At 28.5% G+C, this 72,089-nt stretch overlaps 1 protein-coding gene across 3 annotated transcripts; it reads right to left on the bottom strand.

Moving 5' to 3' along the window:
• Window positions 1–12,925: 12,925 nt before the first annotated feature.
• LOC100198412 (large ribosomal subunit protein mL45) lies at window positions 12,926–51,069 on the bottom strand. Of its 3 annotated transcripts, none has more exons than XM_065809817.1 (9): window positions 50,955–51,069; window positions 48,435–48,483; window positions 37,149–37,359; window positions 26,087–26,145; window positions 24,613–24,665; window positions 20,634–20,747; window positions 20,358–20,406; window positions 13,299–13,451; window positions 12,926–13,116 (listed from the first exon to the last, which is right to left on the bottom strand). In XM_065809817.1, exons 2-9 carry the CDS (start codon window positions 48,477–48,479, stop codon window positions 12,970–12,972), a joined length of 831 nt encoding a protein of 276 aa, XP_065665889.1. In that variant the 5' UTR covers window positions 48,480–48,483; window positions 50,955–51,069; the 3' UTR covers window positions 12,926–12,969. The 3 variants fall into 3 exon arrangements, with proteins under 3 accessions (XP_065665889.1, XP_065665888.1, XP_065665890.1); XM_065809816.1 differs by lacking the exon at window positions 50,955–51,069 and adding an exon at window positions 50,406–50,449; XM_065809818.1 differs by lacking the exon at window positions 50,955–51,069 and adding an exon at window positions 49,536–49,559.
• Between the last annotated feature and the right edge of the window lie 21,020 nt (window positions 51,070–72,089).

Raw genomic sequence — 72,089 nt, 5'->3', positions numbered from 1 at the left:
AGCAATTTTAAATAAGTCAGGATATGTTCCGGATTTAAATGATTCATTAATTATAGCTGCTAATGGATAACTTAGTTCTTCTGATGCTAAGATAAGTATATTTGTGGGAATGCTGTTGGGACCTGTGCTCTTTTTTAAATTCATTGTGGACAAATAGTCTTTTACTTCTTGTGGTGTAACTGGGGATTTCCAAAATGAGTTTGGATTACGGTTTTCAGAGAGTGGCTAAAGTTATGCCTAGTTGGTATGGCTTTTGATGATAGATTGTCTGCAATTGAGGAAAAATAATCATTAAATAAGTTAGCAATTTGCTTTTTGTCAGTAATAGTCTGATTATTTAAAAGTAAACTTTCTATATTATTATTATTATTTGCTTTTATATTTATTGTGTTTTTTACTCCAATCCAAATTTTTTTGAGGTCATTAACGTTTTCATTAAAGTATTTAGAGTAATATGTTTTTTTTTTGAGACACGAGTTAGGTTGCTTATTTTGTTTCTGTAATGTTTGAATTGGTTGAAGAGTTCTGGTTTTAAGAGCTCCTGTTTACATTTGATGAACTTTTTATGAAGTTTATTCTTTATAATTAATAATGCCAGCATTTATCCATGGTTTGGATGAGGGTTTTTTTTCTTTAATGGTAGACAGTACAAAAGGTGCATGATGATCAAGTGCCTTGTTAATGAGTTCTAAAAATTTTGAGAGAGAATTATTGATGCTTTTTTTTACAGGATCCCAATGTTCCCTAATTCTCTCTCAAAAATTTTGAGAGAGATTAGGATGCTTTTTAGTTACAGGATCCCAATCTATTGTTGTGAGATTATCAAGAAATGCACTTTGAATAAAGTTTTTAAAGGAGCGATTTATTCTTTATAATTAATAATGCCAGCAGTTATCAATGGTTTGGATGAGGGTTTTTTTTCTTTAATGGTAGACAGTACAAAAGGTGCATGATGGTCAAGTGCCTTGTTAATGAGTTCTAAAAATTTTGAGAGAGAATTATTGAAGCTTTTTTTTGGCTTCTTTAGTTACAGGATCCCAATCTATTGTTGTGAGATTATCAAGAAATGCACTTTGAATATTATTTTTAAAGGAGCGACTGTATATTTTGTTGTGAATAGATTTTTTGGTTTTTTACGGCAATAAATTATATAAGATGATCAGCAAGAGATACTGCTAGATTGCCTGATGTAAGATTTGGAGGGTAGAAGTTTACAAAAATATTATCAATGAGTGTTTTAGATTGTATAGTGATTCTTGTTGGTATAGTGATAAGTGGATAGAGAAAGTTAGAACACATAGAGTTAAGAAAGGCTGCTACCTCATTAGGTAGATAATAACTTAAGAGGTTGATATTAAAGTTGCCTAAAAGAATAGTATTTTTATTTTCTATTGATAACTTGTCCAGTAGAGTTTGTAAGTAAATGTCATTGAATTCAGTGATGCATATACAAGAGTGATGGTATATGCATCCAACAATTATATTCTTTTCAGATGACAGAGTTATTTCAATAAAGATTGACTCTAGTTCTTTTGGCTTGTTGATTTGGAAATCAGTTCTCAACTTGTAGTTTAGACCTAATTTTATATATAAAAGAATTCCTCCTTTATTAGAGTATGAATCCGTTTGCTCAAGTAGATAGCCATCTAAGGACATATCAGTTATTGGTATCTTGTTTTTTTGAAGACGTGTTTCAGTTATGGCAAAAATAATTAGTTTGCTTTTCATGAGAGGAATAAGACATTTAGTATCATCAATGTAGTACGCTAATGATGATATATAAACATGTAAGTATATTTCAAAATTTTTGATAGTATTGATGAATGCTGTTAAATGATAGTATTTACAACTCATATTATCACTTTTGAGATCATTAAGGTTTTTGAAAAGGTTTTTGAGGTTTGATGATGCGCTGTATACAGATTCACATGATGGTTCTCTATTTAAAGATTAAATTCATTAAATTCATTATCTGTTATTGATGAGAATGGTATAGTGTCTTTAAGATAGTTGCTACAATACCAAAATCGTTCATTCATTAAAACATTCATTAAAAAGATGTAGGCTTTTGAATCGAGTTTATTGCACTTTATGTGAATCCATTTATTACTCAAGTCACATTGTATGGCTTTATGGATATTAAGAGAGATAAGAAGTCACCTTGGTTTAGAAAAATTTAGTGATCCAATGAACTTACCGGCTACAATGAACATAAAAGCATTTAATGGTATTAAAGATAAAATTTATCATATATCAAAGAGTAGCTGATGTGAAAATAAAAAATGTAGCAAATGAATTTGGATATTTTCAAATCAATATATAACAAAATGATTTTGATATTAATATAGCTGATGTTGCTGTTTCCTGTGATAGAACTTGGCAAAATAAGGGTCATTCCTTACTTAATTGTGTTGTATCTTTTTTTTACTCACTAAAAGAATGATATTGACTTTCGGAGTTTTTCAAAAATATGCAATGCGTGCGCATCATTAGAATCAAGAAAAAATAGCGATGTAGATCTTTATGTAAATATAATGCGTTGTCCTAAAGAAGTATTTTTTGGTGGTACCACTTTAGAAATAAGTATTGCATCAGCAGTAATTTCAAACAATTATGGTATTTCTGCAATATTAGACATACTTTAATGTTTAAATGTTACATCAGGTACATTTGCTACTCAGTACTATACCAAGACATACCAAGAAAAAATAAAATTGATGGAAAAGAAGTCGCTCGACTCCATTAAACAAAGAAAAAAACAGTTTCGTGCAAAATGGTTTTACTGATATAGTAAATGAAAGTGGTATATGTATTTTTACATATGTAATTTAAATGTAGACTTTACTTTTATATATGTATTAAAATCTTATGTAGCAGGAGTGTTTTAGAATTTAGTTTTTGTTATTTTTTTATTAAGTTTATGTTATACTAGTTATTGTATTTTGTAACGTAGTTATTGTATATTGTATTTTAAAATTATTCTTTTTATTAATAATTAAATAATTTTATTTTTGTTAAATTTTTTTCAAATAATAAAGTTTTCACACTACCCTTATTTATTTATTTGTTTTCTATATTTTCAATAATGATCAAGACATATTGTTTTGCTTTAATTTTCTGACCTTTATATATGTGTTTTTTAATTTTTTTTATTAAAAATCAAAACTATTGTTTTTCTCAAAATATAAGTTTCTTGCACGCTCTCTCTCTCGTGATTGGATTGTCTGTTTGTGTTGAAATTTTCAGGAGTTGTTTATTATATATATGTACATTCACCTTACCAAAATAATTTATGTTAGTTAACTGGTTCCATAAAAAAGGTCTAGGTTCTAAGCCTTTTCGGGGCTATTTTTTAGACCCTAAACCGGTTTTCTTACAAGAGCTTGAATAATTCTTAATAGAGCTTGAATGTTAAATTATTTGATTTTGGCAGGGTGATTGTAATCATATGATATTAAAAAGCTGTGAAAATATTATGATCATACCATTATTAGTTCACAGGCTGTTTATCGCAGCGCGTAGTCCATATTTAGGGTCCATGGACCCAAAATCTTGACCCCAAAAAAAAGTTGTTTTTTTTTTACTGTATTTTAAATATAAAATACTATACTTTGTATAAAAACCATAAAAAATAAATGCATTTTAAAAATTGATTTTATTAGTATAAGGCCACCTTAAATAAGTAGACAAATTGAACATTTTTTGATAACCCAAACAAACAAATTTAAAAAAAAACAGAACTAGGGTAAATACGCCAATTAACGCCCATTAGCCATTTACTGGCCACTTTTAAAAGCTTTTCTCATAAAAATCTATGGCACAAGTTGTCCTACATTATTAATAATACTCAATGACTTCATTAAAACTTTGTAAATATCGCAATTTCAGGAAAGTTCTAGAAGGTTTTAGTCGCTAAAACTAAATGTCCAAAACAATATAATAAATGTAGCAATTTTACGCTTTGTTTTCTTAAATTCATACTTTATAGTCTTTTTTTTGTGCGTTGCAAGTATTTGTGCCAGTCCATTCAGGAAGGAAAAAAAAGATAAATATCTTATGTACACTTTGAAACAAAAGTATTTAGTTGATGATTACATACTATGTTTTAACTGAATTAGATTAATCCTTATTTAATAAACCATTTACTGGCCGGTTAGTTAATCCATTTACCGGCCATGGCCAATAAATAGTATCAGGTATAAAAATTTTTAGTTTCACATTATTATATAGGATTTTCTCACATTTAGTTGTTATTCATGTGTGAGAAAAGTTAAGTTAAGATATTAACAACATCCACATTTTAAAATAGTTTCTGATTTTCTGAGTTCATTTTACTTTTTAAGTTACTTTCTGAGTTAATTCTACTTTTAGAGTTACTTTAAAAGTAGAATGCTCAATCGTTTTAAAGCTACTTTTAAAATCATTTTAAAGTTACTAATTTTAAAATTACTTTAAAAGTAGAATGAACTTAGAAAATTTTAGCTAATTATAAATATAGTTAATTATGTTCTTACAACGTTGATTTAATAAAAACACACTATTAAATTAAATATATGATTTTCCTAAAAATATTTTATCAATGTATGTTTTTTTTTTTTTTTTTTCAATAGAATAAAAAAACGCATGCTGTGGACTGAGAATAACATGAAACTAGCAGTACATACAGTTGCATCAGGTATGTCTCAACGGAATGCAAGTGTATCATATAAAATTCCGCGATCGACTCCATAATCTCTGGAAAGTCCATAATAAAAGCGAACCCATTGGAAAAGCCAATACTACGTGACCTTGAAGAAAAACTAATTAATTATGCTGGCAATCGTGCCCAAATAGGAATTGGTTTTGGGAAAAAAACATTTATCATTTACGCTGCTAAGCTTGCTAAAAAACATAACATAAGTTTTAAGAATGGTCAACCTACTGAAAAGTGGTGGCAACAACTTAAAAAGAGACACGGTTGCGTTAGTCTTCGTTGTCCAGAAGCTTCAGCTTATATACGACACATGTTTATGGATAGGGTATAGGTTTCCAAATATTTTACTTCTTTAGAAGTTCTGATACTAAGTAAGAATTTACAGAACAAACCAGAATGTAGGGGAGACCGGGGCTAGTTGGCCCCCGGGGTAAGTTGACGAACTGCGTTTATCTTTAGAGCCTTTCATCAGAAAGTGACAAAAATTACTCAGAAACTTCCTTATTGACCATTTCATCATTCACTGTAGTATTGTCAGGATTCGCGCGTGCGCTTGGGAGATATTGAGATTTATGCATTTTTTTAGACAAAAACGTAACTTTTAGAACATCGCTTCCTTTTTACTTTAGAAAGAAAATATTTAGTCGTATGAAAAAAAAATTATTGTAAAAGTTCAAGTCACAATTGGTTTACTATATCCAGTCAGACTTTTTTTTCAAAGCTGCCGTTTTTCAGGATCTATAGACTGTTTATTAAAAAAAAAGCTTTCGGGGTAACTTGACGTATTTTTCACGGGGTAAGTTGGCTCATAGCATTTACTATGGAAAAAAATATTTATTTTTATAAAATTATTCATTATTTTTTTTAATTTTTAACAATATTGAAAATATTTATTCTTACAAAAAAATTAAAAAAAAAATTTTTTTAGTTTTTTTTTCCACAGATAAAAGGTGGGCTACTGTTTGGCTTTTATACGGACTAATATTTGGTACCAGCTAAAAGTAATATTAAATTTTGGGATAAAATTGTTGCAAAAATCAATTTTAAAAAAATTTCTATTAATTTTGCACTTAATAGTGCATTAATAATCATTTTTATAGTTTGCGCCAACTTACCCCGTGGTGGGGTAAGTAGGCGCAAATTTTTTTTTTTTTTTGAGGGTCCGGAAAGGCCCCAAGAATTTTTTTTTGCAAATGAATGCAAATTTTATAAGATACCCTAATCCATACTCTTTAAGACTACACTTTAATATTTTTAAAAAAATGTACTACTAGGGCTACAGAGCTCATAGAGTAAAAACCGAGCCAACTAGCCCCGTTCTCCCCTATGTGGAACATGGATGAAACAGGAATGCAACTAGAGCATAAACCTAGACGTGTTGTTGCCAGGAAAGGCTCAAAATATATTTAGAGTCGAACAAGTGGCAACAAGGAAACAATTACTGTTATATGTTGCATAAATGCAGCTGGTCAAGTCATACCACCTCGTATAATAGGGAAGGGAAAAACTGTGCGAACTCTTTATAGTTTTGATACCAAAAATGCTCCAAGAGGAGCAACATGGAGGGTGTCTGAAAGAGGCTGGACAAAACGAGGTAATGCGGAGTTATAGTTTGAGAAAAAATTCCTTTCAAATATTGGCTCAGCAAGACCACAGATTTTTATTCTAGATGGACATGACTTTTGCGGTTTATTTTCAAAAGCGTGGAAATATGCTATGACTGACACAAATATACGCTCAGGATTTAGAGCTTGTGGAATTTATCCCTTTAATCCAGATGCTATTCCTAAAGAGGCATACATCCCAAACATTTGTATAATAAAATTTCAGATATTGTCCCAAGTCAAAATGTATGCAACATTTCAATAATAAACAACCTTCCATTATTGTCTGATCTATCAGAAACCAGCTGTGCAATTAGCATGCTGTCTTCTACCACACCAGTAGAAGAAAATGATTTTTTAAGACAATGCTGTGCAATATTCAAATATTGTTACAGAACACAGCTATTCAAGAATCAAACCGGTACAAAACAATAAGTTTATTGATTTTTCTGCTCAAGACGATACTCTGGGTTTGAATATTGATACATCTTGAAGAAGTAGAAGTAATTGAATCAACATTAGATTCAAATGATAAAAAAAAGTTTTTTGCAAAACATTAACAGATTTTCCATTTCTATTTGCTAATTCATCTTGTCCATGATGTTCTTTAATATCCCGATAAATAAATCGAAAATTCCCAAGTTTCAAACAACTTAAATTTTTTCAATAGGACTCAGAAACCATGTTATTTTATTTTGTTAATTAAATTGTGTAAGGATATTTTGATCTTGTTTTCGAATAAAGTTTTAACGTAAGTTGTGTCGTTTCTTTAATGTCGTTTTTTATTTAAAACATTCACGTAGTAAGAAATAGAAAACTATGTTTAGTTCACATTTTATTCTTATTGCGCTATATACATAACACCTCTAAAATCTTCGAATAACACTCGTCTAGCTTGCTATTCGATGGTAGTGCAGAAGTGGTGTAGTGGTAGAGCGCTTGCCTCATAATCGAGAAGTTCTGAGTTCGATCACCACCACGTCCCAGGTAATACCGCATTTAACTTGCTTCTCCGCACAGCAGCCTTGTTCGTCATGGTTTGTGTTTCGGAGTTATTGAGTTGAAAGAGGGTTGTAACCGCAACTAAAGCAGTTTTCTCTACTTTGGTGGCCTTCTTGGCTTTGGGGAGGTAAGTTGACACACAAAAAACGGCTAGACACTAATAATTAAATTCTTTTACTTAAAACTAACAAATAATTATTTTCGATGAAAATACTTTTAATCGAAAAGCTTATATGTTAGTGAGAACTTTTCTTGAATAGAATATTCTTGCACATTTACAGATCACAAACTTTTACAATTGTTAAGTTTAAGGGTTAAAGATAAATAATTTAACGCGAAACATTTTGGCAAAATGCGCAGTTGAATTATTTAGGAGTACAGTAAATTTGCTCGTGAGATGACTACTTTATATCTATTTTATTTGATATCATTAAAGCATATCGGATTTTAGTATACTTAACCAGTGGGTGACCCAAGAAAAAGAAAAGCTTTTTTTTCAAATGATGTTTCTTGCCATACTCTACTATAAAGATGTAAATTTTGACTAGTATATATATCGCGAGTTAAATATTTTTTTAAATATTATTAAAAGTAGCAAGTTATCACTTCAAAAATGCCGTAAAATAATAATAATTCGCATGACAAAGTAAATTCTTTAAGGGTACTAACGCAAATTACTGGCCACATTTTTACAAGAAACACCCGTTACAGAAAAAATACTCAAGTATATGTTACATACCATATAAAAAGTTTTAGAGAATTAAAAGCTCTGAAATTTTCAGGGGGCAATTCGATTGTTTGGGGGCAATGGAAAAAAAAAGGACTATTTTAAGTCTAAATTTAACCACATAGTCAAATCTCCAGGAAACGTCCATTATGAAGTGCATCATGCAAAATTTTTTTGCTGGAATGCATTCGGAAAGCTAAGATTTGCTTTGGCAAACTAGGATTCGGAAAACTAGGAATCGGAAAACTAGGATTCGGAAAACTAGGATTCGGAAAACTAGGATTTCATTAGGAAAACTAGAATTTGGACAAGGAATATCAATTGCTTTTATCGTTCTGTCGATGTGCTTTACCGTTAATTTGAAATAAAAGTAGTGCTGTGCTTATAAAAGCAGTGCTATGCTTACTAGAAATAATTGCATTTGTTCGAATTTATCGTAGTTTTCAAATTTTTAATACATTTTATAAATAAATATAAGCAGTTTCTTCCTGCAGTATATAATTTATGCGACTTACGAAAAATTTATAATATTAAAAACTATTCATATGTAACATAGGAGTAGATTTTAAGTTTTTATGAGCTTTGGTGGGGCATGGCACTAAAAAGGTTGGGAAACACTGCTATATAGTATAGAAATATAGTATAAAAAATAGTATCATAAAATTGCAATGTAAAAATAAAATAAAAAATACTGTACCAGAAATAAATATTGTGCCAGAAAAGTACTTAATAAATGCATTGATCAGTATGTGTCAATAAATTGATTTACATAATGAACTCAAAATGTGTGCCAGAAGAATTTGAATCTTTGAATCATATAAATGTTAAAAATGTTACAACAGTCATATCATCTAGATGCCAAAATAGTATATACTTTCACAGTATTATATAAAAAATTGATCAAATATCTCAATAAAATTAAAAATAACATAACCATATTTTAAATACTACTTTTGTCGTAGTTGTAAAAATAGCTATAGTTAACTGCAACTGCAACAAATGTAAATAAAGAAACAAATTTATGTAAATAAAGAACTTATTTAAATAGCCTATTAACTATATCTTATATCGATAACCCTAGTTGATAAAATGAATAACTGATGACAGCAAGAAATAAACAACTACAAAGTGAATAAATCAAATCATCATGCCAATAACGAAATGAGTAACAAGCAATAGTTGACCTAAATTAGCCAATTATATGACTTTAGACATCTATAAGACTCATTTAAATAAAATAAGTAATGATTTTTATAATTATAAACTAAAACATAAGGTACATAAATAAACCAACAGTAAAAAAAAAAAACCTATTTATGTATTCAATATACATAAATAGGTTTTTTTTTATGAATTTAAGTATTCAAAGAAGTCGTGAAAACAAACAAACAAGCAAAAAAGAAACAGCAGAAATAACAGGATACATTCACAACAATGATAGTACTAAAGGCATTTTCTAACACAGTAACAAAAGGAAACATCTCTAATTTACCATTCTCATTACATTTTAGGTAATGTTAATCTTTTCATATAACTAAACTTGGGTTGATACTGCTACACAAAGCTGTTGCATTTTCCTTTAGGAAATGATCACAATCATTTTCATATGTAACTCTATGCATTAACAATCAATGCATCTTTTTACTAAAACTATTACAGAGTGAATCATAAAACTAAACACTTCGAACGTGAAACAACATCAGGACGCATTACTTAGAAACACGAAATATATTTTTCTAACCATTTGATAATACTGTAACTAACTGAAAAACAAATAAAAATGCACAAAAAGATATTTTGAAAAACTGATATAAAAGTAAACTTTGTGCTATATCAACGAAGGTGTCATCAAGTCAGCCATATGGGTTTCTTAAAATATTTAAGGTCTTGTCTTTAGATTGTATTGACGAACTTTAAAGAAACCTTTGAACTTCTACAGCTCTTTTTTACAATGATACTACCATTAACAAACGGCTTTCTTTAAAACTTTACCATTTTAACCCCTGAAACTTTTACAAAAAATTTACAACAAAGATAGACACATTAACTTGATAGAAAGCTTGTTTAATTTTAGATTGCTTTTAATAAATTTATATTCTTAATTATAAATATGATTATTGCTGAAATTTAAAGATTTTGAGTCTACAGTCGTATGACAATTTATTATGGCCACCTACATTTTTTCTAAAACTCTAGAAAAATTGTGATTTTCCATCAATTTTTACAATTTTATCTACCAAAGACGTATTCTAATAAAAAATCAGGTTGTGTGTTAATAAAAAATTACCATTTTATAAGAATAAATACACTTTAATAAAAAATATTCATATAATATCTTAGTTACAATCAATATTTTGTAACCCCCCCCCCCCCCTTTTGCATCGATTACTGCCTGTGCCCTTTTAGGCATGCTTTTTATGCAGTTTTCTGCCATTTCCTGCAATCTTGCATTGTGGTTCCAATGTTTTATAATACTTTCTATTAGAACCACCTTGTTTGTAATATTTTCCTTAGCCACCTCCTTTTTTAATAGCTCCCAAACATTCTCTATAGGATTGAGATCCGGCGAATTTCCCGGCCAGTCCAACAAAGGAATATTTTTATCTTTCAAAATGATTTTGATAGACTTAGCCGTATGGCATGGTGCTCCATCTTGCATGAATTTTTTGTTTTCCTCTGGACCAAACCATTCCGTCAATTGGGGTAACAATCTTTGTTCCAGGACATTTTTATACTGCACCTGGTTCATTATCCCTTGAACAATGTACAGCCTTCCCATTCTTTTCCCACAAATGACCGACCAAATCATCACCGAGGTTGGATGTTTGACGGTTTGAATAATACAGCTACTTAAATATTTCTCTCCAACCTTCCTTTTCACGTATTGTGCTTTTTTTGATAAGACTTGGGACGTGCTCTCATCACTAAAGCAAACCTTAAAATATTATACGATGGTTCATTGACCACAATGCATGGATTATCTAAAAAATTTAAAGTATTATTTAATAAAATAATCTGTTATACCGTTTTCCAATCGTCTTTAGTCCAATTTCTATATTTTATCCCCATTCTAATCGCTTCTCCGTCATTTTTGGCGTTAATTTTGGCTTTTTAGCCGGACGTCTTGAGCTGTAGCCAAGATCGTGTAGACGACGCTGAACCGTTCTCTTGGACATCTTAATATCAGAGCTCTCCAACTTCTCAGTGATATCATCATTTGATGCTAGCCTATCTTCCAATACTATTTTGGTAAGAATTCTTTCACCTCGTGGAGTAAGAATTCTTTTTTTACCACAGTTCCCAGTCCTTTTTGGAGTCAGGTTTTCCATGTTGACAATTTTTTTTTGGATATTCTGCACTGACACTCTAGAAATATTACAACTTCTGGCGATTCCTCTTTGGGAAAAACCAGTATTTGAAAGAAGTGCTTGGATTTCACTTTTTTTTTCTAGAGATAAGTCCTTTTTTTTGCCCATTTCTAAAAAAATAACAAAATGGCTGTCAAAAATGACAGTGTTTACACCAGCATAAAATTTTAAATAATTTTGTCAACGTATAACTATATTGTATGCATCCAAATAAATTAAATTACATAATTTTGAACTATAATGCCAAGAAAACAAAAGATAAGCAAGGTATGTTAAAATATATTGGGTGATCATAATAAATTGTCATACGACTGTATACCTAACGGAAACAAGGCTACTTATTTGACTTAACTTTTTTTGATTTAACTTAACTAACCGAAGCTTTACACTGTATCTGCGCATACGACACGTATGCGCAGAACTGATTGTCTACTTATTTAACGATCAACTTATTTAACGCGACACCGGAAATCGAACTCCGGTCACAGCCGTCGTTGGCCATAACATTAACCTGTCGGCCTAGAGAACACATTGATACCATGTAATTTAACTTTATTAAAATTAATATTTGTATGTATATTCGAAGATATTTTTTAAACTGGGATTTTGTGCCGCAAACAAAGGGCTTAAAGGTCCTATAAAATCTAAGGTACCTTCTCCACCTTTTTTTTTTCAATAAACTTTTTTTATTGAAAAAAAAAAGAGGGGAGAGGGGGTATTTGAAAAATGTACGTGCTTTTGTGGGGGAGTGGGGACTTTAAAGTACGCATGGCAACATGGGGAGGTCAAATTTCAAAACTTTTGGCGTACGCACTTTATGGACGACCCTTTAAGGAAAGTAAAAAAAGTATTCCAAATAAACATTTTATACAAATTGTTTACAAGATTAATTCACGTCCTAAGTTCACTGTTATGAAGCTTTTAACAAAAAATTATTTTCTTTGATTGAAATTGCTTTAAAACGCCTTCATCAAGTAAAATTTTTTTCCATAAAGGTTCATAAACTGACAGCGCCGCAACAGACCTGAATTTTGGGTTACAACTTGAATTTTTTACTTATGTGGGATTGGAGAATTTTCCATCTACTTTTCAAAAGTGTTTCTACTCATTCCATTTTACGGTAATTATAGACTTTTTTAAAAATGTTACCTATAATTTTTTTTTTTTAATTAAAACTTTTTCCTTTTGGTACTAAATCCGTTCAAAATAACGCGAACCACGCAAGCAAACGTTTTTTTAAAAACATTTTTTGGCAGATTCGGAATTCCCATTAATTTCTTCAGCAAAATTAACCTCTCCGTTTTTGAAAGTAAAAAAAGTTTTTTAAATTAATCACTAATCATAAATCGCAACTACTTTCACGCAACAAAACAAAAAAACAGTCAAATAACAATTCCTGTGTATACCTAATTAAATGTTTGTGGAAAAAAAATACATAAATGAAAGTAGCAAGAAAAACGAAGCAGTACCAAAAAATATATTTTCTGGTACTGCTTCGTATATACTGTATATTTTAAAAATAAGGTCTGAATTAATATAAACGTGTATTTCAAAATGAGTTTATAAATTTAAATGTTAGCGTGGATTAAGTTTGCCACATACTCGCCACTTTCCATAAGGATCTGGTAAATGTCTTTCAAACACAACATAATCGATTACTGAGCGAGGTGTTTTAGGATCACCTGTAACAATGCGATTAAAGCGATCTCGTATAGTCAAAATCTAAAATTTTCAAATATTTCTCGATAAACTATGCTAAAATACTGATGTGTGTGTGTGTGTGTGTGTGTGTGTGTGTGTGTGTGTGTGTGTGTGTGTGTGTGTGTGTGTGTGTGTGTGTGTGTGTGTGTGTGTGTGTGTGAATATTCTTATGTAGCAACAAGAACGAGTGAATTAAAAACAACCTGCTCAGTATGCAAGCGAACTGTAACTTGGGCATAAAGGTCATTCTCACTCACTGCACTTAATGCAGCATTAATTACTCTAGGTCTTTCTACTTCCTTAACAAATCGCCAATAAGGTTTGTTTGCTGGATTAGTAAACTGATTTTGCAAAGTCTATAAAAATTACATATTAAAATAAAAACTCAGTTAAGTTAAAAAAACTAAACAAAGTTTAGAAAAAAAAATCTAAATTTTAGATCCGTAAAAAACTAGAATGACTACCCCTACCAAAATATGACTATCCTTCCAAAAATATTGCTATCCCCCTTGTTTTTTTGTGACTTTTAACTAAGAGTATTATTTTGTGATTTTTTTCTTTCTGAATTGTCACCACTGTGAACCAGAAAGCTCTCTATGTTTAATGGTGTGGTATGATAATGCATTTTCGTTATTGCAACATGATTATTATATAAAGTTAAAATTAATTTTACTTGATAAGAAAGTAAAGCTTTTAAATCTATTTGTAGTAAAAAATACTAGTCATTAGGTAAAATTTCAACAAACTGTAACACTAGTGCGCTCCGCTACTAATGAATTAGTTTTAAAAGTGCGCTCCGCGAATAATGAATAATTATTTTTTAAATTGTCTGGATGTTGTTCTTAGCTTAATGTTACAATATTTACTTGATAAAAGTACAATACTAAATATAAATATTATGGCTGGAAGCAGTTTCACTGCTTCAAGTTTTACATGATTCGTTTTGTACAGTGTGCTGTGTTGAAAAAAGTGCCGATTTAAGTGTTTATCAGAAGTCACCATCTGAATACACTTCTAGAAGGTCGTAGGGACTTCAAGTTGCTAAAGTATTTAATATACTCAACGTTTAAATATATACTAATAGTATATTTTTATATTATAAAAATTAAAATTTTTTAGCATTGACAGTATTATGTAAATGTTATGTAAAAAATTTCAAATTTTTTACATAACATTTACATAATACTGTCAATGCTAAAAAATTCAAAAAAACAGGAACGCACTCTCGAGTTACTTTATTTTAAATTTGAAAGTTAAGGAATCAATTTTGCATAATTATTTGTTACTTTGTTAATTTAGCGGACCATAGCAAGTAAACTATAATAATATTTATAATAAAAATTATAAAGTAAAGAGTAAAATATTTTCTAAACTTGAAGCTTTTAATTATTATTGTGCTATGTGACTGCATGACATTTAGCCTAATACATACAGTGACGGATCCAGGGGGGGGGGGGGGTTTGATGGGGTATGCATCCCCCCCCCCCACCAGAAAATACATACCCTGAAATAATCAAAATATTGAAACTATTGAAATAATCTGCGCTCTTGATCTTAAATTTTTCCATAAGAAATGCCTAATGTTTCATTCATTTTTTTTTCACTTTGATTTAACCATTCAAAAAAGATACCAATGCGCCGCACAAATTTTACTTTCTGGTACCTTTTTTTTTTTCGCACTCAAAAACTTCAGAAAACATTTAAATTTTAAGTGAGTTTAAACAATATTATATATATATGTATATATATGTACATATATATATCTATATATATATATATATACATATATATATATATATTTGCATATATATATCTATATATATATATATATACACATATATATATATATATATATATATATATATATATATATATATATATATATATATATATATATATATATATATATATATATATGCGATTCTAGATTGATATTACCATGAGCAAAGAACGACCGCTGAAGAAAAAAAAAAAAGAATTTTTTGATTAAAAAACCTCCTATTTGTTTCGATAACACACTTTGCATTTCTGTAGCTTTACCTGTATTTGATTGCAGTATTAATAAACCTTTTGAACCAACCGACGTCCTCTTGCAATCTCTTACTTGTACACCTATTCAAACGATGTTAATAGAAACCGATAACGAGGCATACAAAGATAATTCTCATCCAGCCAGTAATGATATTGCTTGTGTTTTTTCGGGTGAGGTAAGAAACATTGAATATGTGAAAAAACTCAATGATTTAGAAAAAAAGAAATTGATGACTGAACATTGGATGCCGGATTCTTCTTTCAAATATCCATATACAATGAAGGTTGGGAAGAACCCACAGAAGGTATACCTTGGTCTCCAACACTTAGTAGTACAACTCAAATACTATCAGTCGAATCGAAACTGAGTCGATATCTTTTGATTCGTAATTTCCAAAAAAATTACGCTAACCACTTTTGGTATCAACATCCCCCCCCCCCCACAAAAAAATCCTGGATCCGTCACTGAATACATATGCAAAAATGTGTGTATATTTGTGTGTGTGTAATTATGTGTGTATATTTATGGCATAAAATTTAATTTTAAAGTGTTTTAGATTGATCGGGATAACAAAAAATGTTCTTTAGATCCATGTTTATGTGTCACCATTTTAAAATTTACTGAATCAAGAGTATATATGCAGAATAATGATATATGCAGAAATTGCATTGTTAACTGGACGAGGAACTTCTCATCAGTGTTCACTGTGCTGCTTTAGACACCTTAATCGGTCACTGTTTATAATTAGGAGAATATTCAGAACAAATAGCTAGTGCACTAATTAGAAAAAAAGATGGAGAGCAAACGTATTTAAAAGATTTTTTTAAATAAAAGCTTTTAAAGTTTAAAGTGTAACAGAAATAGTAAACAATTTTACACAATTAGAATTTCTACTAGGACTGGATTGAATAGAAGAGATTCTAAAGAAGGAAATATATTTTATAAGTTAAATAATCTCAAAGAAAAAACTAGATGAGTTTTACAGTGTAAGTATTTGCGACCAAAATGAAGTTATTATCAGAGATTTAGATTATATCAAAATATTTGCGACCAAAATGAAGTTATTATCAGAGATTTAGATTATATCAAATATAACTCTGATTTGATTCTGCATAATATTTTAGAAAAAAGTATAAATCCATATGTAGGTTTTGTCAGTCTCTTAGATGGTGGAGCAGGTGAGATGGTGGACACGGTGAGATGGTGGAGGAGGCTTTCTGAAAATTGTAGTTTAATGTTTTTGAGAAAGGAAAGGAACCTAAAAATAAATTTAAGATTAGCGGAGTTTATAAAAGTTAAATTATAGTCATTGTTGAAGATTGTTGAAAAAAAAAACTTTATTTTATAAATGTAAACTATTTTATTGCTTTTGATTTTGAATGTATTACTTGGTCTTTCATCAAAGTTACTTGGTCTTTCATCAAAGTTACTTGGTCTTTCATCAAAGTTACTTGGTCTTTCATCAAAGTTACTTGGTCTTTCATCAAAGTTACTTGGTCTTTCATCAAAGTTACTTGGTCTTTCATCAAAATTACTAGGTCTTTCATCAAAGTTACTTAGTCTTTCATCAAAGTTACTAGGTCTTTCATCAAAGTTACTAGGTCTTTCATCAAAGAAAAATTAATAAAAATTTTTAATTTCATAAAAAAAGCTTGCTTTTAGTGTAGTGGTAACTTAACTCTTGATATAGTAACGTTAAAATTATTAGTGATCTTGATTCCTGTTATCAGGCATAAAAATAGATCCATTGGATCTTGCACGAAGAAATTTAACAATATTGTGAATAAAAGTTAAGTATATCTTATATCTGATGAAAATACTTTGCTAGAAAATTTATTTGCTCCACCTGAGCAAAATCTTCTCATCAGAGCAGTAGATAAAATAGCAGGATTTCTTTTGACAGAGTGGGATAGTTTTAAACTATGGTTAAAAGAATACTATAATAAGGGGTTATTATGGAGCTGGATGAGAGGGTAATAATCTTTACATTTTTGCAGGCAATATTTTTTTTTCTACCTCATATATAACTTGATTTTTAATGACTTTAAGTTGCGCAGGTTGTTCATTTTTTTACACTTCAGATCGGTTAACAAAATTCAAATGAAGTATCTATGACAGGGTTAGAGCTTTTTAAAGACTCTATTGTGTTTTATTTAATTTTAAAAGGGTTTTTAATAAGGTATATTTCCATTTGATTGTTATTGGTTTATTTATGCTGGAAGTACCTATTTGATTTAAATGGTCGTAGGGGAAAATTTATTAGTATTTACTGCTTGCATACTTTAGTTGCTTTAGTTTTCTGGTGTTTTTATTAGAATTTCAATTTATTGTGCTTGGTGTTTTCTACTGGTGGTATGATATGTGATTTATTTGGTTATTTTTATTTATATTCTTATTATTATATTTTTTATTATTATATTTTTTATTATTTTTATTTTTATTATTATTATTTTTATTATTTATATTATTTTATTATCATTTATAATATTTTTATTATTTATTATTATATTTTTATTATTATACTTTTATTTTATTTATATTGGCTATTTGAAGTCCTTCTTTACTGCAGTAACATGATTGATGCAGTAAAATAATACACTTATGCTTTACCTCCACGACATAAGTCGCGGAGGTAAAGCATAAGTGGCAATGACGTTTGTCTGACGGGATAAACTAGTTATAAGTGCTGATCCTCATTGAAACGCCAGTGATAATAGACGCAACTCTGAGGAGATGTTTATTACTTTATCACTACACAAATTATATTTTACACATCAGCATTATTATTTTTGTTTTTTTATACATTCTGAGGCCTTACATTGTTGTATGCAATACAACACATTGTTGTGCTTTTTATTTTTGTTATCAATTTAGTGCTTTATTAGTTTTTGTTTGGTGATATATTTTTTGTATATCTTCGTTCATATTAATTTTTATAAAACAATTTATTGTCTATTATTATTGTTAGTACTGTTTAGGTGCATTGTCTGTCTTATTTATTTTTAAATATTCCTCTATTAATCTAAATTTTTGTCTTGACAACTGTCAAAATATGCTTTGTTCAAAAAATAACTCTCCTTTATTCTAATGTACTTCATTTCTTCCCTCAGGCGTTCACTGCTCGTGTGCGACCTTTCGGGGAATTTTATATGCCAAAGTTTTTAAATAAAATTGGGCCTAGCCCGTAAAGGTTAGTGTTATGGTCATTGAGCACGACTATAAATTTTTGAGCATCTTCTATAAATTAAAAAATAAACACTGTAACTCAGTGAGCACCAGATTGCTTTTAGTATTAATTAGGAATATTGTTTTAATAACCACTTTATATAAGTATAAAAGGAATACCATTTGGTGTTAATGACCTAAAAAGTTTTGTTAAAATCTATCTGGATGATAGCAGAAAAAACAAGTCAAAAGTTTAAAGATTGCCAAATAACAAAGGTTGAAAATAAGGTTAGCTTTATTTTGTCAGATATCAATTTTTAAAAGAAAAAATGCCTTATAGTATTTCAAGAAAACGTGATTGTCATATTGAAAATTATTTTTCAGTTATTCAAAACCTAGAGAACGAAATAAATGGAGTAACTCCAGATAGCATGAACTATGTGGATATAATGTGAAATATTGATGTTTAACTTAATATTGAATAATTTTTTAAGAAATATGTTAATTTCATGATGATCAAGTTATTAGGGACAATGACCAATTTATCGAAGTTTTGCATGTCTAAAAATTGTGCAGTTCTTTCATTGGAACAAGTAAACAATATCAATGCACATGCTTTTGAAGATCATGCTATAAAAGAGTTTATTGTGATATAAAAGAGTTCATTTTGTCTCAACTTAATGACTTGTAAAAATAAACAAATTCAAGTCGATTGTAATATTTCAAGTTGAACGAGACAATGATAATATTAAAAAAATCTCAAAACAGAACCCTTATGTAATTTACTATCACCAAAAACCAACAGCTTGTTGAAAATCAATTTTGTCTTATCGGATATGAGGGAACTCATACCTTAGCCAAGTCTAAAAACTGAAATCGCTTATAAACTGTTTGGAAATATCCCAAATGAGTCCTTATCAATTGATGAGAGTGTGTAATACAAAAAATGATAACATGTTGGTTGCAGAATTGCATTAATTTATTCACGTTCAGATATTATAACTTTGATTTTTTGTAAACCTTAAACAACTTTTTTATAATGATGTTTACGAGTAGAGTATTATGTCTCTAAAACTTTTCCTTTCCTTAAATTTGATCATGAAGTTTATTTAGTGATTTGTATTACTTTATAGAACAGCTCGTTTATTGCTAAAATAGTAAAGAATACTAGATGTATTTAAAAATCATTTTAAAGCAATGCAAAGAAATTTAAACAACCTTTTAGAATAAAAAGATTAAAATTAACATTTAGTTAAACAGAATAACTCTGAATCCTTACTTAAACTTTGTTTTCTAAAAAATAACCAGCAAATTAAAAAAATTTATAAAAATCTAGAAAAAGGAGATCATCAGAACACCCTTTATGCAAAAATATTTATTTTATTTGTAAAAAATTTGACATAGAGTTAAAACTAGCGTAAAGCATACAAAGTTACCCAGAATGAATCTATCTGAAACATTGTAAACAAACCATCATAATGGTAGCAACTTTTTTTTAAGAAAAAAAAAAAATCTATTTTAATTTGCATAACCTACAAAAGCGCAAGGTAAAGTAATAAACTGTGTTCAATAAATAAAAATAAAGAAAATAAAAAATTTGTCCCTAAGATTTATCCAAATCAATTATGAAGATTGTAAATCTTGGAATGATCTAATACAATTATGTCAAATTGAGGTAGAACCTCTTCAATTAGTTTTTTATCTGTTGATCTGATGAACAAAAAAGAATCTAGAGAGGTTTTGCTACTTACATATCTTCTGAACCTTTAAACAATTGAACGTGCTGTAAAGTCTGTAACCAAAGCATCTAAGCTAGTTTATGGTCTCAAAAAATGCACAACTTAATTCTTACTAAAGAACTTAATTCATCAGAGAAAATATCAGAGTAAAAATGAAAATCACAGAAATGTTAACAAAACCAATTATTTTATCCCAAGCAAATGATAAATTGATTGATAATTCTTAAACTAATGTTTTGTTTTTATTCAATCAAATTTGCAAAAGTACAAAAACATGCAAACTGAAAAATAAAGGATAAAAACTTTTTCAGAAAAAATCAATTCACCTTGACTACCATGTATGTTGCATTTTCTATCATAATCATCTCAGAAGCTCTAAAAATTACAATATAAAGATATATAACGATTTTAACTAAAAATTTATTATATGAAAAACTGTATTTGATATAGCTGTATAATTTGAAAAGCCTTAGGAGGCAGCTGTTAAATGGACATCAAAAAACCTTTGTTTATAAAGTAAAATGGCAACTTAAAACAAAAAAATATATATATTAAAATTATGATCCAATAACAAGATAGACATAATAAGTTTAAATCAGTACTTATCATTTTTTTGTAATGCTGTGTTTACATCAATAAATCTCTTTTGAGCTTCTTTTGCAAACTCTACAGTTTTGAACTTAGCAGGTTTTAACTTGCGTTTTATATTTGCAATACTAAAGAAAATTGTAAACAATTTATTTATAAATATTTAGTTTCTAACTTTTACTAACTTTTACAAAAAAGTTAAAAACCAGATTAGAGTTTTAATTCAAACAACAAAATATTTTCATTTAGATAAAATTTAATTCCAGAGATCAAAGTTAGGGTGGATAAGTGGACAAGAGATTTTGACTATTGCAATTCATCCCCTGTCATTTATTCTCCTCATCATTGGGGCTCTTGGTTGAGTAAAGACTAGAGATAGTGTCTCAATGAAAATACTCATCTTAGGTAGATGTTAAAAGCATCCAACTACTGTCTTGTAGAAGGCATTCTAGGCAAAGACTTTAGGGGTAATCAGAATAACTCTGCTAACCAGCCTCAAACTCCTTCTTCATCTATTGAACTGCCGTAGATGTAAACCTGTTTTACATTGTTTTCTGCCTAAGATAATGAATGCTGGATCTTCTTGACTCTACTCATAGGTTTTTGCTTGTGTCTCCTTGATGTGATATGCAGCTCTTCTTGTTATCTCCGAATGAGGGTATAGCTCTAAAACTTAGTTTAATGGTTCTGAGGTCGGCTAGTAGTAAGGTTTTCAAACTCTGTCGTAGCTCTCAAAGGCTGATTTCATCAACACCTACAAAATATCAGAGTATTAACAATGCCATGTTGTGCATGGATGGTGACCCCTGTTGATGCCTTTAGTGCACATTGTCGAGGCCCCATAAGATGCTATATGTTACAACTTAGGGTTAATTAACAAGACTGAGACAACTGCAAAGCTCATTGCTTAGGAGGCTGTGCTCTATCAATGAATGAATCAAGTTCTCATTAAACTTAAATCATGCCAAAAGTAACCCAAAAATTTTAAACATAAAAAACCATCCCCACCATTGTTTTATATATCTTTTACAAATATTCGTGATCTGCATAGCAACCTTCCATCAGTTGAGTATTACCTTTTGCTAAACTCACCAGACTTGCTTGCTAATAGTGAGACTAATTTAAATTTCGCTATTCCCTCTTCAGATATCATTGTTGATAGGTAGTATCCTTTGATTCGCAAAGACTCCAATAGTCACATGCTTGGCTTAGGGGTATACATATGCATCAATTCACCTATTTGTTGTGAAATCAGGTTCCGATCCTTTGACCATTCTTTTATGCCCTTCTGCTTAGCACCTCTTTACTCTATCAGCTTTCTATTTGTTCTTTAGTTCTTTATCATTTTCCTTCTTCCCAAGACTGAACTCTTTTAGATGTAATTTCTGATTAAATTGAACATGCCCTCACTTTTTACCTCTCTACCAATATTGTTGTTGCTGGTGACTTTAATGCTCATTACACTGAATGGCTTGGCACTAACGCCACTGACTCTGCTGGCACTAAAGCCTATAACTTTTGCATTTCTCAATCTCTAAATCAGATATTTAACTTTGTGACTAGTTTCCCTGACAACCCTAATGATTTACCTTCAGTTTTTGATGACTAGTCTTGGATCCTAGCTTGTGTTCAGTTTCTCCTTTTTGTCCCTTAGGTGGTCCTGACTATGCAATGATCTCTTCAAATCTTTTATCTTGTAGTTCCTTTTCAAACTCACCCTATCATCGCACTACTTACTACTGCCCTTAAGCTGACTAAGATTCTTTTCTCGATTTTGCGACGGTCCTTGAGCTGATATCTTTTCTCCCAACTGATAAATACGTCTCCTACATAACCTCCTGGATTCAGGCAGAAATGAAAGCTTTTATTCCTTCTTGTTGGTTCCAAGTCAAGTCATTCTACTCCATAGTTTTCACCTTTTGGGGAACTGCTATCTAATCATAATCATTTTTTTCATCTTTTTCTAAAGAACAACTCTCTTGAGAACAAACAGCTATTTATAATTGCAAGAATTCAATATTAAAAGGTCCTGTCTGATGCTAAGCACCATTATTCTCAGCTCACTAAATCTTGTTCACTAAATCAGTTCACTAAATCTTGTTCACTAAATCAGTTCACTAAATCTCATCTTAGAAGTTAGGCTCTAGAGACTTTTGGAAAATCTTTAACAGTGTCATCAAATAAGGTAGGTCTAACATTCCATCTCTAATTCATGGGATTAATCTTATTACCTCACCCAAGGATAAGGCAAAGCTATTTGCAAAGAACCTTTCTTTTAATTCGACTCTTGAACCTTATGGCCACTCTCTTCCTTCAATTCCAATTAAACAGGTTAACTCATTGTTAGACATACTAATCACTCCAGCTTCAGTTGCTTAAGTCATATCTAAATTAAACTCTTCAACAGCTTGTGGTTAAGACATCATTCTTATTACAGTCTTACAAAATTGTTCTACAGAATTTCCTTCAATTCTCTCTAAACTCTTTAATAAGTACTTGACTGAGTCTTGTTTTTCTGCCTGGTAGAAAATGGTATCTGTTGTTCTAATCTTCATAAATTCCGGAGAACATTTTGATCCCTCTAATTATTGTCTGATCAGTCTTCTTTCTGCTATTAGCAAGGTCTTTGAGTCTTTGATCAACAAATTTCTTTGTTGATCAAAAAAATTTGTCCCATCTTGAGTCAACTTTATTCTTTTATTCCTAGTAACTCCCAACTTTATATAGCAATGTTGCGAGTGAATTAGAATTTAAAAAAAACAAACTACTATCAATATTTTATTATGGAAATATTGTATACAAAATATTATATTAGGAAGATTTAAGAAAAAAACTTGTTAAAAAACTCACATTGGGTAAATAACTCGCCTTTTAATTGTCTTTTATTTGTAACGTTATTTACATTAATAATTACATTAATAATTCACATATGTTAAAAGATATTTGCGATTAAATAAAGACATTTATAATTTACACTTAACAATTGTCTTGATGATTCAACTCGCTACAAACAGAAAGTCAACCATTGTTTCTATAAAGCATTATTAACGTCTTATATGTATAAAATATCTCTTTGTTTTTGAACTTTTTAAATGGAGATTTCTACCATTCTTACCATTATACCATTTCTACCCATAATTCTCACTAAACCTATTACTTTGTGAGAATTATTTGAATGTCTTATTTGTCTATTTACATACTAATCAAGTAATAGTTGCGGAGAGGTACAATAGTTGTCTATACCAGGAAAAAAAATCTTTATCTAGGTATTTTCCTTTCTTGTAAACTCCATCCTGGTATAAATAACTGTTTATGTTGTCTCAAAGGCATTATTCTCAATAACTAAGAATATTATGAATAAAAATATAAAAGTTTTGTGTAAAAACAAAAGCAAAAAAATCAGCAAAAAGTTTTTATATAATTTCTAGTGAATATTAACCATTTGGTATTTAGATATCTATAATATTATTAAATTCAAGGAGAAGAAAAAAATGGCTAAAACTGAAAACTCAACCAGAGGTAAATCCAGTGGTACTAATAAATTATAGATAAATCCATTAGTACTACAAATAAACCAGAGATAAATCCAGTGGTACTATTAATAAACCAGAGGTAAATTCAGTGGTACTATTAAACTTACTAATAAACTATGAAAACCAATATTTTAGCAACAAATCTTATAGTTAAAGACTTTCACCTAAAAGACTGTTCATCAAGAAAAAATTTATTTGTGGCTATTCATGGCCTGATTGGAAAATCATATTTGATGCTTCTGTGTTGAAAGGGTTAAAAACAGTTTAGTGTTCAACATCCTAGGCAGGAAATAATGAAACTTTGGTTTGTTGAACAGTCTAATAAATTAATCTGTGTTGCAATTAAATATTAAAACTTTTTTAAATACTAAAAAAGATTTGTCTTTAATTATAAATATTGTTACCAATATTAATTACAAAAAATAAAATATAGGCATAGCAGCCGATTTTTACTTCCTACCAATACATCGATTTGATAAACTCTTTAAAACCCAACCATCTTTGAGCAAGACCCTGAAAAATATAAAGATTAAAATTTATTATTTTATTTATAGATTAAAATTTCTGCGTTAAAATTAAAGTTGAGATTTTTATTATATTATAGTTTTATAATTTTCTACTAACATTAGTTTAAATAAATAAAAAAAATTTTTTTTTGTATGGAATGCTTTATTGTCGAGTCCCTGATTGTGTGTTGTTTAGATTAGAGCATTAATTTACTCTTTTATATATATATATATATATATATATATATATATATATATATATATATATATATATATATATATATATATATATATATATATATATATATATATATATATATATAAATATATATATATATAAATATATATAATAAAATGTATATATGTATATATATATATACATATATATATACATATATATATATATATATATATATATATATATATATATATATATATATATATATATATATATATATAAATATATATATATAAATATATATAATAAAATGTATATATGTATATATATATATATATATACATATATATATACATATATATATATATATATATATATATATATATATATATATATATATATATATATATATATATATATATATATATGTATATATATACATTCGTCATTGAGTTTTCTCGGTACTATTTTAGAAAATTGCTGCCTCAAGCCAAACCCTCAGATGTAGTGGAACTCCTTTGCAGCAGCAGGCTATAAGATATATTTATTATACAAATCTTTTTTAATCACAAAATCAATAATTATTTTAAAAATTATGACAAACTTTATCATTTTTAAAAATACATGTTTTGACTATATACTAGTCATCATTAGTTTAAAATTTTATATATATAGTATTCCTACCATTTACCAATTAAAAAAGCCATTTAAAAAATTTCAAAAGCAAAATAAAAGTTTAAGCAAAGAAAAGGAAAATTAATAAATATTAATGATTAATTAAATAATAATTATTTAAAATGTCAGCATAACTCTGACATGATTGACTTGTTTGTTAACATATTTGGCTCACATGTATATGTATATATATATATATATATATATATATATATATATATATATATATATATATATATATATATATACATGTATATATATATATATATATATATATATATATATATATATATATATATATATATATATATATATATATATATATATATATATATATATATATATATATATATATATATATATATATATATATATATATATATATATATATATATACATGTATATATATATATATATATATATATATATATATATATATATATATATATATATATATATATATATATATATATATATATATATATACATGTATATATATATATATATATATAGAGAGAGAGAGAGAGAGAGAGAGAGAGAGAGAAAGAGAGAGGGAGAGAGAAATTAAAACTTACTTTGATGCTGAAGATAAACTCCTTTTTCAGTGGTGGAACATAAGTAACAAATATAATTCCTAAAAAAAATCATTTTAATTAAAGCACTTTTTATGTTCCAGTTTGTAAATATCAAGTTATGCATAGTTTACATCCATATTTTCACAATATACAATACACTTTACAACTGGAATTTTTTATGTTAATTCACTTTTCCAAGGCTAAGAATGTCACTGCAGTCGCGGAGGCTACTATATTCGTGCTTTAAACCCTCTCTCAACTTTATAACTCCGAAACATGAACCTTGACAAACAAGGCTGCTGCATGGAGAAACAAGTTAAGTGTGGTACTACCAGAGAAATAGTGAGGATCGAACTTGGAACTTCTTGCTCATGAGGTAAGCAGCCTACCACTATACCACTAACCCATATTGTTCTACCACTACACCACTTACCATATATAATTAATTTAGTAACATTAGGTATGCTTATGTTATATAGCAACTTTAGATAATATAGTAAGTTCACAAACTAATCACTGTGATAAGTAATGAGCATATCATAGTGAATGAGTCAAAGTATGAAGGAAAAAAAAAGTAATGTCAACACTTAAGACCTAAATAATTAAAAAAATAAAAAATTAAGTAGTTAAGTTAAAATCTGTTTTAACATATTTTCATACAATATTCAAAAAAACAACTTTACACAACACACAAGAAAAAATTACAAAATGTGCCATTTGAATGAGGCCTCAACTAAATTTTTTGATTAGTATACTTTCTACACCTTTGTCCTTTTTGTCAAAATTTAGGCCAATGAGCTCGCATGTTTTTTTTACTGATGTTTTTTGGTGCTGAAAAACTGCAAAAATTACTTTTTTTTAGGTTCATTCTGACCCCTCCAATTATCATTTGATCAGTCTTTTTTCAGTTATTAGCAAGGTCTTTAAGTCTTTGATCAACAAATTTCTCACATCCCATCTTGAGTCACACAACTTTTTGTCAGATAATCAATATGGTTTCGATTTTTATGCTATGCGGCTAATTCACTAACTCCTGTGACTGAAAAACTTTATTATGCATTAGATAGAGCCAGTGAGGCTTGGGCTATTGCTCTTGATATAAGTAAAGCTTTTGATAAAGTTCGGCATGCTGGTCTTCTTTATGAGCTTACTTTATATGGTATATGAGAAAGTTTTTAAGATTATCAAATTGTTTTGTTTTAACTGCATTATTCAAGTCACCCTAGGAGGCCAACACTCTTGTTCATTCCAGTAACTCCTGTTCTGTTTCTTATCTACATTAATGATCTTTCTGACAACCTTACATCTAAAGTGGCTCGTTTTGATGATGACTCAACTTTTTCTGTCTTGACAAAAAGTCTTCTCTTTTTGATCGCTTAGAACAGCAGAAAAACTCAGTTATTTACTGCAAACATGACGTTTTTGGACCTTGATGAATGGTTACCCTCCACCTGAGTTTTTTTCTTTTTGTCTTCTTGAATTATCGTTCACTACTGACCTCTGATTCCATTCTCTACCTCGACAAATCTCTTATTTGGCCCTGTGTGGAATACTGTTGATATATTTGAGCTGGTTCTTCTAATGATGCCCTTTCTCTTCCAGACAAGGTCCAAAAACACAAATGAAGTTTGTAAATGAAGTTGGACCTGCTCTATCTGCCAAGCTTAGACCTCTCTCCCATCGTCATAAAGTTGCATCTCTTTTTCTTTTCTATAAATGCTATCATGGTCACTACTCAAAGGAGCTGTTATCTCTAGTTCCATCAACCAAAACTCATTCTCGCTTGTCATTCAGTCAGTCTCGTCAGTCATATTCTTTTACTGTATCTGTCTCTGCATGCTCTAAAAAATTTTATTTGTCTAGTTTTTTTCCCCGCACTTAAACCCTTTGAAGCTCTCTCCAATTCCTGTTTTCCTGACTCATGCAACCTACAACTTTTCTTGTCAACTGCTTTCTTGCTTTTTAACTCTTATTCTTTGTTTTCTAGTAATTCCTAACTTAACTATACCCTCATACTTGATTGCAGTGAATTCTTCTTGTCAACCCATTATAAGTGGGTTGACAAGAAGAATTTACTGCAATCAAGTATGAGGGTGTAGTACTATACTAACTCTTTTAAAGTACTTATTTCTGGCAATTAAGTATAGTTTACCTGTTGTTATAAAGCAAATAAATTAAGCACAAGAAAATTTTGTGTAAATATAAAAAAGGTTGTAAAAGTCATGGCATCTATCCTTGAATAAATGAAAGAACCTATAGATATTGATAGGTATGAGATGCTGTCCAGCTAGAAGAGGTTATTTTTCTATGGTTTTTGCATGAGACCACCTTTTTTTTATTTAGATTCACTCCCAATAAGGCTGCAAGCAACCACTATTTAGTAATCGACCGGGGCTATGGCCGGGGCCAGGTTTGATAACACATAGCCGTGAGCGGGGATAAGTTTATGATCAGTGCTGCATTAATATTGATAGATCCTGTAAAAATGTTTTTTTAATTGAAATTTATGATATGATTTATAATTAAAAACAATACTTTTATAGGATTTATCAATATAAATGCAACCCCAGTCATAAACCCGGCCGGGGCTGCATTAAAATTGATAGATCCTATAAAATATTGTTTTTAAATAAAATTTATACCATAAATTTTAATTAAAGATAACATTTGTATAGGATCTATCAATATTAATGCAACCCTGATCATAAACCTGGCCATAGCTATGTGTTATCAAACCTAGACGGCCATTTAAAGATTTAGCCCCGGTCGTTTACTACCACTATTAAGTTGAAATTACTAGAAACAAGCTTAGCGAACAAATTATATAAGAAAATAAAAAGGCCTAAAATTATTTTTAAAGAAAAGGAGCTAATAAACCAAGAAGTTATTTAATTAACAAAGAAGTTATTTAATTGATAGGCAGGCTTGGTCGGGAAGCGAGAGCAATCACTCTCGATTACTGACCACGGAAATAATATTTAGTTGCGAAAAACTGGTCAGGTTTTGTAGTCGTTTTGAGAACATTTAAGATTATGTATGTTCGAAAAAATATTTTTGTTTTACGGACATACATGGAAACATATATAAACTTGAATGTTCTCAAAATTCTTGGTGCGGAAGAATAAAAAGAATATTTGCGAACACTAAAAACCCACCAAATCTACGAACAAACGAATTTTATTGGTTCGCAAAATACACTGACTAAGCGAAATAAAGTTCTTGAATTTTCTGTTGACTTGTTTTTAAAACTGTATTATTCGAAATTTGTTGTGTATATATATTTCTAGCAATAATTGTTATAAGGATATCAAACGAACTATTACTTTAATACTATGGCTCATTCTCGGAGCCACATCTGCAAAGCGGTAAATCTTCAAAACTATTATTTGTTTACAAAAATGAATGTTTATTATGTATTATTAATTTTTATTAGTATATTCTTATTTTTCTTTAAAAAGTATGTATTTTTTAAGTAAATGTAATTTTGTGTATCTGTTTTTTATTCTAATGTAATACTTTAAAGCAATTTTTACGATCTATTTTGTAAACAAAAAGACTTTCAAAAATAATTGCGTTTTCATTGAAATTGTTAATAATCAACGAAGTTATTAAAACTAATTATAAAATAAACATAAAAGAAGTTTCTGGTTACTAAACATAAACATCCATACGAAGTAACTTGCCCTATATATATATATATATACATATATATATATATATATATATATATAATATATATATATATATATATATATATATATATATATATATATACATATATATATATATATATATATATATATATATATATATATATATATTTTAGTATAAAAACATACTAATTAAAATGAAAACGTAAAATAAAGATATAGTTTATCCTAATACTATATTTTTTATTTATTGAAATGATACATCCACTTCAGATACATATTTTGGATTAAGTAAGCCTCCTTTTGTGGCGACTGGGGTACTCTCTCCGGTACTCCTGAACAACCTGAATAAAATAAAAATAATATTGAATGTGTTTTCTAAACCTAGCCTATAGAATGTGTTCAAGAAAAAAATAACAAAAAATTAAATTTGTTTATACATACCTGTATCAAAAATTGTTTTTGATGCTCATTTTTCGTCATTTTTTCATTGTAATCCTCAATCAACTTCACTCCTCTTTCTGCAATATCATTTGTACATTTTAAGGTTGAAATGATATTTTTCCTGTGCGATAATCCTCTCTGTTTTCCCAATTCAGCGAATCGTCCTGAAAAAATTCAACACAAATACCAAATCGTTTAAATAACTGAAGTGAATTGGGGGACAATAATTCAGTTGGTAGATCTTTTTGAACAAAATTTTGGACATCTCGGATTTGCAACGATAGTTTTTTCTCAATGACTTGTCTGTCTCTTCATTTTCTTCTTCTTTTTCATTCACAGTCTCTATGTTTTTACTTGCACATTCCATAACTTTTTGAGCCATTCTAATTTTTTCAACTCTCTCAATTCTATCGTCAAATATTGCCATGGCAGCACACTCTTCACCTAGATACCATAAATGGTTTAAAAATTTTGTTATTGCAATGGTTGCAATGTTTTCAATAATATTTTTAAATTTAACCAATTTTCTCAAAAAATATATATCATTTAGGGGAGCTCCTGTAGTATTCGTTGCTGAAAACCAGGCCTCTACATAACAGTATACAACGAAAACGCAAATTTCTGCATTCAGTTTTGAATTATCATTTTTCATTTTCATTTGCAAAAACTCTTTGTAGTCATCACATGGTTGCTCTTCTGCAAGTTTCTGTTTCACAAAATAAATAATTTCAGGCGCTACATCTTTCAGTGCATTATAAACGACTTCATCGCTGGTATAAAAAGAATATTGATAAAATTTCATTTTATCAATATTCTTTCATTTTTCTTTCAGTGCTTTGAATTGAGCAATTTCAGGGCCGGATACTACAATTGCTTTTGTCCTCGTGAATACACCAGCCAAAACGACCTCAAATATATGGTGTCGGCATGGAAGCCACAAAATATCTCGCCCTAACCTTTTTTGAAGCAGAACTGCAGCTCCTTTTATACGTCCAGCGGCCAGGCGAGGTGTCATTAACATCTTTCGTCCTCTCTTGTTTGAAGATGGACCCTGTTCAGATTCTGATATTAAATATGTCATCTTCACTGTTGTCTTGATTTATCACTTTTTTCTGTGAATCTTCGTTTTCTTTATCTTCCATTTCAAAATATGCAATCGAACAACTAGAATTCTCCAACAAATCTTCTTTTCTTTTCAACTCTGCAGCTGTGCATTCTTCTTTCCGCTTTTCCTTACATAATAATTTGATATCTACTCCCAACATACAACCTACTCTACCTTTCTCCCTTTGCTTAATTAAACATTCTCTATCTTCGGCGATTTTAATCTCATTTAACACATTTAAGGTGGCAATATCGAAAAGGTTGTCTAAATCTTCTTTAAATTCATTTTCTTTTTCTCTCTGCCGCTCAGTATCTCTATTTTTAAATTTTTCTAAATTTCTGACATTATCGTACAAAGATTTTAATTTCGAAATACAGTTTGAACAGTTTTGAACTGGGATTCTTGCTTTTTTCCAAAAAACGACCACTTCATCAATAACTAAAGCACTGCTGTCATTAAGATTTAAATTTACCACTCTCATTTTATAAAAAAGTATACTTAAAACATCTCTTTTACATGGTTATTTATTATTTGATTTTTCATCACTCCATCTAGATAAATATTTTTCCGAAAAGTGGACATTTTAGCACTTTTATCAATTACTTATATAGCACGCCTTTTCTTATGCACTTCATGTACGAAACTAAAACGAATGTAGCATTGAACAAATAATATATAAAAACAAAATAATATAAAATAATTATTATATAATATATATATATATATATATATATATATATATATATATATATATATATATATATATATATATATAAATATATATATATATATATATATATATATATATATATATATATATATATATATATATATATATATATATATATATATATATAGAAAATTATTAAATATAAAGGAAAGTTTTGAAGTTCTTAGATATTGGTTTACTAGCTCTAAATATTTTTGCTTCAGTTGTCATTCTTACAAACTGCGTTAGTTTTATTAGAATCTTGTTAGACTTTTTGGGGCTGGGGGCTATTTTTATATTGCAGACCTTTTTAAGTGCCAGAGCGTAAAAATGATAAAAAAGGTCTTTTGACTATTTCGGGGCCCGTAACATTCTGGGACCCGGGGCTGTAGCCCCCTTTAAACCCCAACTCTCCTTAATCCAGCACTGGAAATAAGACATGAGTATATAAATAAAAATTATACTAAACTCTTTAATAAATTAAAGAACATTTGTTTCCTTATTAAGTAATCGTAAGATGTTACTTTATATAAAAAATGTCGCTTAATTTTATAAAAAAATTACAAAAGAGCGATGTTTCGAAAATATTTGTTCTAAACGTAATTTATTTTGCTTTAATTTTTTTCGTGTTAGAAGTTATTTTCTTTTTCTAGTTTATTTTTATACGTAATTATCTCTCATCGGTCCAATTAATCTTTATTGCGCTTTTTTTTTTGTTTTTTAAAATGTTCTCAAAACAACTACAAAACCTGGCCAGCTTTTCGCAACTAAATATTATTACCGTGGTCAGTTATCGAGAGCGATCGCTCTCACTTCCCGACCAAGCCTGGATAGGTATTTCATGGTTTTCTAAAAAATTATTTTGATTTATTTTTTGCTTCAAAAATAAACAATATAAATATTTAAAAATAAATTTAATTCTTAATCTTTAATTTGTTTAAATAAAACTTAATAGGTTTTTAAAAAAATGCAAATATATGCATCTAAGGATCAGACTGAGCTGTCAACTAATTTCAATGAGAAAACCTGAGGTATTACCTTTGCTCTGCTTCAACAAGTTCTGTACAAAGAGAGTATACTTTTACCAATAATATAGTCCTAGACGATGTCTCATTTGGGTCAATTAACGGTAATAATGCAGTCTTTGATTTAGTGATTAATTGAATACCTGCATAATCCCTGCAACACTGCTGAAGTTAAAAGATCCGGTAAAAGTGTTCAATCATTTTTATGGATATGCTGAATTATTTTGCAAGGTAAAACACAAATGTTTTTTCTTTTCCTTTTTTTTTAATTTTTTTTTTTTTTTAATATTCTTTAATATATTAAATTTTAATGTACCATTGTAAATTTATGAATATTTACATTGTATTTAAATATCTACATAGTACATAGTTAAACTTTGTACCTCATAGGGTTGAGCTTAGTAAATGGTAACTTAATGTATTTAACAGTAAAGTATTACAATTGTAATCTGAGAACCAAGCTTGCAGATATGGTCAATGATGCTCCATAATATGCAGGGCTCAATTAACGTAAAAAAATCTAATCGCGATTTTTTTGTTTCTCATAACCCCTCTCCACTCCTACCGGAGAGGAGGGGGCATTATTTATTTTAACTTATTTATAATAACATATATAATAAGTCTCATTTTTGGATAAGATGTCATAACATTTACGTTAAGCGGTTGTAAAGTAGCTTTAGTTATAATTTACATTATTACTATTATTATATTGCATTAAATCTAACGGCTGTATTTTTGTAAAATCAATGAACTTGATATAATCTTCTTTTAATTAATTATTTCATTTTCTATTTTATTTACATATTTTAAACTGTTTAAAACAACTAGAATATTTAATTTTCTATAAATTTTTAACAGTAAAAAAAATTATTTAAAACTCTAACAAAACAATCTTTAAATTTGAAACAGTTATAAAAAACTATTAAAAATGACAAAAACATTATCGTGATAAAATGTTAAAACTTTTTCACGAAAACCCGCACAATCACAAACAAGAATGATAATTAAATTCTTATTAAATAAGTTTTCTTATCTAAGTAACCTTATCAAATTCCCATGATATTTCTATCTATTGCTTTTTCATTCGATGTATTTTTTAATAAAAGTTAGCGTTCACTTTTTTCATTCAATAAAATTAAGCGAAAGACGAAAATGTGTCTAAATAATAGAATCTTTTATAATCTAATACTTTTTGATTGCTAATAAAAATAGTATTAGATCGTAATTGTAAATATTTTGATCATTTTGTAATCATTTCACTAGTTTAATGCTTAGAATTTTTCAGGACTTTTACTAACAAAAAATTATTTTTACTAAGCAAAAAATCATACGTCATTACAAGTTATTATTTAATATTTTAATTTTAAGGGGTTACAATGCACTAAAATAAAATTAAAAGTTGTCACAATTTTCTTCCTCGCTTTCACTTTCTTCCAAATCCGATATTGTAACTGTTGCTAGATCAATGTCTGTTTTTACTGACTTTCTTTTTCTTTTTTCCGGATAACGATGAAAATTTGCTGACAATTGTCTAACTTTATCATTGTACCATTCGTCCATAGCAGTATCAGGTTCAAATTTGTCAATCTCAGGACCTTTTTCACTTATCCGAAGTAGAGATTCTAAGAGATCTCATCTAAGACAACTTCTCTAGTCATTTTTTATGCAATTCATACATAAAAACATTCATTCTACTTTCACATTTGTAAAAGGACAAATTAAAAATAGTTCAAAATATCAAGAATATTTTGGCATTCTTTGACCAAATTTGATTTGGAAAAAACAATTTCCCAAATTTTCAAATAATACTCATTTTGGTTGTTACTTATGATGGGAAACATGTATGCTTTTAAAATGATCCACTCATGAAGTATATTATTCAAATCACATCCTACACCAATTAAAAATTCAGAAAAATGTTGAACAACTTCACCGATAGCTTTATCGCCAAAAGTTCCATCATTCACATTTAACGGCCAGTTATAAACCTCAAGTAAAGCTACCAAATGTATAAACAATGGTGATTTTTGGAGAGATTGAAAACAGCCTTCCATATATATGGTAATACTTGCAATAATTAGCTTTTACTCTTGATTCGAATAGGAATTTAATCGTTTGTTTTTTATAAATTTTTCCTTCCTTAAACAATCGGTCTTTTTCTTGCATTTGAGCATTTTTGCTAATTGATTTTCTAAATCTTTTATTTTTTTTTCTTTTACTTTATGCTCGGCTTTAAAAAAAAATTATTGTTACAGAAGTCACTGCAGTTTTATACTGTAAAAGAACACTAAATATTCGCGAATAGAGTATCAATCTTCTAAAATAAAAAAAGAATAATCACGAAAAAAAGAAAGATCGCAAAAAAACAAATTTTAAGAAAAAACTAATCCCAAAGGTGCGAAAAGTAATCGCGATTCGTGATCGCGATACGCTTAATTCAAGCCCTGATATGGCTGATCATGGTAGTAATAATTTACTGGTAAATTTACTGGTTAAGTTAATTTACTTTTTAAGTTCTCCTTTTACTAGTTTTACAGAGCTTAAACCTTATAATAACAATACCTTTTTACATATAATTTATATTCTTAACATTCAAACTTTTACATTTATAGGTACTTTAAAGAAATATATACTACTAATAATTTAGAATCTCTATTCAGAAATGAAAAATGGAGCAACAAAAATAACATGAACAACAATGATAGTGATTAAGGATGACTTTCAATAAACAGGAGCTCATAGAAAAAGATGCATTTGTGCCCTGTTGTGCATACAGATTTTTTAATTTTTTGTTATGCATAGTTATTTAAATGATTTCAACATTGATGGTTATTATTTGTGCACTCTTTAGGTATATACTGCAAAGTAGAGCAATAGGCAAATCATTAGAAAATCAATAGAAACAGAAAAACCAGACTTGTACAGGAATGGCGTGCAATTGCACACTGTAATTGATCATGCTTATAACTTTTTTTCTTTACAATACGACCACTGCTATTTTGATGCTTTAACAATTTAAATACAATTTTAAAAATTGTTACAATATGAATAACTTTTATTCGTTGGTCTTTTCTAAATTTTTTATTTTACGCAAAAGTTTTAAATAAAATAAAAAATTTTTTATTAAATAAAATTTTTTTTATAAGGAATTATTTTCTTTTTTTTATTCTTTTTTTAATTTTCTTCCTAGCTTAAGTTTAGCTTAGCGTTTCTTTTTTAGCACATTTCAGTTTAAATCACCAAAACATCTGAACTGCCATGGTCAAGTTGTCAAAAAAGCATCATTTGTGCGATCAGCAATTGTGAATCAGGAATTGTGTGATTGATTGCGCACAATTCCTGTCCAAGCCTGAATAATGGGCTTTTTATCACATTCTTAGATCTCACATCTACTTAGATTTTTTTCTTTTCATATATATTGTTTATGTAAATGTAAATATAACTTGAATGCTAATATTGTTCATAATTTTCACCTTTTACAATTTTAGTTCTTTTTTTTCAGAAAATTTGCTTAAAAGCATATCAACAGTAGTTTTTAAATAACCTTTCTTTTTCAATCTGGCATAAGACAGGATATTGCAGAGATAAATAATAAAATAAACTATTAGTTTCATCTTGATGTGTTTTAAAAATGTTCTAAAATAGACTAATTAAAGTTACAAATAGAAATAAAATGCGCCATTCAAATGTTCCTTTATGAACAAAAACAATATGAACACCTAAATTATCACATGCAGTAAAAATAATCATAAATTTCACATGCAGTAAGAACTATCATAAATTATCACATGTAGTAAGAACTGATCATAAATATTCAAAAAATAGTTAAGTTTGATTTTTAAAAATTTAAACTTTTTTAAAATTTATTTTATTTAATTAAATTTACGAAACAAAAAAACAATTTTCACAAAAATTAAATGGTATATTTAACTAATCTAATAGAATCAAAATAAGTAACTAAAACAAAAATAGAAAAAGATTTAGGAATTTCATATCATAAAAACATTTAACTAGATTATCAACTTTATGGCGATAAGGCAAAAAGAACCAAGAAATAATCAAAGATTAATATACTTATTAAAACTGTAAAGTATACTAACAAATATAGAAAACCATTAATATAATTAACCTGTTGAATCCAATTTTACTCCGCTATCAGCTGGAGTATCTAAAGGATTTTTACTATAAGGAGGGGGTTGAAATTTCCTTGCCATATCTTCAAGTCTTGTTACTGCATCTTCAGCAGGAAACCGAGATGTACTTTTTCTTGTATATCTTTTAAAAATATAAGAAGAAACAGATGGACAAAGACATTTGCTAACTGACAATGAGGAGAGACCCTAAACAATAATAAACAAAAACAATATTTAAATAAATAAATATTATATAAAGAAATAAAAAGATAAGTAAATTCACATTATATATATACATATATATATACATATATATATATATATATATATATATATATATATATATAAATATATATATATATATATATATATATACATATATATATATATATATATATATATATATATCTTGAGCAACGCAATTGCAATAATTGTGAACATATTTTAAAGAAAAACACAATACTTTTTAATCTTGCCATGTTTCGTAGTTAACATACTACATTTTCAGATAAAATTACAAATTTAAAATATAAAATTACAAATTTAAAACTCTGGATATAAATATCAAATCAAAATTTGAAGATATTACAGAGAAATATTGGCAGACAAATAGAATTGTTATAAACCAATAAAAATTATAATACAAATTATAATACCGTAAATAAAATAAAAATAAAAAAATAAAGAAAAATAAAATATAAGTAAATAAAAAATAAAAAATAAAAAAAACAACAACAAAAAACTAGATAGACAAATTTACATTATAACGAACAGTTTGTTTATTTAAAGATGGGTTTTCCCATTTAATATGGAGTGCTTCTTTAATTTTCAATTTGTTTTTGTTAGAAGCAGTACCCAATATTTTAAAACAATTATGGTTACTTAGATTTTTACAACTAACAGATGAAATTAAATGCTTATAAACATTAGATTGTTTGTCACTAGTAAGATGCTCATGAATCCGTGTTGTTAAGTGTCTAAAGGTTTCTCCAATATAACTGGCATTACATCCAACACAAGAAAATTCGTAAACAACAGTGGATTTGAGCAGCTTAGGAAGTGGATCTTTTATACATCCTATAAATGGAAGCTTATAATATCTAATATTATTGTTATCAATACTATTTATCACAGATGGATTTAACTTTTTATCAACAAATAATTTAATTTCAGTGTCAATTATTTTAGGTGGATATTGGTTATTTTTTAAAACATTAGATAGATTTTTTATGTCCTTATCAAATCCTAGCCATATGTTGTTGATTTTATTTATCCTATCAATTAAACAATGTAATTAATAATAACGTAAAGAAAAAAGAACTTTCCATTATTAAAACCCACAAGAAAAAATTATGCTCCGTCACAAAATTTACTAACCTTCCTTCTAAACACCAACACTTTGTTCATAATATATCGTCATACACTTTACAACAGGATGAACTAGAATTATTAAACAACGGTCTCAATTTTGCTCTACCACCAGTATTTATAAAAAAGACGGACGTTTTCGCTCAGTTTAATAGCATTGCACAGTTTCTCAATACTCAACTTAGAAGCAGTGATTCGGAACCTCAACTTAAAAGCGAACTTTCTCATTTAACAAACAATTTTGTATATAAATACACACCATCTGAAGGTTGTATAAGGAAACACAAAATATTGAAGAGACAAAAGAAAAATGAAAGCATTATAATCACAAAACCAGGGAATGGTATAACTATTTTTAATAAGGTTGACTATATTAATTCTTTAACTAATATTATAAGTGATAAAACTAAATTTAAGGAGTTAAAAGATGATCCAACTATAAAAAGAGAACAATCTTTACAAGGGTTAGGAAACCTAAAAACATAATTGCTTTGAAAATGATGTTTACAATAACATTTATCCTGTTGGTTCACAAACAGCAAGAATTTATGCTTTACCTAAGATGCACAAACTCAGTAAAGATTTCAACAATCGGGACATATAATTATAAACTTGCCAAATATCTTTCTGATTTATTGTCTCCTTATATACCTAAATTTTATTCCACCTGTGACTCTTTTTCTTTTGTTGAGGAATTAAAACAAATTGATAACTTTTTTTTTTTTTTTTTTTTTTTTTATTTTATTCACCTCCCCAAGGCCCGAGGGGGGCCACTACAGTCAAGGAGGATACTCATTTTTTTTTTTTTTTTAATTTAGTTATCATTCGTGGTGCAACCCTTTCTCAACTCTTTAACTCTGAAACACGAACCTTGCCGAGCAAGGCCGCTGTGCGGAGAAACTAAGTTGAGCGCAGTACTTCCAGGGACGTGGTGGGAGTCGAACTCCAAACCTCTAACAACTAATATATAGTTTTCTCTAACTAACAAATATATAGTTTCCTATGATGTTGAAAGCCTATTTACTAATATTCCACTTAACGAAACTATAGATATAGCTACTGAATTATACTTTAAAGATGAAACGTGTTTAAAATATTTTTTTAAAGCTCAGTTCAAAAAATTATTTCAAATTTCAACATCTGGCTCTCATTTCTTATTCAACGGGAAATATTATAATCAATTTTAGCTAATATTTTTATTGGGTTTCACGAACAAAAATGGGTTAGTAATTGCTCTTCCTCCATACAGATTTTCAATAAACGTTATGTGGATGATATTATCGCCATTTTTAATTCAGAGTTTGAAGCTCAGAAATTTTTTAAACATCTTAATAAACAACATAAAAACTTAAAAGTTACGATGGAAAAAGAACAAGATAATCAAATTGCGTTTTTAGATGTTCTTATCATTTAGTTTGTTTCTCTTTCCACATCAGTTTATCACAAAAAAAACATATACTGGTCTTTTACAAAAAATTTCCAGTTTTGTTCCCTATTGTTATAAAATTAGTCTTATACGTTGTTTAATTGATAGGACGTATAAAATCAACAACACATGGCTAGGATTTGATAAGGACATAAAAAATCTATCTAATGTTTTAAAAAATAACCAATATCCACCTAAAATAATTGACACTGAAATTAAATTATTCGTTGATAAAAAGTATTGATAACAATAATATTAGATATTATAAGCATCCACTTATAAGATTTTACTCAAATTTTACTAAATCTAAAGTTAATAAAATCATTAAAAAATATTGTAAAGATGTTATAATTAATTTAATTTTCACTACCAACATTTTTTTGATTTTTTGTTGTTGTTTTTTTTGTTTTTTAATCAAAAAAAACAACAACAACAAAAAAAGCTTTCAACAAGGCTGCAAGCAACCACTAATTAAAGTTGGAAGTTACTGGAAGAGAAAAGATAAAGATTGTAGCTAAATTGTAGCGATTGGCTAAAAAAAATTGAGTTTTATCTGTATTGAACCTCACCAGTCACTGTGAGCCTTATGCTGTCGCAGAAGTGAGATTCTTTTCAAGTTCAAATGCCCCCTCCAAGCAATCAGAGTGTTGGTTTCTTATCACGACAAGAATAAATGGTAGTATCATCAGCAAACAATGCCCCCTTAGATGTGAAAATATCTGGAAGATCATTAATGTAAATTAAAGAGTATAAGAGGCCAAGGATAGAACCTTGAGGAACCCTTGAAGTTACAGAATAAGAAGAAGAGTGCTGTCCATCGAGGACAACTTTTATACTACGATTGGAAAGGAAGGATTCAATAATCTTAAAGATGTTCCAAGATACACCATCAGAAGAAAGCTTATGGAGAAGACCAGCATGCCAAACTTTATCAAAAGCTTTAGAAATGTCAAGAGCAATGGCCTTAAACTCTCCACCTTTATCTAATGCACGATAAAACCTATCAGTTATTACTGCTAGCAAATCAGCTGTAGAACGAGAAGATCGAAATCCATACTGATAGTCAGAAAGTAAGTTATTAGATTCAAGATGAGAAATTAAGTGTTTGTTAATTAAAGATTCAAAAGCCTTGTTCATGACAGGAAGAAGACTAATGGGACGGCAGCTAAATGAATCAGATCGCTCTCCAGAATTTTTGAAGATAGGGATAACAGATGCCCCTTTCCAGCAGGCTGGAAAACAAGACTCTGATAAGCAATTGTTGAATAGTTTTGAGAGTATAGACGATAGCTCTGGAGAACACTTCTGCAAGACAATAACAGGTATGTTGTCCAGGCCACAAGCTTTAGAAGAATCTAGGCAGGAAATCACTTTAGATACAGACGCTGGAGTGATACGAATGTCATGCAATCGATCAACCTGTTTGTTGGCAATATCAGGTAGAGCGCAACTAGTGGAATCAAGAGATGATATTGATGAAAGTTTTTGACAAACAATTCAGCTTTGTCTTTAGGTGAGGTGACAGAGTCTGAACCATACAAGAGGGGTGGAATTAAAGATTTGCCATTATTAATAATACTATTGAAGATTCTCCAGAAGTCACGAGAGCCTAATTTTTAAGATGAGATACGAGATTTCATGAACTGAGAATAGCAGGCTTCGGCGTTAGACAAAACCTTTTTACAATGGTTTCTAGCAGCAATAAACAGACGTCTGTTTTCTGGAGAATTGTTTTGCTGAGGAAAGTGTAAGGAAAACCATGGAGGAGAGTGAGGACCTGAATTTGACCTGGAATTGACCATTTGACCATGGAGGAGAGTGAGGACCTGAGCTTGACCTGGAATTGTCGAAAGAGAACAAAAGATTCCATGCCAGCCTGAATCCACGAAGTTATGTAAGAAGCACATTTGTCGACAGGAAGACAAAAGATTTCTACCCAAGGGCCATCACGAAGAAAATCACGGAAAGAATCCCAGTCAGCTTTACTGTAGTTGTAAGAGGTACGATAATAGGGGGATTCAGGTGATGAAGAAGAATGAGATAACCGTTTTAGAGAGATCAAACTGTGATCAGAAGCACCTAAGGGTGAATGTGGAGAAACTGAGCACTGGCTAGGATCAGAAACAAGACATAAGTCAAGTAGAGAAGGTAAATGATTCGGTTTGTCTGGAAAGCGAGTTGAAAAGTTGACTATTTGACTTAGGGATTGAGAAAAACAAAACTTGTGTGCTTTAATGCCTGCAGAATCACTTACACTAGAGCCAGGCCATTCAGAGTGGCGAGCATTAAAGCCACCAACAACAACTATATTAGCTGATAAATAAAGAGAGAGGGCTTGGTCAATATAATCAGAAATAACATCAAAAAGAGTGCAGTCTTGAGAGCGATATATAACAAAGAGAAAAGCGATAGAGTGAAATGGTGTTAAACGAAAGCACATAAAAGAATAGCCTATGGATTCAAACCTAGTTTCACGACAAAAGGGTGAATTCTTACAAATGTAAATGCCCAGACCAAGCATGTGACTATTGGAGTCTTTACGAATTAAAGGAAGATAACCATCAACACTAAGATCGCAAGATGAGACAGTTGAACTCAAATTAGTCTCACAAAGAGCAAGTATGTCTGGTGAAATTTGCAAGAGATAAGACTCAACAGAAGAAAAGTTACTTCGAAGACCACGAATATTAGTGAATGATAGGTTTAGAGAACTTGGTGATGATGATGGTTTTTTGTGTTTTATAGTTTTTGGTTCTTTATTTATTTTTAAATTTGATTGAAGAACTTGCTTAAAAGCATAGATAGAACACGAATGCATTTAACATCTGCCCAAGATGAGTATTTTTATTGAGACACCATCTCTAGCCTTTACTCAACCAAGAGCCCCAAAGCAGGAGGTGTTTTAAGTCGGAGTTAGCATCTCCTAGCCTTTGCCTAAAAAGGTGTATCCTACAAGGCAGCAGGACATGAAGCAGATTGTACTGGGTTACATTTTACCAGTAGCAGGATAACCTGACCTGACTTGGGTTTGCAAAACAATTTATGTATAAAAGATCCACTTCCTAAGCTGCTAAAATCCAATGTTGTTTACAAATTTTCTTGTGCTGGATGTAATGCCAGTTATATTGGAGAAACCTCTAGACACTTAACAACACGGATTTATGAGCATCTTACAAGTGACAAACACTCTTATGTTTATAAGCATTTAATTTCATCTGTTAGTTGTAAAAATCTAAGTAACCATAATTGTTTTAAAATATTGGATACTGCTTCTAACAAAAACAAATTGAAAATTAAAGAAGCACTCCATATTAAATGGGAAAACCCATCTTTAAATAAACAAACTATTCATTATAATATAAATTAGTCTAACTGTTTGTTTTTTTTGCTGTTTTTTTTTTTTTGCTTTTTTTTATTAATTTACTTATATTTTATTTTTATTCTTTTTCTATTTACGGTATTATAATTTCAACCCTCAGAATTAGGAAAATTGAGGTACGCAATTATTTGCTGACCTCAATTTTTTAGAGGTCGGCACCAGGTCGGCAAAAACAATTTGATACAAAGGTCTTACCACAAAACATCGAAACCAGGTCGGCAAAAAATTGCCGACCTCAAACACTTTAAGGTCGCCAGTTAGGTTGGCATTGCCGAATGCCGACCCTAATTCCGAGGGTTGAATTTGTAGTGCAATTTTTTTGGTTTATTTCTCCATAATGTCTTCAAATTTTGATTTGATATTTATATCCAGAGTTTTAAATTTGTAATTTTATTTTTTGAAAATGTTGTATGTTAACTACAAAACATGTCAAGATTAAAAAATTTCGTGTTTTTCTTTAAAATATATATATAATGTGAATATATATATAATGTGAATATATATATATATATATATATATATATATATATATATATATATATATATATATATATATATATATATATATATATTCCTATACTTTATGGCTAAGAAAATGGGTTTGTGGTAAAAAATAGCTCTTTGCTTGTTTGTGGTTTTAAAGTTGACAAAAGGAAGGTTAGATTATGTCAAAACACATTAATTTAATTGTAGGAAGTAATTAAAACACAAATTAAAAGACTAGAATGCTTTTAAAAACATTCTAAATATTTTAATTTTATTTTTTTTAAATAAAAACATTCTGAATGTTTTTTTATTTGTTTTTTAACTGTAAAACATGTGCGGAGTGTTGCTACATCAACTATTTTACAGCTTGGCTCGCAACTGAGTGCTGCTACATCAACTGACAAATAGCCTGACTCGTAATGGAGTGCTGCTACATCGACTGACAAATAGCTTGACTCGCAACTAGGTTATATATATATATATATATATATATATATATATATATATATATATATATATATATATATATATATATATATATATATATATATATATATATATATATATATATAGATAGATAGATAGATAGATAGATAGATAGATAGATAGATAGATAGATAGATACAGATATATTTATATACATTCACATTATATATATATATATATATATATATATATATATATATATATATATATATATATATATATATATATATTCACATATATATGTATTCACTTTTTTTTATATACATTTTCAAAATTTTTTGCTATTAACAGTGTTTATAAAATTAATCAGAAAAAGTTTGAAATGATCATGATCGCCACAATTTTTTTCAAAGAATGTAAAGGATTAAACAGTTAAATGTTCTCAGATAAGTGTAAGTTAAGTTGTTTGAGAACACAAGTCAATATTTGCTAGCCACCAAACTCATACTTCAATCTCTAAAATGTTGCAATTTCTGTTAAGCAATTTCCAGCAATTATGATTTGGGGGACATTTTGCAGGTTCTAGAAGATGCAAACCAGGTTGCCCTGGTTTGAATCTTTTAGAACAGAGTGAGATTATTGATTCGACAAATTATTTGGAAATTTTGAAGAACAATGAGTTTAATTGGTTTGTAATTAGAAAGCTTGATATTTTCAGGCAACTTGCCATAAGGTAATAATTGTCAAGAAAATAACCAGCTTGCTGCTTATTTTGACAATAATCTCAAAGGAAAAGAAGCCAAAAAAATTCAAAATTTTGATCACACACTTATAAATTGTTAAAAGCAAAAACAAACATCAAATATCGTCACCAGGAACCAATAGCAGAATGGTCTGAGCATCAAAGAGCTGTCACTCGCCTAAAATGCAGACACTTGTTTAATAAATTTTATAACAAATATTTTATTTTGATTAAAGAATCTTATTTTATTTTTTCACACTCCACAGTTGTTGGGAATGATGGAAATTACTCCAGTGACTTTAAGAATGCTTCTCCAGACCTCAAGTTCAAAAAGCAAAGTACGAAAAGCAAAGTTTGAAAGCAAAGTATTGGTATTGCTTGCAATTAGTCCAAAAAGTATGACTAGACTGGTAATCAAGCAATCTGGCTATTCTGTTGACAAAAATACATACAAAAAAGATTGCATTAAAAATACTTTGATTCTGTTTATACGTGAACAATATTCTGAAGACTTTTTTGCCTGACTAAGCTTCGGATCATTATGCTCTTAAGAAAAATAATCCTGTCAACTGTCCTGAGATAAGGCTAATCTAAGATTTTTGAGATCATTTGAAAGGTTTAGTTTACAAAGGAAAATGAGAAACCAAAAATATTCAAAACTAATTTGAGGAATCGAGTATCGTTTAAAAAAATCACTCCAGAGGTAGTACAGCAGTTTGCAAGCTCGACTAAAAGAAGATTGAAGATTAAAACATGTTTGCTACTCAAAGGAGCTATCATCTTTAGTTTCATCAACTAAAACTCGCTCTCGCTTAACTCATCATTTAGCTAAGTTGCATCCTTTTACTGTTTTACTTATAATATAATTATTCATATTAAATTTTTATTATAACAATTACTAGTTCTTAACTTTAGCAATAATCACATTTATTGTGATAATTCAAACTAAATTATTCAAGACAATTTTTAAAAAAACTGAGCCTATACATCTGGATTTTTATAATCAAACTCACTCACCTGTAAAATTTTGATAAATTTTTGAAATTTAGGATCGGGTTTTATAAAAATACAAAAAACACAGAAAAAGCAAGTCAACAACAACTAAAGCAACATATTGATATGGTCAAAGCTGCTTCAATTTCATTACTGTCAAGTTACTCTCAGGTGCTTATCACAAGGTGGGGTGGAAATAAAAGTATGGGTGGGAACTTTTATCCAGATGCAATAAATGGGCGCAGATGGCAAAGAGGGGGGAAGGGAGTATTAACCCCTTAAGGACCAGGCCTGAGATATCTCGGGTCATGCTATATGGTCCAAAAAGACCAAACCCAAGATAACTCGGGCGGACACAAGTTTTACATTTCATTATGTATCAGCCCGAAATAATTCGTGAAAATAATCTTATAACAATATTATTATATTAAATCAACTGAGAATCAATCAAATTAATAATATTTAGATTTTTAACAGACTTTTTTTTATTCTTAATATGTCAATATCTAAGTTCTAAGCATAAAAAAAAAATTGATTTTTTTGGTGCATTAATTTGAAAAAATATCTGTCCTTAAGGGGTTAATAAACTGATTGTTTATTAAGACTGAGATTTTTTTATTTTATTTCTATATCTATTTATATTCAGTTATAGAAACAGAGACCAGGTTTAGGTTTTAAAAATTAGAAAATAATAACAAAAATTTTTTTTTTCAAGTTTTGAGGTACAGTTTTCTTGTTCATAACAAGTTATATTGAATAACAGGTGGAGGGGGTCTTAATAAGCTCAGAGTGGGTGGGAAAATTTTCCAAAAATTAATAACCATCAACTTCAGTATATTAAGCACTTAAGAGTACCACCATTTTTTTTACTATAATTTTTCATAACTTGTATTTTTTAAGAAACAAATTTAAGTAAATTGACCATGTAATTTAACTCGCCCCAGTAAAATTGCAATAAAGGTCAAAATTAACTTTTTGTAATTTAACTCGCCCCAGTAAAATTGCAATAAAGGTCAAAATTACAGGTGTTATGTAAATTTTTAAATATTTTAGGTTATTTTATTAGATTACTAGTCTCAAAAAATGCAAGTTTTCATACTTTCAGTTTTGCATTGCACACAGAACAGAACCAGTTTTGCATTGCACACAGAACAGAACCAGTTTTGCATTGCACAAAGAAAAGAACTGTGTGCATTGCACACAGAACAAAACCAAAACCATAATTTAAAATCATGGATTTTAGCTAGTTCATGGCAAAGCTTAAATAGTTATGTCATCAAAACACTTTGGAATTAAATGATGAAATTTTGGGGATGTTTGTAATTTATTAAAACCTTTGAGTGGTATAAAAATCAACAAAATCTGAGACCTCGGGTTACATTTTATAAAAAAACTGGATGTTTTCACATGGAATCGCCCTGAAGTAAACAATAAGCTAAATATTAGCACTTGCTTAAAAAAAACCCGAATTCAAATAAACTAAATTTGAATTTCAAATTGTATACTTGAATAAACTGCATAATCGAATAAACTGTAAATTCAAATAAATTATAAGTTTAAATAAATCGTGAATTGGAACTTTAATATTTAGAACAATTATACAAATATTAAATAAGATTTTTTTGTTTATTTTATATATAAAAATCTGGCATACTGAAAAAAAGTTTTTTATAAGTCGTTTTTGTCAGAACAAAAATCACTTTGTAATTGATTTATTGGCCGCTCCTGTCAAATATTGTTTGTTATTATTCTACTTTCTTGAGGCTCTTTATTTATCAATCAAAATGCTAGGCTGCAATGAAGGCTTACTTAAAGAAAAAAAACACAACTTTATTAACAAGAAAATTTTAATGTTTATTTAGGCAAATTTTTATGTATTTAATTTAATTTGGTATAGCCTTAAGTGCAGTAACATTATTGTCCTTAGGGGCATTAATTACTTTGATTGTGACATCAACTGAGGGCTTTGGTTTCAGCAATCTATTAATTATGAAGATCTTTTTAAAGATTTCAAATTTTTTCTAGTCTTCTTTTTTAAACCTGACTGAAAAGAACCTAAATACGGGAAAAATAAAAGTAAACCAAGTAAGCTAACATGCATAGACGCACTGATATAAACAATTGATTATAGTTTAACATTATAATTAACATTATATTAAATTAGAAGTTGTAAAATAAGCTACTAAGCTATATAAAATCTTCTCTATAAAAACTTTTTATAAGAATTTTTATAAGTAAATATAACTTGTTTGGTAAAGATTGTGTTTTGGAGCAAACTAATTAATTTCATAAAAAGTCAGTTTGACATTAAATAACTAAAGACAAATTTTTATGTCTTAGTGAAAGTGGAGTTTACAAAAAACAAATGCAAGATATTGACAATAAAAAAAGCATAAAATAAAAAATCTTAACAATAAAAGTATTAAGCTATTTGTTTAAAATAAAACATAGAATTTACTTACAGCAGACTTGTTTAGTAAAACCAATGACACTAGTCTGATAGACATTTTACTGAAAAAAATAATAAATAAAATATTAGAAAACCCAAACTACTCGATGATAAAGCTGCAGAGATGAGCAAGAAGCTGAATCAGAAGAACTTGTTATAAAGACAGGCATTAGAGAAAAAAATCTGCATAACTGAGAAAGAATTACTGATTTATTCAGTCATTTTAATTACCAAAATATAACTCAATTTAATTTTTTAAGTCTTTAGAAATAAAAATAAAAAACTTTGACACTTTTACTAATAGTATATTTGTTTTGTAATGTCGTAAAGAGAACCAGATCCTTCAATATTTAGTTCAAGTAAGCTTAAAAGTAATCAAGCCAACAGTGATCTCACTGCTATTAATAATAGCTTGTTATACTATTATTACATTTTAACAATTTTGAGTTACATTCTATACTTTTTATTATGTTTTATAAAAAACATGAATTAGAAGAAATTTAAAAAATCTCAAATTATTCAAAATTATTTATTAGATTAAAAAATTACAAATGATTGGCGATAAAAAATTATTCTAAAATGATTGATAGTAAAGTTTTTATTTCATATCATCAATCATTGATGATATTATAAAGTAAAAATTTTATGATAGAAATTTGAAACAAAAATATTGATAAAAATTTGAAATAAAACATTTTGAGATTTTTGATTGTTAAGAATTGACATTATTTTAATTAATTTCATTTTCTTTATAAACGTTTAATTTTTATTTTGTGCTTTTTTATAAGATATTACATTTTTTGTTATGAAAGTATATCCACTTGATTCAATTAAGTGTTCTTGCACATTTTTAAAACAAAAATCAAAAGCTATTCTTTTAGTTTGAAGGACAGGTATAGTAAAATAAGGACAATTATGTATTTAACGGTATCTATATAGTTTTGGGTACATTTACTACAGTAGATTATAAGTTTTTAAAAAAGTCAGAATCTAATTTAGAAGAAATTTGCTCATTGCCGATATTTTATTGTAAAAAATAATGAAAACTATAAGGGAGAGTGGATGAACCTTAGAGATATTTTCTAACTTTAACAAATATAAAAAAAATACTTACAATATGTTCTATAACATATAATTTTCTATAATTTTCTTTAACTTAGTGATATTAGGATTTTTTCTTAAACATCCAAAAACATTTTTTCATCCTTTTGTTTAATTTTAAAAAATGGCTTACACCATAACCTAATCTAATGGGAAGTTACATCATCGATGGTGTACCTTGGAGGTATGTATGTTGCACCTTAGAGGTATTATTGCTTTGACAGATTAAGTACTCAACATGGTAGAAATTTGATATTATGTTTATTTATAGGATAATTGGACATTATCTCAAATGAGGCTGATATGAATCAGCCTCATTTGAGATAATATTAATCTAACTAGTTAGATTTTTATAAACTATATATTAATTTATATTTATGTTGAATTTATGTATGATTATAAATTTAAACTAATTTATACTTAGAAGTATTAAAAACTTACAAAAGAAATAAAGTTGATTAAAAAGAGTAATAACAAATATTTACATTAAAGTTTAGTAATATCAAGTCTTTCACTTTGATTTAGCATTTGTCTACTCTACATTCAGGTAATCAAAGTTAATACCAAATGATAGTTTTTTCAGCTGTCATACTGAACTCCCTGTAACAGAGGAATGTGGCAACTGAAAGACCATGTCTGATTTGTCTAACTCATACAGTCACAACTATACATCTTCTCTTTGATAATTTGAGAAAATTATCAGAGAAGATAACAATGTGAGAAAAATAATTACAATTTAATAAAGAAATACATCATAATATACTAAAGAAATTCTTAATAAACAAAAAAATTATAATAAGTTATAACATATTATATTTTTAAAAAAAACTTTAATTACAAATATTAGTCATAATAGTATTTACAAAATCATGCAAGTGTATACCTCCGTGGTTTCACCAAGGTACACAACATTAGCTACCTCCAAGGTACACCGCTACTTTAGTTTTTATTAAGTCCATATATTTATAGGTTAGGAGTTAAGCACTTTCAAGCATGCATAAGTGCAGCTGAAAACATGCTTTACAAATTTTGATAATCAGTTTTAAAATAAGGTTTATACCTACAGTTGTAGAAAAAAAAATATAGACCCTAAAATAGTAACTTTTTGTACTTGAAACAAACTTTTATTTTTATTGCAACAACTAATGTGTTAAACAGTGGTAAAACAACTTATTATGAGCCTTAATTAGCTAATACATGCAATTTAAAATTTCAGTTTGAATTCATTACTCAAGATGGCAGCACAACTGACTGCCTCCAAGGTACACACACCTCCAAGGCACACCACTCTCCCCTATATAAGATCTGGACTTTGCATGGTTATCTCATTAAAGTATGTTTTTATAACGTGTATTACTAATAGAAAACTTTAATTTCTCTTCAACTGAGAAATAAACTGTTGCAAAGTCACTGGAACAACAAGTTCACTTGCCTAGCTTTTTTGCAAAACCCTAATTCATGAAATTAATCGATAGCCATTTGGACAGCAAACCGATTGATCATCGGATATCTTAAATGTGCACGTGGTCGCTTCCTTTTAATAGGACTATCAACTAAAATCGGAGAACCGACTTAAATCTAATTGTTGGAGGCACTGATCTCTTATATAATAACGTTTTTATTTTAAGTTATTATTTTGAGTTATTAAAATTTATTATTTTAAGATCAGTGGTTGGAGGTTACACAATAAACGAACAATTTTTTTTATATATAATTATTAAAGTGATCCAAGAAGTATTTACGGTCAATTTAACCGTCGTTTTGATGGTTTAATTTTTGAAAAATCACGTATTTGATATTGCAATAAAGTAGGGATGATAGTTTAATTTTTAGCCTGTTTGATATTTAACTTTAATCTCCAATTGTTACCGATGTTAAACATGTATGACATGCCATACAAGTTTAACATCGGTAAATGTCATATTTGTTAAACATGTATTTTTTTTTTTCATTTTTTTTTATTTTCGTTATTTAGGTGTATGTATTTGTATGTGTAATGTACGTATGTATTGTAATGTACATTGTATGACATGTCATACATGTTTAACATGGGTAATCTAATTTTTGGCAGTCTTTATTGAAATGATAAAAAACTACAAACTTTTTCTAAATAAAATATTTTTATTTAAGTAATGTTCACAACTAAGCGCCTAAAAAAAAATATACAAAATGTAAAATCCATAGACTTATAAATTCAAATTCAAGATAAAAAAATTAATACAAACAAAGGTATTTGATAGAAGATCCTAATGATCTTATTGCTAGAATCGTTTTTTTCAAAAACAACATGTATTACAATAGCAGAAATGAATAATATCTATTATGTGAAATACAAATAGTATCATAAAATTTCATTAATTTCAATACGTTACCAAAAGTGTTCAAAAATATTTTCAATTAAGAGAATGAATTTTTTTAGTTTATTTTTGAAGACTAGAAAAGTAATAGATAATTCAAAATTTAGTAAAAAAAATCCTTTTCCAGAGATATGCACTATATAAAATACAAAATTGATTTAAGCTTATTTTACAAAACGGTTTATTTACAAAACTTTTTATTTCTCAGGGTGTATTAGTTTATAAGTTTCAAAATAAAGAAATCTTTAAAAACTAAAGCAAACATTAAACATTAGATACATTTATTTTGTATACATTGAGTATTCTCGTTTAATTAAAAAAAAACTATTCTAATTTGTGAGAATTGATCTGCAAAATCAGCCGTGGCAAAAAAGCAGTCGTGGCCCAGTGGTAGCGCACTTGCCTTAGAAACGTAAAATTCGTGTTTCAGACCCCACCTCTAGGCAATTTTTGCGACATCGGTTGGGAAGGAAGCGTGAACTTCCTATAAAATGCTATTCCGTGGTGCTCTGAGAAAAGACCGTAAGGACTTCTTAGGGCACCTAAAAAAAATAATAAAAAATTGATTAAACGCATAGCGTGTTTCTAACGGCGCTTTAAACGTTTTTACTTACTTTTACCAGTACTACCCCAGGCAGTATTTGCATAGTTCATAAAACTGTGAACAAATTAGTAATAAAATTGTGTTAAATTTTTTTAATTAACGTTGGGCCCCCTAAAATTGCTGGACCTCTCAAATTGGGGGGTGTGTGGAAAGCTAGCCACGACTCTGGTCTTTGATAAAGCTCCAATACATTTAGAAACTTTAGTGTAAATGTAAGTTATGTCTCAAAAAAGCATGATTCTAAGGTAAAAAACATACTATGCTTCTCAAGCGATAATAATGAAAGCCTTTTCATTGAAATTGTAAATAAAAAATTTCGAAATATTTTAATTGGATGCGTTTATCGTTCACCAAGTGGCAAAATCAAATCATTTCAAACTTTTATCAAAATTACGATTAAAAAAATATTATCCGTGGATGGATAAATCACTGATAAAATGCTCAAAAAAGAAGCAAAAACTCTATAATAAATTAAAAAAAAATAAAAACACTGAAAATGAGATAAACTACAAAAATTATAAATATTTTTACGAAAATCTTATCAAAAAGGTTAAAAATAAATACTACAGCAATCAAATCATTAAATGCAAATCTGATAATAAGAAAACGTGGTCCATCATTAATGAGATAATGGGAAGGGAAAAAATAAATTCAACTTCTTTACCAAAAAGAATTAATATTAACAACACTGACATATTCTGTAAAAAACAAATCTCGGAAAAATTTAACAAATATTTTATAAATATTGGTCCTAATGTCGCTAATAAAATAAGTCCAACATCTAATTCATTTAAAAACCCGCAAATAACACTATCATGTATGATAATGAATTCAACTATAAAGAATTCGAAGAAGCCTTTTCCTCTTTAAAAAAAAGAAAGCACCAGGGTTTGATGAAATAACTAGTGATTTAGTTATCTTCAATAAAATCAGTCTAAGCAGACCTCTGATCCATATACTTATATATACAATATAGAATTCAAATACCTTTTTTGAAAACAATTTAAAGGTTTGGACTGAATCGCTTGAAAATAAATTAAATCTTTATCACTTTCTTTAGCTTTTATTAAAATGGTTTCTAACCATTAGTATAAAAGATAACGAAAACAAAATTGTCTTTTTCGTTCAAATTTTTATTGATATTAAATAATCAGCCCAAATACTTATGTTTACATATATTGCTTTTTTTTCTTTTTTTTTAATTAAACAACGCATTTTTTTTTTTTTAACTTTCATGATTTTCTGTCGTTTTTATTTTTTATTTTTAAAACTATTCTGCTGGAAGATTGTTAGCAACAAATTATTTTATTGCTGAAGTTTTTGTTTTTGTATTTATACTATCTTTTTGTCTTTTATCATTTATTGTGCATGTAAATTTTTGTGTGACGGGGCTCGGTGATAAGACAACCTGTCTTCTTCTTGCTCCGGCCAGGATTTTTCTTTTATTGTAATTTCTTTTTTGTAATATTTATCAACGGCAAAATAAATAAATAATAATAAAAAAAATAATAATAAAAAATAATAATAATACTTAAGCTAGCAATAACATCGGGGATTTTCCCTGATGTACTTAAATTAGCAAAAGTAATTCCTATTTTTAAATGCAATGAACTTTCAGACATAATCAATTATAGACCTATATCAATACTTTCTGTATTTTCAAAACTTTTCGAACGTCTAATTTATAGTAGAATCTATAATCACCTCACTAAAAACAAATTATTTTACGCAAACCAGTTTGGATTTCAAAAAACCTCTCAACAGAGCATGCAATCATTGAATTAGTTAATCAAATTTACTCTAGGAGTATTTATTGACTTATCAAAAGCTTTTGACACAGTTGACCATTGCATTCTATTAGATAAGCTAAAGCACTATGGTATAATTAACAAAACTTACAATTGGATTAAAAGTTCTTGCTAATCGAAAACAATACGTGTGTAATATACAATCTGGAGTTTTAAATGTTTTATGTGGTGTCCCCCAAGGATCTATCCTTGGTCCACTACTATTTTTAATTTTTATAAATAATATTTGTAATGCATCTTTAAAACTTAATTCAGTCATGTTTGATGATGATACAAATATCTTTCTTACTAACAATGATATCAAGAAATTATACTTAGATATAAATATTGAACTAAATAAAGTAAATAATTGGTTTAGGGCTAACAAACTCTCACTTAACTCAGAGAAAACAAACTATATAATATTCCATAAAAAAACACAAGAAGAAAACCTTTCTCTTAAGTTGCCTGAACTTATCTTAAATGATAATTTATTTAAAAAACAAGCCAGTGTTAGATTCTTAGGAGCTTTTGTTGATGAGATTTTATCCTGGCTTCCTCAAATAAGATATATTCAATCTAAAATCACTAATATAATTGGTATGATGTATCGAGTTCGCTCATATATCAATAAACAAAGTCTCAAACTAATATATTTTGGACTAATTCATTGCTTCATCAGCTATGCACACATAACATGGGCGAGTACGCAACCATCAAAACTTAAAAAAATTTATAGTTTACAAAAACATGCTAGCAGAATCATTTACTCTAAAAATAAGCGTGAACACGTCAAACCTATAATGAAAGATATGAAAATAATGGATGTTTATGAAATAAATATCAATCAGCATTTAATTTTTATTTATCAATTCAATAATAATCTCTCTCCTGCAAACTTTAATAACAAGTTTGAAATAAACATAAATGAAAACTATTATCTAAGAGCAAATATTAGTAACTCATATAAACTGCCTCAAAACTTCAATAAATATGCTGAATATAGCATTGCATACCGAGGACCAAATATATGGAATAGTTATCAAAAAGGATTCAAATGTATGGCAAAGTCATTAAGTTCATTTAAGTTTCTAATAAAAAAGGAAATTTTTAAAATTTGAGAATCAATTGTGCAAAGGGATCACCAAGTAATTTTAATTATTTTATTATTTATTTTATTTGATCTTTTTTTATTTACTGATTAGCGCAGCAGTTTTATGCACATTAGGGTTTTTTAATTTATTATCTATATTCTATTAAAATTGTATAAAGGGGCTCTATGAAAAGATTGCGATGACGTATTGTCATTTTCATCTTCTTTGAGCCCCTGTCTGTTTATTTTAAACTCTTTATTTTATAAAGATCATTGTAAAAAAGAACAGTTTTTATTTTTATTGTATATACAAAAACGGTGCTTGTTGACAAGATTTTACTGTCTTCTTTGTATATACGGACATATTTTTATTTTTGTCTTGTATATATATGTGGATTATTTATTGTTAAACAGCAAAAAAAAAAAAAAAAAAAGTTTTATTTTGTTGCCATGTGGTGCTCTTATCAAGAAAAAAAACCTGAAAATTTTGTTGATAAATCATTTTTTATTTCAACTTAATCAAGAAAATATTTACGGCATATTTGTGGGTAAGAAACTTTTTTAGGGGAGGGGATGAATAAGTGAATCTATTTTGTTTTGTTTATGTTTAGGGTTAGTTTGTTACATTTGAACCAATTTGATACTTTTTGCAGCTCATCATTTAAAATCAAATAAAGTTGGTAAATATCATTATTAGAGAGAAACAAATTGGTATCATCTGCAAACATCATACTCAAAAGATTTGAGGCTTATTAAAAGTCATTAACGTAAATCAAGAACAAAAGGGCCCTAGAATAAAATCTTGTGAAACACCACATTCTGGCAAATATTTTTGATATATATCATTATAATAGACAAATTGTTTTCGATTTAGCGAAATGAATTGTACATTCAATAAGCGAATAGTACTATTTGTAAGGCAATTATTTCTACTCGTTAAACGATTAATACTATTCGTTAAAGAACTAATACAATTCGTTTAACGAATAACAGTATTCGTTAAACGAATAGTACTGTTCGATAAAATAGTAGTTCTATTCTTTAAGCGACTTATAACAAAGTTCGTTAAAAAAATAGTATTCTTTAAACAAGTAGTACTATTTGCTTTATCAAATAGTTGCTATTTGTTAAGCGAATATTACTATTTCTTAAGCGTATATAATAATATTCGTTAAACGAATATTACTATTCGTTTAACGAATTTTAACAAATTAAGTTTAACGTACAGTACTAAGTTTAACGTACAGTAATATTTGTTTAACAAATAATAAGAGCATTTTTTATTATTCAAATAGTTATAATTTTTTTAATTGTAAAAAAACTTTTTCAATTATGTGCCTAGATAACTAAACTTGTCAACACAAAACTAATTCAGAACCAGTTTAGGAAATTAGAGGTCTTCTAGATTACAAGTTTATATTAGACGACATATTAATGTAAAATAAAACTACCAGTTTAGAGTTTTTCACTTAATATGTTATTGAAGAAAATTCAAATAAAAATTAGTTAAAATTAAGGTGGTTCACCTATAAAAAAAAGGCACAAAATTAAAAAAAAATCGTTTTTTCTATGCTGGATGATTTTTGTACAAAATTTATTCGGCTTTCTTATTGTGAAAAAAAAAGTTTAAAATATATTTTAGTTTTTTTTTTATTATACAAAATCTTGTACTATGTATTTTTAAAACGCATAGCAACGCACATAGCAACATACTGGCAACCAAAAAATTATTTATATCATCCTATCCTTAACTCATTAAATTATATTTTTTGAAATATGAATGTTATATATACTTTGCTTTATTTGTTATGCAAATTATGAACACTTTTAGTCATGCTTTCAAGTAACAAAAGCACATTTTTTAAGATTAAAAATAAGGCTTTCAGCTGTTTTTTGAGTTGCTTTGAGTTTCATCTCAGCTTAATATATATTTGTTATACAAACGTTTCATGCTAGGAATATGGAGATTGTGAAACTTTCTAACAAACAGAACTTTGTGCGTTTAAAAAAGAAAAAGTTTCATAGAAATTAATTCACAAAAGCAAAAAAGCAGAATGCTGTGTCTGTTCAACACAAGGTAGCCTCTTCAAGTGGAAGAAAATTAGTTGGAAAAAAATATCAATGCAATGACACAAACAAAAGTATTAATAACAATGAAAGTTATTTATGTATTGTAAACTTTTGGAATTTAAAGAATCTAGTATCACTTCTAAAATGCCCTGAGTGTAACAGTACAATAATGTTAACAGATAACCTAACATTTCGAAAGGGTTTTTGTCATTTATTCAAAATTAGTTGTACTTGTTGTGATTGGAATTAGTCTTTATACACATCAGAAGTGTTCAACTACAGATAAGTCTCAAGGAAAAACTGTGTTTGAAGCAAACCTACATGCTGTTGTTGCTTTTTGTGAGATAGGAAAAGGTTTCAGTGGAATGGAGAAATTTACAAAATGCATGAATATGTTTAGTATGACAAACAATTAATTTAATTACTCACAAAAAAAAGTTGCAAAGGAATATAAAAATGTAGCCATTGTATCCGTGAAAAATGCAGCTTGTAAGGAAATAGACTTTAATAATGAACCAATAAGAAGATGTATTAAAATTGATGGTGCTTGGCAAAAAAGAGGTAATGTTTCATTAAATGGTTATGCGTCTGGAATCATTGCAGACAAATGTGTTGATGTAGAAGTACTTTCTAAGTTTAGTACTTAAAGGTTCTTTGAAATATAAAACTTGGAAACTAACTCATAGTTGTTCAATCAATCATTTAAAATCTTCTCATTCTATGGAAAGTGTTGGTGCGAAAAACATTTTCAGTCGTTCCATTGAAAATTATAACATCATTTATGATAGATATCTTGGAGATGGCGATTCAAGTTCTTATAAAGAAGTTATTGATTCTCAACCATACAAGTCTCACAATATAACACCAGAAAAACTTGAATGTGAAGGACATGCTCAAAAGCGAATGGGATCACGATTGCGCAGTATTGTACAGTCATATAAAAGTACGAAGACCCCAATTCATGGTAAAATAAATAAACTGAGTCTGCTATAAACAGTATGCATAATTATTATGGTCTTGCCATAAGAAAAAATGTAAGTAATGTCTATGCTATGAAGAAAGCAGTTTTTGCTATTCTTTTTCACTCGGAGTTTCCGGATCAAAACTTTAGACATTCATTTTGCCCACGGTCTGAAAACACATGGTGTAAATGGCAATATGATAAAATCAAAGGAACTTCTTTCTATAAAAACAAAATCACTACCAAAGTGGATTCATGATATAATTAAGCCTATATTCTTTGATTTATCTGCTGATACCTTGTTATTAAAATGTCTCCATGGGGAAAATCAAAATGCTAATGAATGTCTTAATTCATTAGTGTGGCAAAAGTGTCCAAAATCAGTTTTTGTTACCAGAGAGGTATTTGAAATGGCAGTATACTCTGCAGTCTTACATTTTAATGATGGAGGAAATGGTATTAGAGAAGTTTTATCATCATTTGGATGTGATGGTTTTGAACAGCTGCTAAAACTCAGAAACAAGATATTCTTCGAATAACACTTATGGAACACAAATCTCGTCAACCTGTTAAAGAGCGTAGGAAAACTTTAAGAACAATAAGAAAAGGGTATGATATTGAAAACCAAAAGGAACAACTGGAATATGAAGCTGGGGGTTTTTGATGCGTTTGTTCAACTTGTAATTGTCTAAAACTATAAAAATAATTTTAAAACTTGATTTACTTGATTTTTAGTTTTTACAATTTTTCAGAAGTTCAAAACATTGTAATTTTAGTTAAACACCTGCTTTTAACTTGAAATTTTCACAGTTTGTTCATTATAGTTAAGAGATTCATTTATGCCATGGATTTTTAATACTGATAATGGGAAATATTATTTTTATGCAATGTAACACGCAATTATGTTAATATTTAGTGCAATCTTTAAAAAAAAATAATAATATCATCACACAGGAGCATATATTTTTAAAAACCATGGCACAAATGAGAGATAAGGTAGTTTAGAACCAGTATGTAAATTTTTGGCACTATCTGATGTAAACATTTTTAGTTGTCCTGTGATGAAATTTTCATTTTTTTACACTAAAGTGTACAAAAAAGTATGGATAATCGAGGCAAATTACTTTCAACTTTTTTTTTTCAATTCTTCAATATTTATTTTATTATACAAAATTATTATGAAAAAAATATCTTGGTAGAGCTTATTTTTATCAAAAAAAGTTTTATATAGGTGAACCACCTTAACTTTTTTCCTAATAATTTGTTTACAAGTAACATTTTAAATATTGAAATATTTAATGTTTCAATGTTTAAAACATTTAAAATCATATTTTGCTGTTAATTTTGATTATTTAATAGTCCGTATTTGCAAAACACCGAAAAAAATTAAACTGTAAACTCCCGGTTGTCCGAACTGGCACTTGTCTGTTATGAAAATAATTTATTCAGAATTTTAAAAATAGGATTTTATTCAGGTACATTAACTCAGGATTTTATAAATAGGATTTTATTTTATATATAAAATTTATTCCTATTTATAAAATCCTAATTTATGTACATTAACTAAGAATAATTATATCTTAATTAGGTATGCAAAAACATAAATGTACTGTTTTTAAATACGTTTTCTATAATCAAATAAGTAGTTACTTAATTTCATGAACCTAATACTTAGTCTTCTCATATTTGCAAAGATTAAGTACATGTTATAGCTGCAACTAATCTTCAATCAACAACAAATAAATCATATCATATACTCATAAGCCATTTCATATACTCATAAATATATAATCATATTATAAATTTATAAGTTCATGTATATATAATCATATATATTCATAAAGATAGAAATCAAAATGGTTAATACTGACTAAGATTTTTTTTTTTTTTTTTGATAATATAATACTTTATTTTGTTTGGAACCTCTTCTTAAAACGTCTTTTATTTGGCGTTTGCGAGTTACAAATTGATTCACAACACTCCAAATGAGGATGGACCAGAGCTGAGAATATTTTTTTAAATGAATATAAATCTAAACAGGATTGAAAAGCATATTTTTTTAACATGTTACTTGTATTTATTCCCAGTGGGAACAAGCAGGGCCGCTGAGAGCTTTCATTGCGCCAGGGGCGAAGCATCCAGTTGGTGCCCCTTTAAGCAAGCAAGATTTTAAGAGAATGTAAGTAGAGTATGCAATAAGTATATGCTATCATGTATATTTATGATAGCACCAAAGCTGAAAATTAAAACAAAAACCACATTTTTGAAGATATTGAGTTTCAAGGGCAGATCCAGGCTGTAGCAAATGTAGCAATTTCTACAGTCAGCTCAGTCTTTTTTTTTCTCTTTTTATTTTATTATTTTTATTATTTTTACTATTTTTTTTATTTTGTTATTTAGGTGCCCCAAGAAGACCTAACGGTCTTGTCACAGAGCATGGTGGAAGTGCATTTAACTAGAAAGTTCACGTCTCCTTCCTTACCGTGACGCAAATAAAGCTCGTTTCAAGTCTGGATCTCCTGCTTCTAAAGAAAGCACCACTAACCACTGCGCCACGGCCGCGTTTTTTACATACAAATCTTTTTTTCATGCAAAAGAGAAAAATAGTTTAAATAAGATATGGAGGTTACAAGTAATCAAAATGTAGCGCTTCAAAAATTTATTCAAAATCGTATCGGAGCCAAGTTGACTATGTTACGGAAATATTTCATTTGGAAAAAAGAAATGCTTCGCTGAATAACCCACGTTTTTAACGCTTTTTGTCTCACATGCTCATAAATTTTTGAAAGAATGTCAAACATTTTGTAGTGTACCAACTTAATTGATCTGGAGTTAAATAAAATGGCAAATCCGACTGTAGCAACTCGTCGCGTTGGTTTGACAAGGTTCTCACTGATTTTTCTTATATTATGAGAATAGCAAATAAATTTTTTCTTCTTTTTTTTTTTTTAATGTTTAAATACAAATATTTATATACATATTTTTCATTTATTTATTTTCATTTATTTATTTTCATTTATTTATTTTCATTTATTTATGCATTTTTATGCATCAATCATAAAAAGAATACATAAACAAATAAAAAAATAGTAAAAATAATTTCAATTGAACATTAAAAAAAAATTAAAAGACTTTCTTTTTAAATTCTCCTAACATAAAAAAGTTCAGTTAGAATCTTGTCAAATCGAAGCGACGAATTGTAGCAAAAGTCAATTTGTCATATTTTGAAACAACTTCATACATACCCCCAATAATTTATTATATATTGAGCATATTTTTTTTAGCTGCAATATTTTTATTATCAAGGAAGTAGTGACTAAAAGTCATATAGCGAGAACCTGTTGCAAAAAAAAATTGTAGCGAAGACAGAAATTTTGTAAAATATCCACTCTCCATTATTAAGCTGTTTTTCAATGAAGTGGGAAGCAATCATTAAATGAAAAGGTTTATAATTATAAAGACTAAATTAAATAGCACCGTCTGTTGCTTTCTTTATTTAGTCTATTATGAAAATGGTGAAATTTATTTATGTTTATAAAAAATGGCGAAATTTTTTTATTGCTGTTCTATGACTTATTTATCATTGAAGAAGTCAAACGATTTAAAAACGTTTTAAAAAATTTATAGATTTCCCAGATACAAATAGAAGAAAACGCGTTGGATCAAATGTTTACCTAATGCGAGTTTTAAAACGTCTAGCAACACTTTATTATATGATCTGATTGACTTTAAAACTTTAAAAAGGTTAAACTAAAATAACATTTTGCACAATTTTCCTCTCAGATAGATTTTTAGTTTATTCTAAAACTGCAATGAACTTTCTACTAGTTTTTTTTTAATTTGGAAATTTCTACAAGGAACTATTATTCTCTGTGACAAGGTGTGTGTTACAAAAATGTTATTGTATCAGGAAGTTGTTGTTTTTAAAAAACCAATTATATAAATTCTCTTTCGAAAATGATTATAATACAGATATAAATCAACCTAATAAAAATCCTTCCATGTAATTGACGCATTTCCGATCAAGATGGAAAGATGAATATTTGAAGAATCTGCGGGAATATTATAAATCTTTCAAAGTTAAAGACTCAACTCCAATTAAAAATGGCAATATAGTTTTATTAGACAATTCCCCTAGGAATTGACTAATAAAAAATAAATCAAAGGAACTTTCTACTACTTTTTTAATTTAAAAATTTCTACTAGGAACTATTATTTTCTGTGACAAGGTGTATCAGTAGTTCCACATCAAACCACCCAGTCCATTGAACCATGAGTCTTCTTTTGGTGTTATATTTTGACATATTATTCCTAATTATAAAAAATATTAAATGGAAAATTCCAGCTAAAAATATTGAACGGTTGACAAGATACTGCAATTTTAATATTGACCTGGTTTCCCAAATTGACCCGGTTTTCATAACATTCTGAAAAAACATTTTTCTTAAAATAAATCAGAAATAAAAATGGCAAAAATATGAAAATAAACAAATAAAATGTTTTTTTGATGCTGAATTTAATAAATGTACTTAAAATGCTGAAATATAAAAGGAACATGCTTAAAAGTTAATAAAACAACTAGTTTCTATAAACTAGTTGTTTTATTGTTATATTAGTTGGACCTGCTCTTGCAGCCAACCTCCAACCATTATCACATCGTCGTAATGTTGCTTCTCTTTCTCTTTTCTACAAATACTATAATGGGCACTGCTATAAAGAGCTAGCGTCTCTTGTGCCATCTACTAAAATTCATTCTCGTGTTACTCGTCATTCAATTAAGTGTCATCCTTTTTCTGTGACTGTTCCTAAGTGCTCTAAAAACGGTTATTCGTCTAGTTTTTTTCCTCGAACATCAGTTCTTTGGAATTTGCTTCCTTCATCTTGCTTTCCTAATTCATATAATTTGCAATCTTTTAAGTCGTCCGTCAATCGTTATCTTGCTCTATATTCTTCATCTTTTCTCTTTCAGTAACTTCCAACTTTAATTAGTGACTGCTTGCAGCCTTGTTGGAAGCGAAGATGTTTAAAAAAAAAAAAAAAACTTACTTTGGCTCCCAATATCTAAAAACACCCTCGTCAATTTTTTTTTTTGCTGGTAATATTTTCAGCCGCTTATAATATTACTAGGCACAAAAAATCTGGAAAAACAACTGAAACATATGGAACTTTAATTTCAAAGATGTATTACTTTTTCAAGAAATTACCAAAAACTATTTGTAAATAAAATAAAAATAAGTTAATCGTAATTTCAAAAGTTACTTAAATATACAAGATTTTTAAAGGTATCGATGTAAGTTATTTTGACTGTGTTTGTAATAATTCACAATATTGTTTTCATTTTACTTGTACTTCCTCTATTTCAGCATTTTCAAACACATAGTTTTTACCGGAACTAGAGCAATAAACATCAAATTTGTTTGAAAATTTAAATATAGATTAAAAAAAGAAAAGGAACCTAATGGAATGTGGAACCTTTTTAACATTTATACATAATTTCTAAGTTCTTAGCGTTTAAAAACTTTAAGGTCTGTTTATTAAAAAAAAAAAAACCTTTTCTAAGAAAGTTCCCTGTGTAAAAAGCAAGTATAGCCTTTCCTCAATTAAAAGTATTTATTTATGTTTCCTTGAAGAAATTGTACTTAGGAATTTTGCTTAGAAATTATGTATATATTTTTATTCCTTCGCGTATCGTTTGTTTTGATTTTTGCGCTTAATTTTTGATGTTTTTTTTATGTTATTTTAGTGCCGTTTCAACCCAAATTTTCCATATTATATTTTTTATTATATTTTGACAAAACTATATTCCATATAGTTTTGTCAAAAAATCATCACTTTTTCCAGCACAAAAAAAGCAACAACTTTGGATCCAATTAACTTCTACAGTTAAAAGACCCCTCATTTTCTAAGTCTTTTTAAGCTCTATACAATTATGCTAATCATATATAAATATATTGACAAAAAAATTCTCTGGAATATATATATATATATATATATATATATATATATATATATATATATATATATATATATATATATATATATATATTTCAGCAGTATACAACATTTATCAATAAATAAATAAATATATAAATATATTTTCCAGCAGTATACAACATTTATCAATAAATAAATATATATATATATAAACAATGACAAGCCACAAAAACAAATATTTGAGAAAAATGACTTTTAAGTTTTATTTAAATCTATAAAATCAGTGCTTACAGTAAGATGATTTTATAATTATAGCTCCAATTTTAAAAGTTATGCCTTAATATCTTTTTGGCTATTGCGTATACTATTTATGATTATAAAAATGATAATAACTCATTTTTGAAAAAAGTATGGCTTGTCATTGTTTCACAATAAGCCCTTCATATATATATTGATAAATGTTGCAAACTGTTAGAAATTTTTTTTTTGCAACCCGTTATCAAAAAAGTCAGTTGTAATAATATTATCGATAATAGTGGAAGATATTTTACTAAGGGTTAGGGTCAGGGCAGTGCCGTGCCTCTGTCGGAGACCTCCCCCTCCCCTCCCCTCTCCCTCCCCTCCCAAAAAACAAAAAAACATCTGTAGTTAGAACCTATGGGAATGTTTTGAAAATTTAGAAAGTCAGTGAAATCTTAAGAAGAATGGGAAGTTTTTTTGAAAATCCTCAAAACCAGAAAAAGTTCACGGAATGTTTTAAAATAACTTCAAGCTGAATATTAGTTTTATATTCAGCCTGAAGTTATTTTGTAATATCCAAATTTTGAATTTTTATCATCTTTAGAAGTTGAATATTATATTATATTAAAATAAGACTTGTAACTCAACTTCGACTTGAGTCCCAATGACTTGTAATTTGACTTGAAGTTCCCGTCAAGGTATACAAGCTCTAAAATTGTTTAGAAAAGGATATTTAGTAAACATTTGCCGTAATTCAAAGCTAAGTTACTTTATAGCAATTTAACATATTGTATTGTGGAACATTAAAGATAAAAGTTAAAGCGAAAAGACGTAAAAGCATTATTTTGCGCAGTCTGGTTTTCTTTTTTTTTTTTTTAATGTTTAACTGCGTCCTCATTGGACGTCATTGTCTGACAACCTTTTTAAATTTGACGTTTTGAAAATTTAATGGATCTTAAAAAAAACATGTGTTTAGTTTGAATATAATGTATTGATGTATTTCAAAATTAGGTTTTCAATACTTTATAAATATGGTATGGGATTTAGTTGATTACAAACATAATAATGTACTTAATAACTATAACATGTACGTAATGCTAATCGAAAGAATTTCAGATCTACACGGTAGATCTAAATACGGTAAATTTTTTTAGACTAAAATTCAAAAAATAATCAATAGCTTGCTATTTATAGACAAACAAATAAAAATAACTAGAAATATTAATAATAAAAATTAATCTAATCACTGATAAATATCATATTACTAGTAAATTCAGGGGGTAAATTTACTAGTGAATCCAGGGGTTGCCCGTTTTTAGCAATTATTTAGACTTATTATTATTTTGAAATCAATAATATAATGACTGTTTAAAAAAATCATGTATTGAGAAAATTGATTAGTTCATTCAAATTCATATCAAAACTCGAATTCATATCGATTCCTTCGTAATCATACAATTGTATATTCGAAACACACATTTATATATTTGTAATTAAATAGATAATTGTTTACTATTGGAAGTAAAATTTTGTATTTTTTTTTTCAATTACCATAGAAATGGTTAATGCGGAAAAATTTTCACTCAAAATGGAATAACTAGCTTGTTAAAGCGAATAACTAACTTTTTTTTTTTTTTTTTTTTTTTTTTGATAAATAAACTTTACAAAAAGAAGAGTTATACTATTTATAAAAATCATTTTATTTAAATTTTTAAAATGGCGATAAAAAAATTAAATCTGTTTATCTTCATGCAATACGAACTAGTCAGCCTCAGATGAATTATAGGAAAAAACTTAAAAAAAACAACTTTAGACTGAAAATTTAAAAACTTGTATAGTAAATTTACAAATTAAAACAAATGTTTAAAAAAAAATCAAGATTATAAAGCTAAGTTAATTGATTAAATTGTTACTAAAACTTTTTTCTCTAACCTAATGTTAAAACTTTTCTCTAACCTAATGTTAAAACTATTTTCTCTAACCTAATGTTAAACTCCGGTAAATAAGTAATGCAAAATAAACAGTAAAACTTTCTAAGAGAATAATATCCAATTTATATGTTTATTCAAATACGAATAAAATTTATTATTAAGTAAGACTAAAAACAATGATCGAAATTTTGATAAAAGAGTAAATATAAAGACAAAAAATTTGTTAAAGAAATCTTTTTCTGTCATTATTATTTTTCGGAAAGAAGTTGTTGTTCCCGTTGCACCTACCTAAAGGACACCTAGCCGTGGCTAGGCTCCTCTTTTCCCACCTACACTTTCCCATAACAAGGAGAGTAAAATAATTTTAAAATGTAAATAATGATAATAAGTTTGTTTGTCTTCATGCAATACGAACTTATCAGCCTCAGATAAAAAATAGAAAACATAGAATATAAGAAAGTATATTGAAATTATACAAGTTAGATGACATAGTCAGATGTTTAGAAAAAAATTAATATAAGATTATAAAGGTTAGTCAATTGATTATACTGTTACTAAACAATGCTAAAACCTTTTCCGTCTATGGCCAAATATTGAACTCCGGTAAATCAGTAATGTAAAAATAGTAAATAATCTAGAGCTATTTATTACATAGGAAGATAGCACGTAAGCACGTACTGCCTCAGAAATTCTATTTATAATAAATTGCCCAACCTTTGTAGCAACCACGAGGAGGCTAATACTAGGATATTGTAAGCATGCTTCGGTTTCATATGCTCATATTATGCTTGCAAGCTTCGATTCAGATGTTTTTCCAAGTGCTTTATATCATTGTTGGTCAATTTTCGCTATCCTCCATTTTAAAACCGGCTGTTGAAACAAGCAACACATTCTAAATGTAAATAAAATTGCAGTTGTGATTGTTTATGATCGTTGTGGCGCAATGACTGGTTTCTATTCCTTTACAGGTACACAGTAAATTACATAAAAAAAAAAAAAAAAAACCTTTTTTATATACTACTATGTTACTGTATCAAAAATAATATATCAAGAATTATAAGAGAAATATAATAAGAAATTTAAAAATAAGAAATATATAAAGATATTATTCTCCTAAAGACCGCAAGACTAAAATTGAAATTTTTTTTTTCTTATTTCAGTACAATACTTAACTAAGTACAACACTCTATCTCAACTCAGAAAAATATTGAAGCATAAAACTTAGCTACTGTATGGCCACCGGTCAATGTCACCAAAAAAAATCATAATTTTTCTATTCTAAAAAAATAGATGTGATTCTAAACTGGCAGGCCATCAATTGTAAAAGCATATAAAAAGTTATACAGTTTTGGGAACAACTGGGTTTAATGCTATTGTTCTCCAGACAGGAGATATAATTACTGCACAATTGTATTGCTTATTGCGAAAAATCAAACGATGTCAAAGTTTATTGTTCAAAGCACTATACGCGCAGGGCCGGCCTTTTACATGCGTTTTTAACTTATTTAACAGTATAATAAAATATAGCAGTAAAAATGCCTACCATCAATTACGAGAAATTATCAATTTTAAAAATTATCTGGTTATGCTAAGTAAAATATCAAAATTAAATCTATTAACTGTACCTTACCAACCACAAATGTATATATAAACATATATACACATAGGCGGATTTAGGGTGGGGCGAAGGGGGCAGCCGTCCGGGGCGTCAAATTGACCATTGAAAAAAAGAAATTATTTTTAAAGGATTTTTTTTCATTTTCACTGATATTTTTTTTTTCTAAACGATTTTTTTAATTAAAGTTATTTTTAAAATCTATTATTTTTTTCACTAATATATAAAGAGCAAGTTATATGGTATGGATAGTATGGCAATTCTAGTATTAATTGATATTATATTCTGAGATCAATCTCAACTGGTTTGAGGTTTGCTTATTAAGTTTACTACAATCAAAAAAACAAAATGGTGTAAATTGAAGAATAGAAGAACAAAACTGCAAAAGTAGATAAAGAAGAGAGAAAAAATCATTTCTAAAAATGAAAAGACAGAAGGCAAGTGAATCTCAAAACAGAAAAAGTGCCTCAAAAAGAGCAAAAGAAGATTCTTCATCCAAATCTTTGTGAAACATTTGTGAAAAACCAACATCCATCACTTCACATTCAACTGACTTGTTTTTGTGGACTAATATTGATCAATATTGGATGGCCTCTGGTGGTATATTTTATGTTGACAAGTCAGTTGAATGTGAAGTGATGGATGTTCGTGTTGAAAACCAACTTAAAACAACTCAAAATTCTTCCGTGCCGTTGGAAATGTCTAACATTGGACTTAGGTTTTTTGATGTTGAAGGCGATCAAATGATTTCTGATGTAATATATCCCCTTGCTGATGCGGACGATATTACTAAAATATTTAATTTAAAGTTATCATCTGCCGATAAGAAACCCTCTCCCTTACCCACTATCAAGTTATTAGAGAATTCTTTGTTTTTCGATAGTGTAGATGGTAAACCTGTTCAAACTAGATTTGGCAATATTATTAGTACTAAGGATCCTCGTTTTAGCGAACGTAACAATGTTGCTGAGAAAGTTATTTATAAAGTCGTTTGGAATAATGATATCGGTTTACGTAAACCTATGAAGCTTCTTCTTAATGATCCTTATTCTGCTGTTAAATTTAAATTTTCTGATACTTCGCTTGATAGGGGTGGTCAGTTTATTGACACTAACACTAGTATAGAACGTCAGAAAGCTAATGGTTTTTTTGATGAGAAATGGAACGTTATTAATACTTATCCTTGCGATTATCGTATGGGTCATGTTCATATGCCTAATTATGGACTTAAAAATCTTGTTGGCCGTGCTATTACTTCTCAAGATGATTTAGCTCGCAAAGATGTTCGGTATCCTGTTCAAATTGATCGATGGTATACTCAAAGAGAGGGTATTCCCGAATCCTCTTATAATACTGGAAATATGCATTCTATATATACACCCATTACACCTTATTGTTCTGATTCTAAAGAACCTTATAATATTGAGCAATGTTTTGATGTGTTTTTGCAACCTTATGCTGAGTTTGACCATTCGTCTGTATTATTTAAGAATCGAGAAAATTATGATATTGCCGCTGGCGATAAAATGGTTGAAACTACTTATAACACCTATTGGAACAATTTGCCTTCTGTTATGCCTTTTAGTGGTAATAAATGTTGTAAACGTTTATATTTTTGTATTGATCCTGCTTATATTCGAAAAGACGTTATGCCTACTACTGTCCGTGGGCGTTTAAGATTGAAACATCGTACTCAGATATTTGATAAAGATTGGACTTATGATCAAACACGTGTTTACCCTGTTAACCCTTTATACAAACGACCTAAGATTAAAAATCTAGATTTGGTAAAGATGCTATGTATTCTACTGTGACAATGGCTAATCCATTTGTTAAGGGGAATCCTAAAATTACATTTTTGAATAGTTATCAGAAAATATTTTATCCTACGTTTTCTACTATGTTTGTTAGTTTAGCGCCTTTAACCGACGAAGACGAACCCGCTGAGAAAAAAATAAGACTGTAAATATTTTATAGAATATATTCTTTAAATTTATCCAAAACGTCTATTTCGTTTATTTCCCTTGTTGTTTTCGATAAACTAAGTAAGTATAATAGTTCGTCGCTACATCCACTAACAGCTACCAATTCCTCATGCGTGAATATATTTGTAAGCGGGCATCTGAACCACAAGATTGTACACCTATTCTCGAACGCCTGGTACTCACTCGGGTGCCATTTTAAGATGTCATATTTCGACGAACTATTCATGGTAATAAGAGTTGGACGGGGGTCTATGGCCAGGGAGTCTTTGTACATTACATCTGTCGTTAATGTTTTACTCCCTTCCAGTAGTTGTTTCATTTGTTGGATGACCCCTAGGTGTTCGAACACCATTTCATCGCATCGGTAGACAATTGCATTTGAAAGTGATTGTAACATGAAGGCTGATGGCGAGAGTCCCGTTGGGCAGTTGAAATATCCTATTTCGTGGGGTAGGAAATTATTTAATAGTAAATTTGCGGAAAAGGTTTTACCCGAATCCGATGGCCCGCATAATATTAGCCCCCTCTTTTTGTAATTAAGGTTGAAAATGAACGATGATAGCAAATGTCTTAACCTTGCGACTGACATGGCGTTCTGTGTGGCAATGTGACTTAATAAGAACATTACTGCTCCTAATTTTACCTCATTGTCGCACGCTTTTAACCTTGGTGTTAATACATCCATATTTCTTATACGCAGATAGTTTTGTCGAAGTATTGTCTTTTTCGTGCTTTCTAATACTCTTACGTCTATTTGGTACTCTAACTCTCTAAGCTCGTCGTCAGATCCACTTTCAGATTCAACAACTGTTCTAATTTCTTCTCCGTTTTTGTCATGTGTGCCATCCATTTCGTTATTTCCGAAAGGAGTTTCATTTTCGTCAGACGGGTATGGTTGGTACTTTGGTAATCTTGTTTTAAAGTACAATAATTCTCGTAGGTCCTCGACGTCGTTGGAGTTACAACATCTTCCAATGATGTCGTCGTATTGTTTCTCCAAGTTGGCGATGTATTCTTTATCTGTTCGTTTAGATTGTCGCTGTTTCTCCTCTTTGGTGAGTTTGCGTTTTGTTGATCTTGAATTCCCAACTGCTCTTTCATATTTCGACATCTTTCACAATCGTTTAAAGAACAATCACAAAATAATTGACAGTACTCGTTGTCGCTGTAAAAACTCATTATGAATGATAATAAAATAATATAGCGTTATATATACTGTTTATAATCCTTTAATTGAGATGAAAACAAAAAAATTATCCCTTACCATAAATAACTAATCCCATTGTTTCTAGAACCATGACTAATACGAAACATTTACAAATTCCTTACTGACCGACCTATACCGACCATCCATCCCTTGACACACCCCCACTCCGCCCTCTATGAGATCTCATAGTAAAAAAGACTAATATGAAAATAAACTTGTTACTACTAATAAAAAATATATAATTTGTTTATTTTGTAGTTACTTCAACAAATACCAATGTTACTCGTTTAAACCTAGTTTCTTCTACAAATACTTTATTAACTTCTGCTGTATTGACTGGCATCTCAGCTTCAGGTAACACAGTTTCTACAGAAATTATTTCAGAAGCAGAACAAGAAATAGAAGTGTGTCATAATGTAATTTTACAAGAGTTGCATGCAGGCATAGAAAAAGATAATTATGATAAGCCAAAGAATTAAGAAAAAACAAGTCTCATCATGATATTGGAATGTGGCTAATGACAATTTCATCATATTTTCGAGATGCAATGGTCAAAATCAATTGCAAAATCAAAACTTCCATTTGCCAACTGATGAAGAAAAAAAGAGAACATTGTCTAAGAAATGGTTTACACGTACACTTCACAATGGATAAAAAGTCTTACGAGCATAGTTATTTTATTCTCCTACAAAAAATGCTTTGTTTTGTTTCTGCTGCTGCCTATATAATCGAGAATTTAATTCATCTACAAGAAGCTGCTTTGATTTTGAAAAGGGATTTTCA

Source organism: Hydra vulgaris, chromosome 11, assembly GCF_038396675.1.
Source record: "Hydra vulgaris chromosome 11, alternate assembly HydraT2T_AEP".
Lineage (NCBI taxonomy): Eukaryota > Metazoa > Cnidaria > Hydrozoa > Anthoathecata > Hydridae > Hydra > Hydra vulgaris.
The sequence above is the reverse complement of the archived record's forward strand: the minus strand, read 5'-3'. Positions and strand labels throughout refer to the sequence as shown.

What these genes read in the sequence shown, in the direction of transcription:
- LOC100198412 (XM_065809816.1), bottom strand. Translation starts at nt 50,434, where the DNA reads ATGTTGTGTACCTTGGTGAAACCACGGAG. An exon ending in TTTTACTAAACAAGTCTGCT is followed by an intron (nt 37,360 to 48,434) that starts GTAAGTAAATTC and finishes ATTATTGTTTAG; the next exon opens with GGTCTCTCCTCATTGTCAGT. An exon ending in AGTAAAATTGGATTCAACAG is followed by an intron (nt 26,146 to 37,148) that starts GTTAATTATATT and finishes GATTTTTTTTAG; the next exon opens with GAATTATATTTGTTACTTAT.